We start from the raw sequence: 70,569 nt of genomic DNA on the forward strand, positions 1-70,569 counted from the left end.
TAGTTATTGTGACGCTAACCCTAGTTGTCCTGACGCTAACCCTAGTTGTCGTGACGCTAACCCTAGTTGTCGTGACGCTAACCCTTGTTGTCCTGACGCTAACCCTAGTTGTCCTGACGCTAACCCTAGTTGTCCTGACGCTATCCCTAGTTGTCCTGACGCTAACAATAGTTGTCCTGACGCTAACCCTAGTTGTCCTGACGCTAACCCTAGTTGTCGTGACGCTAACCCTAGTTGTCGTGACGCTAACCCTAGTTGTCCTGACGCTAACCCTAGTTGTCGTGACGCTAACCCTAGGTGTCCTGACGCTAACCCTAGTTGTCGTGACGCTAACCCTAGTTGCCTGACGCTAACCCTAGTTGTCCTGACGCTAACCCTAGTTGTCCTGACGCTAACCCTAGTTGTCGTGACGCTAACCCTAGTTGTCGTGACGCTAACTCTAGTTGTCCTGACGCTAACCCTAGTTGTCCTGACGCTAAACCTAGTTGTCCTGACGCTAACCCTAGTTGTCGTGACGCTAACCCTAGTTGTCCTGACGCTAACCCTAGTTGTCGTGACGCTAACCCTAGTTGTCCTGACGCTAACCCTAGTTGTTGTGTCGCTAACCCTAGTTGTCCTGACCCTAACCCTAGTTGTCCTGACGCTAACCCTAGTTGTCCTGACGCTAACCCTAGTTGTCGTGACGCTAACCCTAGTTGTCCTGACGCTAACCCTAGTTGTGACGCTAACCCTAGTTGTCGTGACGCTAACCCTAGTTGTCCTGACGCTAACCCTACTTGTCCTGACGCTAACCCTACTTGTCCTGTCGCTAACCCTACCTGTCCTGACGCTAACCCTAGTTGTCCTGACGCTAACCCTAGTTGTCCTGAGGCTAACCCTAGTTGTCCTAACGCTAACCCTAGTTGTCCTGACGCTATCCCTAGTTGTCCTGACGCTAACCCTAGTTGTCCTGACGCTATCCCTAGTTGTCCTGACGCTAACCCTAGTTGTCCTGACGCTAACCCTAGGTGTCCTGACGCTAACCCTAGTTGTCGTGACGCTAACCCTAGTTGTCCTGACGCTAACCCTAGTTGTCCTGACGCTAACCCTAGTTGTCGTGACGCTAACCCTAGTTGTCCTGACGCTAACCCTAGTTGTCCTGACGCTATCCCTAGTTGTCCTGACGCTAACCCTAGTTGTCCTGACGCTAACCCTAGTTGTCGTGACGCTAACCCTAGTTGTCCTGACGCTAACCCTAGTTGTCGTGACGCTAACCCTAGTTGTCCTGACGCTAACCCTAGTTGTTGTGTCGCTAACCCTAGTTGTCCTGACCCTAACCCTAGTTGTCCTGACGCTAACCCTAGTTGTCCTGACGCTAACCCTAGTTGTCGTGACGCTAACCCTAGTTGTCCTGACGCTAACCCTAGTTGTGACGCTAACCCTAGTTGTCCTGACGCTAACCCTAGTTGTCCTGACGCTAACCCTAGTTGTCCTGACGCTAACCCTACTTGTCCTGACGCTAACCCTACCTGTCCTGACGCTAACCCTAGTTGTCCTGACGCTAACCCTAGTTGTCCTGACGCTAACCCTAGTTGTCCTAACGCTAACCCTAGTTGTCCTGACGCTAACCCTAGTTGTCCTGACGCTAACCCTAGTTGTCGTGACGCTAACCCTAGTTGTCGTGACGCTAACCCTAGTTGTCCTGACGCTAACCCTAGTTGTCGTGACGCTAACCCTAGTTGTCCTGACGCTAACCCTAGTTGTTGTGTCGCTAACCCTAGTTGTCCTGACCCTAACCCTAGTTGTCCTGACGCTTACCCTAGTTGTCCTGACGCTAACCCTAGTTGTCGTGACGCTAACCCTAGTTGTCCTGACGCTAACCCTAGTTGTGACGCTAACCATAGTTGTCGTGACGCTAACCCTAGTTGTCCTGACGCTAACCCTACTTGTCCTGACGCTAACCCTACTTGTCCTGACGCTAACCCTACTTGTCCTGACGCTAACCCTACCTGTCCTGACGCTAACCCTAGTTGTCCTGACGCTAACCCTAGTTGTCCTGACGCTAACCCTAGTTGTCCTGACGCTAACCCTAGTTGTCCTAACGCTAACCCTAGTTGTCCTGATGCTAACCCTAGTTGTCGTGACGCTAACCCTAGTTGTCGTGACGCTAACCCTAGTTGTCCTGACGCTAACCCTAGTTGTCGTGACGCTAACCCTAGTTGTCCTGACGCTAACCCTAGTTGTCCTGACGCTAACCCTAGTTGTCCTGACGCTAACCCTAGTTGTCCTGAAGCTAACCCTAGTTGTCCTGACGCTAACCCTAGTTGTCCTGACGCTAACCCTAGTTGTCCTGACGCTAACCCTAGTTGTCCTGATGCTAACCCTAGTTGTCCTGACGCTAACCCTAGTTGTCCTGACGGTAACCCTAGTTGTCCTGACGGTAACCCTAGTTGTCCTGACGCTAACCCTAGTTGTCCTGACGCTAACCCTACTTGTCGTGACGCTAACCCTAGTTGTCCTGACGCTAACCCTAGTTGTCCTGACGCTAACCCTAGTTGTCCTGACGCTATCCCTAGTTGTCCTGACGCTAACCCTAGTTGTCCTGACGCTAACCCTAGTTGTCGTGACGCTAACCCTAGTTGTCGTGACGCTAACCCTAGTTGTCCTGACGCTAACCCTAGTTGTCCTGACGCTAACCCTAGTTGTCGTGACGCTAACCCTAGGTGTCCTGACGCTAACCCTAGTTGTCGTGACGCTAACCCTAGTTGTCCTGACGCTAACCCTAGTTGTCCTGACGCTAACCCTAGTTGTCGTGACGCTAACCCTAGTTGTCCTGACGCTAACCCTAGTTGTCGTGACGCTAACCCTAGTTGTCCTGACGCTAACCCTAGTTGTCCTGACGCTAACCCTAGTTGTCGTGACGCTAACCCTAGTTGTCCTGACGCTAACCCTAGTTGTCCTGACGCTAACCCTAGTTGTCGTGACGCTAACCCTAGTTGTCCTGACGCTAACCCTAGTTGTCGTGACGCTAACCCTAGTTGTCCTGACGCTAACCCTAGTTGTCCTGACGCTAACCCTAGTTGTCCTGACGCTAAACCTAGTTGTCCTGACGCTAACCCTAGTTGTCCTGACGCTAACACTAGTTGTCCTGACGCTAACCCTAGTTGTCCTGAAGCTAACCCTATTTGTCCTGACGCTAACCCTAGTTGTCCTGACGCTAACGCTAATTGTCCTGACGCTAACCCTAGTTGTCCTGACGCTAACCCTAGTTGTTGTGACGCTAACCCTAGTTGTCCGGACGCTAACCCTAGTTGTCCTGACGCTAACCCTAGTTGTCGTGACGCTAACCCTAGTTGTCGTGACGCTAACCCTAGTTGTCCTGACGCTAACCCTAGTTGTCCTGACGCTAACCCTAGTTGTCCTGACGCTATCCCTAGTTGTCCTGACGCTAACAATAGTTGTCCTGATGCTAACACTAGTTGTCCTGACGCTAACCCTAGTTGTCGTGACGCTAACCCTAGTTGTCGTGACGCTAACCCTAGTTGTCCTGACGCTAACCCTAGTTGTCGTGACGCTAACCCTAGGTGTCCTGACGCTAACCCTAGTTGTCGTGACGCTAACCCTAGTTGTCCTGACGCTAACCCTAGTTGTCCTGACGCTAACCCTAGTTGTCCTGACGCTAACCCTAGTTGTCGTGACGCTAACCCTAGTTGTCGTGACGCTAACCCTAGTTGTCCTGACGCTAACCCTAGTTGTCCTGACGCTAACCCTAGTTGTCCTGACGCTAAACCTAGTTGTCCTGACGCTAACCCTAGTTGTCGTGACGCTAACCCTAGTTGTCCTGACGCTAACCCTAGTTGTCGTGACGCTAACCCTAGTTGTCCTGACGCTAACCCTAGTTGTTGTGTCGCTAACCCTAGTTGTCCTGACCCTAACCCTAGTTGTCCTGACGCTAACCCTAGTTGTCCTGACGCTAACCCTAGTTGTCGTGACGCTAACCCTAGTTGTCCTGACGCTAACCCTAGTTGTGACGCTAACCCTAGTTGTCGTGACGCTAACCCTAGTTGTCCTGACGCTAACCCTAGTTGTCCTGACGCTAACCCTACTTGTCCTGACGCTAACCCTACTTGTCCTGACGCTAACCCTACCTGTCCTGACGCTAACCCTAGTTGTCCTGACGCTAACCCTAGTTGTCCTGAGGCTAACCCTAGTTGTCCTAACGCTAACCCTAGTTGTCCTGACGCTATCCCTAGTTGTCCTGACGCTAACCCTAGTTGTCCTGACGCTATCCCTAGTTGTCCTGACGCTAACCCTAGTTGTCCTGACGCTAACCCTAGTTGTCCTGACGCTAACCCTAGTTGTCGTGACGCTAACCCTAGTTGTCGTGACGCTAACCCTAGTTGTCCTGACGCTAACCCTAGTTGTCCTGACGCTAACCCTAGTTGTCGTGACTCTAACCCTAGGTGTCCTGACGCTAACCCTAGTTGTCGTGACGCTAACCCTAGTTGTCCTGACGCTAACCCTAGTTGTCGTGACGCTAACCCTAGTTGTCGTGACGCTAACCCTAGTTGTCCTGACGCTAACCCTAGTTGTCCTGACGCTAACCCTAGTTGTCGTGACGCTAACCCTAGTTGTCGTGACGCTAACCCTAGTTGTCCTGACGCTAACCCTAGTTGTCCTGACGCTATCCCTAGTTGTCCTGACGCTAACCCTAGTTGTCCTGACGCTAACCCTAGTTGTCGTGACGCTAACCCTAGTTGTCCTGACGCTAACCCTAGTTGTCGTGACGCTAACCCTAGTTGTCCTGACGCTAACCCTAGTTGTTGTGTCGCTAACCCTAGTTGTCCTGACCCTAACCCTAGTTGTCCTGACGCTAACCCTAGTTGTCCTGACGCTAACCCTAGTTGTCGTGACGCTAACCCTAGTTGTCCTGACGCTAACCCTAGTTGTGACGCTAACCCTAGTTGTCGTGACGCTAACCCTAGTTGTCCTGACGCTAACCCTAGTTGTCCTGATGCTAACCCTACTTGTCCTGACGCTAACCCTACCTGTCCTGACGCTAACAATAGTTGTCCTGACGCTAACCCTAGTTGTCCTGACGCTAACCCTAGTTGTCCTAACGCTAACCCTAGTTGTCCTGACGCTAACCCTAGTTGTCCTGACGCTAACCCTAGTTGTCGTGACGCTAACCCTAGTTGTCGTGACGCTAACCCTAGTTGTCCTGACGCTAACCCTAGTTGTCGTGACGCTAACTCTAGTTGTCCTGACGCTAACCCTAGTTGTCCTGACGCTAACCCTAGTTGTCCTGACGCTAACCCTAGTTGTCCTGAAGCTAACCCTAGTTGTCCTGACGCTAACCCTAGTTGTCCTGACGCTAACCCTAGTTGTCCTGACGCTAACCCTAGTTGTCCTGATGCTAACCCTAGTTGTCCTGACGCTAACCCTAGTTGTCCTGACGGTAACCCTAGTTGTCCTGACGGTAACCCTAGTTGTCCTGACGCTAACCCTAGTTGTCCTGACGCTAACCCTAGTTGTCGTGACGCTAACCCTAGTTGTCCCGACGCTAACCCTAGTTGTCCCGACGCTAACCCTAGTTGTCCCGACGCTAACCCTAGTTGTCCCGACGCTATCCCTAGTTGTCCTGACTCTAACCCTAGTTGTCCTGACGCTAACCCTAGTTGTCCTGACGCTAACCCTAGTTGTCCTGACGCTAACCCTAGTTGTCCTGATGCTATCCCTAGTTGTCCTGACGCTAACCCTAGTTGTCCTGACGCTAACCCTAGTTGTCCTGACGCTAACCCTATTTGTCGTGACGCTAACCCTAGTTGTCGTGACGCTAACCCTAGTTGTCCTGACGCTAACCCTAGTTGTCCTGACGCTAACCCTAGTTGTCGTGACGCTAACCCTAGGTGTCCTGACGCTAACCCTAGTTGTCGTGACGCTAACCCTACTTGTCCTGACGCTAACCCTAGTTGTCCTGACGCTAACCCTAGTTGTCGTGACGCTAACCCTAGTTGTCGTGACGCTAACCCTAGTTGTCCTGACGCTAACCCTAGTTGTCGTGACGCTAACCCTAGTTGTCCTGACGCTAACCCTAGTTGTCGTGACGCTAACCCTAGTTGTCCTGACGCTAACCCTAGTTGTCCTGACGCTAACCCTAGTTGTCGTGACGCTAACCCTAGTTGTAGTGACGCTAACCCTAGTTGTCGTGACGCTAACCCTAGTTGTCCTGACGCTAACCCTAGTTGTCCTGACGCTAACCCTAGTTGTCCTGACGCTAAACCTAGTTGTCCTGACGCTAACCCTAGTTGTCCTGACGCTAACACTAGTTGTCCTGACGCTAACCCTAGTTGTCCTGAAGCTAACCCTAGTTGTCCTGACGCTAACCCTAGTTGTCCTGACGCTAACGCTAGTTGTCCTGACGCTAACCCTAGTTGTCCTGACGCTAACCCTAGTTGTCCTGACGCTAACCCTAGTTGTTGTGACGCTAACCCTAGTTGTCCGGACGCTAACCCTAGTTGTCCTGACGCTAACCCTAGTTGTCGTGACGCTAACCCTAGTTGTCGTGACGCTAACCCTAGTTGTCCTGACGCTATCCCTAGTTGTCCTGACGCTAACCCTAGTTGTCCTGACGCTAACCCTAGTTGTCGTGACGCTAACCCTAGTTGTCCTGACGCTAACCCTAGTTGTCGTGACGCTAACCCTAGTTGTCCTGACGCTAACCCTAGTTGTTGTGTCGCTAACCCTAGTTGTCCTGACCCTAACCCTAGTTGTCCTGACGCTAACCTAGTTGTCCTGACGCTAACCCTAGTTGTCGTGACGCTAACCCTAGTTGTCCTGACGCTAACCCTAGTTGTGACGCTAACCCTAGTTGTCGTGACGCTAACCCTAGTTGTCCTGACGCTAACCCTAGTTGTCCTGACGCTAACCCTACTTGTCCTGACGCTAACCCTACCTGTCCTGACGCTAACCCTAGTTGTCCTGACTCTAACCCTAGTTGTCCTGACGCTAACCCTAGTTGTCCTGACGCTAACCCTAGTTGTCCTAACGCTAACCCTAGTTGTCCTGACGCTACCCCTAGTTGTCGTGACGCTAACCCTAGTTGTCGTGACGCTAACCCTAGTTGTCCTGACGCTAACCCTAGTTGTCGTGACGCTAACCCTAGTTGTCCTGACGCTAACCCTAGTTGTCCTGACGCTAACCCTAGTTGTCCTGAAGCTAACCCTAGTTGTCCTGACGCTAACCCTAGTTGTCCTGACGCTAACCCTAGTTGTCCTGACGCTAACCCTAGTTGTCCTGATGCTAACCCTAGTTGTCCTGACGCTAACCCTAGTTGTCCTGACGGTAACCCTAGTTGTCCTGACGCTAACCCTAGTTGTCCTGACGCTAACCCTAGTTGTCCTGACGCTAACCCTAGTTGTCGTGACGCTAACCCTAGTTGTCCTGACGCTAACCCTAGTTGTCCCGACGCTAACCCTAGTTGTCCCGACGCTAACCCTAGTTGTCCCGACGCTAACCCTAGTTGTCCTGACTCTAACCCTAGTTGTCCTGACGCTAACCCTAGTTGTCCTGACGCTAACCCTAGTTGTCCTGACGCTAACCATAGTTGTCCTGACGCTATCCCTAGTTGTCCTGACGCTAACCCTAGTTGTGACGCTAACCCTAGTTGTCGTGACGCTAACCCTAGTTGTCCTGACGCTAACCCTAGTTGTCCTGACGCTAACCCTACTTGTCCTGACGCTAACCCTACCTGTCCTGACGCTAACCCTAGTTGTCCTGACTCTAACCCTAGTTGTCCTGACGCTAACCCTAGTTGTCCTGACGCTAACCCTAGTTGTCCTAACGCTAACCCTAGTTGTCCTGACGCTACCCCTAGTTGTCGTGACGCTAACCCTAGTTGTCGTGACGCTAACCCTAGTTGTCCTGACGCTAACCCTAGTTGTCGTGACGCTAACCCTAGTTGTCGTGACGCTAACCCTAGTTGTCCTGACGCTAACCCTAGTTGTCCTGAAGCTAACCCTAGTTGTCCTGACGCTAACCCTAGTTGTCCTGACGCTAACCCTAGTTGTCCTGACGCTAACCCTAGTTGTCCTGACGCTAACCCTAGTTGTCCTGACGCTAACCCTAGTTGTCCTGACGCTAACCCTAGTTGTCCTGACGGTAACCCTAGTTGTCCTGACGCTAACCCTAGTTGTCCTGACGCTAACCCTAGTTGTCCTGACGCTAACCCTAGTTGTCGTGACGCTAACCCTAGTTGTCCTGATGCTAACCCTAGTTGTCCCGACGCTAACCCTAGTTGTCCCGACGCTAACCCTAGTTGTCCCGACGCTAACCCTAGTTGTCCTGACTCTAACCCTAGTTGTCCTGACGCTAACCCTAGTTGTCCTGACGCTAACCCTAGTTGTCCTGACGCTAACCATAGTTGTCCTGACGCTATCCCTAGTTGTCCTGACGCTAACCCTAGTTGTCCTGACGCTAACCCTAGTTGTCCTGACGCTAACCCTAGTTGTCCTGACGCTAACCCTAGTTGTTGTGACGCTAACCCTAGTTGTCCGGACGCTAACCCTAGTTGTCCTGACGCTAACCCTAGTTGTCGTGACGCTAACCCTAGTTGTCGTGACGCTAACCCTAGTTGTCCTGACGCTATCCCTAGTTGTCCTGACGCTAACCCTAGTTGTCCTGACGCTAACCCTAGTTGTCGTGACGCTAACCCTAGTTGTCCTGACGCTAACCCTAGTTGTCGTGACGCTAACCCTAGTTGTCCTGATGCTAACCCTAGTTGTTGTGTCGCTAACCCTAGTTGTCCTGACCCTAACCCTAGTTGTCCTGACGCTAACCTAGTTGTCCTGACGCTAACCCTAGTTGTCGTGACGCTAACCCTAGTTGTCCTGACGCTAACCCTAGTTGTGACGCTAACCCTAGTTGTCGTGACGCTAACCCTAGTTGTCCTGACGCTAACCCTAGTTGTCCTGACGCTAACCCTACTTGTCCTGACGCTAACCCTACCTGTCCTGACGCTAACCCTAGTTGTCCTGACTCTAACCCTAGTTGTCCTGACGCTAACCCTAGTTGTCCTGACGCTAACCCTAGTTGTCCTAACGCTAACCCTAGTTGTCCTGACGCTACCCCTAGTTGTCGTGACGCTAACCCTAGTTGTCGTGACGCTAACCCTAGTTGTCCTGACGCTAACCCTAGTTGTCGTGACGCTAACCCTAGTTGTCCTGACGCTAACCCTAGTTGTCCTGACGCTAACCCTAGTTGTCCTGACGCTAACCCTAGTTGTCCTGAAGCTAACCCTAGTTGTCCTGACGCTAACCCTAGTTGTCCTGACGCTAACCCTAGTTGTCCTGATGCTAACCCTAGTTGTCCTGACGCTAACCCTAGTTGTCCTGACGGTAACCCTAGTTGTCCTGACGCTAACCCTAGTTGTCCTGACGCTAACCCTAGTTGTCCTGACGCTAACCCTAGTTGTCGTGACGCTAACCCTAGTTGTCCTGACGCTAACCCTAGTTGTCCCGACGCTAACCCTAGTTGTCCCGACGCTAACCCTAGTTGTCCCGACGCTAACCCTAGTTGTCCTGACTCTAACCCTAGTTGTCCTGACGCTAACCCTAGTTGTCCTGACGCTAACCCTAGTTGTCCTGACGCTAACCATAGTTGTCCTGACGCTATCCCTAGTTGTCCTGACGCTAACCCTAGTTGTCCTGACGCTAACCCTAGTTGTCCTGACGCTAACCCTATTTGTCGTGACGCTAACCCTAGTTGTCGTGACGCTAACCCTAGTTGTCCTGACGCTAACCCTAGTTGTCCTGACGCTAACCCTAGTTGTCGTGACGCTAACCCTAGGTGTCCTGACGCTAACCCTAGTTGTCGTGACGCTAACCCTAGTTGTCCTGACGCTAACCCTAGTTGTCGTGACGCTAACCCTAGTTGTCGTGACGCTAACCCTAGTTGTCGTGACGCTAACCCTAGTTGACCTGACGCTAACCCTAGTTGTCGTGACGCTAACCCTAGTTGTCCTGACGCTAACCCTAGTTGTCGTGACGCTAACCCTAGTTGTCCTGACGCTAACCCTAGTTGTCCTGACGCTAACCCTAGTTGTCGTGACGCTAACCCTAGTTGTCCTGACGCTAACCCTAGTTGTCCTGACGCTAAACCTAGTTGTCCTGACGCTAACCCTAGTTGTCCTGACGCTAACACTAGTTGTCCTGACGCTAACCCTAGTTGTCCTGACGCTAACCCTAGTTGTCCTGAAGCTAACCCTAGTTGTCCTGACGCTAACGCTAGTTGTCCTGACGCTAACCCTAGTTGTCCTGACGCTAACCCTAGTTGTCCTGACGCTAACCCTAGTTGTCCTGACGCTATCCCTAGTTGTCCTGACGCTAACCCTAGTTGTCCTGACGCTAACCCTAGTTGTCCTGACGCTAACCCTAGTTGTCGTGACGCTAACCCTAGTTGTCGTGACGCTAACCCTAGTTTTCCTGACGCTAACCCTAGTTGTCCTGACGCTAACCCTAGTTGTCGTGACGCTAACCCTAGTTGTCGTGACGCTAACCCTAGTTGTCGTGACGCTAACCCTAGTTGTCCTGACGCTAACCCTAGTTGTTCTGACGCTAACCCTAGTTGTCCTGACGCTAACCCTAGTTGTCCTGACGCTAACCCTAGTTGTCCTGGCGCTAACCCTAGTTGTCCTGACGCTAACCCTAGTTGTCCTGACGCTAACCCTAGTTGTCGTGACGCTAACCCTAGTTGTCCTGACGCTAACCCTAGTTGTCCTGACGCTAACCCTAGTTGTCCTGACGCTAACCCTAGTTGTCGTGACGCTAACCCTAGTGGTGACGCTAACCCTAGTTGTCTTGACGCTAACCCTAGTTGTCCTGACGCTAACCCTAGTTGTCCTGACGCTAACCCTAGTTGTCGTGACGCTAACCGTAGTTGTCCTGACGCTAACCCTAGTTGTCCTGACGCTAACCCTAGTTGTCCTGAAGCTAACCCTAGTTGTCCTGACGCTAACCCTAGTTGTCCTGGCGCTAACCCTAGTTGTCCTGGCGCTAACCCTAGTTGTCCTGGCGCTAACCCTAGTTGTCCAGGCGCTAACCCTAGTTGACCTGGCGCTAACCCTAGTTGTCCTGGCGCTAACCCTAGTTGTCCTGACGCTAACCCTAGTTGTCCTGACGCTAACCCTAGTTGTCGTGACGCTAACCATAGTTGTCGTGACGCTAACCCTAGTGGTGACGCTATCCCTAGTTGTCCTGACGCTAACCCTAGTTGTCCTGACGCTAACCCTAGTTGTCGTGACGCTAACCGTAGTTGTCCTGATGCTAACCCTAGTTGTCCTGACGCTAACACTAGTTGTCCTGACGCTAACCCTAGTTGTCCTGAAGCTAACCCTAGTTGTCCTGACGCTAACCCTAGTTGTCCTGACGTTAACCCTAGTTGTCCTGGCGCTAACCCTAGTTGTCCTGGCTCTAACCCTAGTTGTCCTGGCGCTAACCCTAGTTGTCCTGGCGCTAACCCTAGTTGTCCTGGCGCTAACCCTAGTTGTCCTGGCGGTAACCCTAGTTTTCCTGGCGCTAACCCTAGTTGTCCTGTCGCTAACCCTAGTTGTCCTGGCGCTAACCCTAGTTGTCCTGGCGCTAACCCTAGTTGTCCTGACGCTAACCCTAGTTGTCCTGACGCTAACCCTAGTTGCCCTGACGCTAACCCTAGTTGTCCTGACGCTAACCCTAGTTGTCGTGACGCTAACCCTAGTTGTCCTGACGCTAACCCTAGTTGTCGTGACTCTAACCCTAGTTGTCCTGATGCTAACCCTAGTTGTCCTGACGCTAACCCTAGTTGTCCTGAAGATAACCCTAGTTGTCCTGACGCTAACCCTAGTTGTCCTGACGCTAACCCTAGTTGTCCTGATGCTAACCCTAGTTGTCCTGACGCTAACCCTAGTTGTCCTGACGCTAACCCTAGTTGTCCTGGCGCTAACCCTAGTTGTCCTGACGCTAACCCTAGTTGTCCTGACGCTAACCCTAGTTGTCGTGACGCTAACCCTAGTTGTCCTGACGCTAACCCTAGTTGTCCTGACGCTAACCCTAGTTGTCGTGACGCTAACCCTAGTTGTCGTGACGCTAACCCTAGTGGTGACGCTAACCCTAGTTGTCCTGACGCTAACCCTAGTTGTCCTGATGCTAACCCTAGTTGTCCTGACGCTAACCCTAGTTGTCGTGACGCTAACCGTAGTTGTCCTGACGCTAACCCTAGTTGTCCTGACGCTAACCCTAGTTGTCCTGACGCTAACCCTAGTTGTCCTGAAGCTAACCCTAGTTGTCCTGATGCTAACCCTAGTTGTCCTGACGCTAACCCTAGTTGTCCTGGCGCTAACCCTAGTTGTCCTGGCGCTAACCCTAGTTGTCCTGACATTAACCCTAGTTGTCCTGGCGCTAACCCTAGTTGTCCTGGCGCTAACCCTAGTTGTCCTGGCGCTAACCCTAGTTGTCCTGGCGGTAACCCTAGTTTTCCTGGCGCTAACCCTAGTTGTCCTGGCGCTAACCCTAGTTGTCCTGGCGCTAACCCTAGTTGTCCTGACGCTAACCCTAGTTGTCCTGACGCTAACCCTAGTTGTCGTGACGCTAACCCTAGTTGTCGTGACGCTAACCCTAGTTGTCCTGACGCTAACCCTAGTTGTCCTGACGCTAACCCTAGTTGTCCTGACGCTAACCCTAGTTGTCCTGACGCTAACCCTAGTTGTCCTGGCGCTAACCCTAGTTGTCCTGACGCTAACCCTAGTTGTCCTGACGCTAACCCTAGTTGTCCTGACGCTAACCCTAGTTGTCCTGACGCTAACCCTAGTTGTCCTGAAGCTAACCCTAGTTGTCCTGACGCTAACCCTAGTTGTCCTGACGCTAACCCTAGTTGTCGTGACGCTAATCCTAGTTGTCCTGACGCTAACCCTAGTTGTCGTGACGCTAACCCTAGTTGTCCTGACGCTAACCCTAGTTGTCCTGACGCTAACCCTAGTTGTCCTGACGCTAACCCTAGTTGTCGTGACGCTAACCCTAGTTGTCGTGACGCTAACCCTAGTTTTCCTGACGCTAACCCTAGTTGTCCTGATGCTAACCCTAGTTGTCGTGACGCTAACCCTAGTTGTCGTGACGCTAACCCTAGTTGTCGTGACGCTAACCCTAGTTGTCCTGACGCTAACCCTAGTTGTTCTGACGCTAACCCTAGTTGTCCTGACGCTAACCCTAGTTGTCCTGACGCTAACCCTAGTTGTCCTGGCGCTAACCCTAGTTGTCCTGACGCTAACCCTAGTTGTCCTGACGCTAACCCTAGTTGTCGTGACGCTAACCCTAGTTGTCCTGACGCTAACCCTAGTTGTCCTGACGCTAACCCTAGTTGTCCTGACGCTAACCCTAGTTGTCCTGACGCTAACCCTAGTTGTCGTGACGCTAACCCTAGTGGTGACGCTAACCCTAGTTGTCTTGACGCTAACCCTAGTTGTCCTGACGCTAACCCTAGTTGTCCTGACGCTAACCCTAGTTGTCGTGACGCTAACCGTAGTTGTCCTGACGCTAACCCTAGTTGTCCTGACGCTAACCCTAGTTGTCCTGAAGCTAACCCTAGTTGTCCTGACGCTAACCCTAGTTGTCCTGGCGCTAACCCTAGTTGTCCTGGCGCTAACCCTAGTTGTCCTGGCGCTAACCCTAGTTGTCCAGGCGCTAACCCTAGTTGACCTGGCGCTAACCCTAGTTGTCCTGGCGCTAACCCTAGTTGTCCTGACGCTAACCCTAGTTGTCCTGACGCTAACCCTAGTTGTCGTGACGCTAACCATAGTTGTCGTGACGCTAACCCTAGTGGTGACGCTATCCCTAGTTGTCCTGACGCTAACCCTAGTTGTCCTGACGCTAACCCTAGTTGTCGTGACGCTAACCGTAGTTGTCCTGATGCTAACCCTAGTTGTCCTGACGCTAACACTAGTTGTCCTGACGCTAACCCTAGTTGTCCTGAAGCTAACCCTAGTTGTCCTGACGCTAACCCTAGTTGTCCTGACGTTAACCCTAGTTGTCCTGGCGCTAACCCTAGTTGTCCTGGCTCTAACCCTAGTTGTCCTGGCGCTAACCCTAGTTGTCCTGGCGCTAACCCTAGTTGTCCTGGCGCTAACCCTAGTTGTCCTGGCGGTAACCCTAGTTTTCCTGGCGCTAACCCTAGTTGTCCTGGCGCTAACCCTAGTTGTCCTGGCGCTAACCCTAGTTGTCCTGGCGCTAACCCTAGTTGTCCTGACGCTAACCCTAGTTGTCCTGACGCTAACCCTAGTTGCCCTGACGCTAACCCTAGTTGTCCTGACGCTAACCCTAGTTGTCGTGACGCTAACCCTAGTTGTCCTGACGCTAACCCTAGTTGTCGTGACTCTAACCCTAGTTGTCCTGATGCTAACCCTAGTTGTCCTGACGCTAACCCTAGTTGTCCTGAAGATAACCCTAGTTGTCCTGACGCTAACCCTAGTTGTCCTGACGCTAACCCTAGTTGTCCTGATGCTAACCCTAGTTGTCCTGACGCTAACCCTAGTTGTCCTGACGCTAACCCTAGTTGTCCTGGCGCTAACCCTAGTTGTCCTGACGCTAACCCTAGTTGTCCTGACGCTAACCCTAGTTGTCGTGACGCTAACCCTAGTTGTCCTGACGCTAACCCTAGTTGTCCTGACGCTAACCCTAGTTGTCGTGACGCTAACCCTAGTTGTCGTGACGCTAACCCTAGTGGTGACGCTAACCCTAGTTGTCCTGACGCTAACCCTAGTTGTCCTGATGCTAACCCTAGTTGTCCTGACGCTAACCCTAGTTGTCGTGACGCTAACCGTAGTTGTCCTGACGCTAACCCTAGTTGTCCTGACGCTAACCCTAGTTGTCCTGACGCTAACCCTAGTTGTCCTGAAGCTAACCCTAGTTGTCCTGATGCTAACCCTAGTTGTCCTGACGCTAACCCTAGTTGTCCTGGCGCTAACCCTAGTTGTCCTGGCGCTAACCCTAGTTGTCCTGACATTAACCCTAGTTGTCCTGGCGCTAACCCTAGTTGTCCTGGCGCTAACCCTAGTTGTCCTGGCGCTAACCCTAGTTGTCCTGGCGGTAACCCTAGTTTTCCTGGCGCTAACCCTAGTTGTCCTGGCGCTAACCCTAGTTGTCCTGGCGCTAACCCTAGTTGTCCTGACGCTAACCCTAGTTGTCCTGACGCTAACCCTAGTTGTCGTGACGCTAACCCTAGTTGTCGTGACGCTAACCCTAGTTGTCCTGACGCTAACCCTAGTTGTCCTGACGCTAACCCTAGTTGTCCTGACGCTAACCCTAGTTGTCCTGGCGCTAACCCTAGTTGTCCTGACGCTAACCCTAGTTGTCCTGACGCTAACCCTAGTTGTCCTGACGCTAACCCTAGTTGTCCTGACGCTAACCCTAGTTGTCCTGAAGCTAACCCTAGTTGTCCTGACGCTAACCCTAGTTGTCCTGACGCTAACCCTAGTTGTCGTGACGCTAATCCTAGTTGTCCTGACGCTAACCCTAGTTGTCGTGACGCTAACCCTAGTTGTCCTGACGCTAACCCTAGTTGTCCTGACGCTAACCCTAGTTGTCATGACGCTAACCCTAGTTGTCCTGACGCTAACCCTAGTTGTCCTGAAGCTAACCCTAGTTGTCCTGACGCTAACCCTAGTTGTCCTGACGCTAACCCTAGTTGTCGTGATGCTAACCCTAGTTGTCCTGACGCTAACCCTAGTTGTCGTGACGCTAACCCTAGTTGTCCTGACGCTAACCCTAGTTGTCGTGACGCTAACCCTAGTTGTCCTGACGCTAACCCTAGTTGTCCTGACGCTAACCCTAGTTGTCCTGACGCTAACCCTAGTTGTCGTGACGCTAACCCTAGTTGTCCTGACGCTAACCCTAGTTGTCGTGACGCTAACCCTAGTTGTCCTGACGCTAACCCTAGTTGTCCTGACGCTAACCCTAGTTGTCGTGACGCTAACCCTAGTTGTCCTGACGCTAACCCTAGTTGTCCTGACGCTAACCCTAGTTGTCGTGACGCTAACCCTAGTTGTCGTGACGCTAACCTTAGTGGTGACGCTAACCCTAGTTGTCTTGACGCTAACCCTATTTGTCCTGACGCTAACCCTAGTTGTCCTGACGCTAACCCTAGTTGTCGTGACGCTAACCGTAGTTGTCCTGACGCTAACCCTAGTTGTCCTGACGCTAACCCTAGTTGTCCTGAAGCTAACCCTAGTTGTCCTGACGCTAACCCTAGTTGTCCTGACGCTAACCCTAGTTGTCCTGCCGCTAACCCTAGTTGTCCTGACGTTAACCCTAGTTGTCCTGGCGCTAACCCTAGTTGTCCTGGCGCTAACCCTAGTTGTCCAGGCGCTAACCCTAGTTGTCCTGGGACTAACCCTAGTTGTCCTGGCGCTAACCCTAGTTGTCCTGGCGCTAACCCTAGTTGTCCTGGCGCTAACCCTAGTTGTCCTGGCGCTAACCCTAGTTGTCCTGACGCTAACCCTAGTTGTCCTGACGCTAACCCTAGTTGTCGTGACGCTAACCATAGTTGTCGTGACGCTAACCCTAGTGGTGACGCTATCCCTAGTTGTCCTGACGCTAACCCTAGTTGTCCTGACGCTAACCCTAGTTGTCCTGACGCTAACCCTAGTTGTCGTGACGCTAACCCTAGTTGTCCTGACGCTAACCCTAGTTGTCGTGACTCTAACCCTAGTTGTGCTGACGCTAACCCTAGTTGTCCTGAAGCTAACCCTAGTTGTCCTGACGCTAACCCTAGTTGTCCTGACGCTAACCCTAGTTTTCCTGATGCTAACCCTAGTTGTCCTGACGCTAACCCTAGTTGTCCTGGCGCTAACCCTAGTTGTCCTGACGCTAACCCTAGTTGTCGTGACGCTAACCCTAGTTGTCCTGACGCTAACCCTAGTTGTCCTGACGCTAACCCTAGTTGTCGTGACGCTAACCCTAGTTGTCCTGACGCTAACCCTAGTGGTGACGCTAACCCTAGTTGTCCTGACGCTAACCCTAGTTGTCCTGACGCTAACCCTAGTTGTCCTGACGCTAACCCTAGTTGTCGTGACGCTAACCGTAGTTGTCCTGACGCTAACCCTAGTTGTCCTGACGCTAACCCTAGTTGTCCTGAAGCTAACCCTAGTTGTCCTGATGCTAACCCTAGTTGTCCTGACGCTAACCCTAGTTGTCCTGGCGCTAACCCTAGTTGTCCTGGCGCTAACCCTAGTTGTCCTGACGTTAACCCTAGTTGTCCTGGCGCTAACCCTAGTTGTCCTGGCGCTAACCCTAGTTGTCCTGGCGCTAACCCTAGTTGTCCTGGCGGTAACCCTAGTTTTCCTGGCGCTAACCCTAGTTGTCCTGGCGGTAACCCTAGTTGTCCTGGCGCTAACCCTAGTTGTCCTGACGCTAACCCTAGTTGTCCTGACGCTAACCCTAGTTGTCCTGACGCTAACCCTAGTTGTCCTGACGCTAACCCTAGTTGTCCTGACGCTAACCCTAGTTGTCCTGGCGCTAACCCTAGTTGTCCTGACGCTAACCCTAGTTGTCCTGACGCTAACCCTAGTTGTCCTGACGCTAGCCCTAGTTGTCCTGACGCTAACCCTAGTTGTCCTGAAGCTAACCCTAGTTGTCCTGACGCTAACCCTAGTTGTCCTGACGCTAACCCTAGTTGTCCTGACGCTAACCCTAGTTGTCGTGACGCTAATCCTAGTTGTCCTGACGCTAACCCTAGTTGTCGTGACGCTAACCCTAGTTGTCCTGACGCTAACCCTAGTTGTCCTGACGCTAACCCTAGTTGTCATGACGCTAACCCTAGTTGTCCTGACGCTAACCCTAGTTGTCCTGAAGCTAACCCTAGTTGTCCTGACGCTAACCCTAGTTGTCCTGACGCTAACCCTAGTTGTCGTGACGCTAACCCTAGTTGTCCTGACGCTAACCCTAGTTGTCGTGACGCTAACCCTAGTTGTCGTGACGCTAACCCTAGTTGTCCTGACGCTAACCCTAGTTGTCGTGACGCTAACCCTAGTTGTCCTGACGCTAACCCTAGTTGTCCTGACGCTAACCCTAGTTGTCCTGACGCTAACCCTAGTTGTCGTGACGCTAACCCTAGTTGTCCAGACGCTAACCCTAGTTGTCGTGACGCTAACCCTAGTTGTCCTGACGCTAACCCTAGTTGTCCTGACGCTAACCCTAGTTGTCCTGACGCTAACCCTAGTTGTCGTGACGCTAACCCTAGTTGTCCTGACGCTAACCCTAGTTGTCGTGACGCTAACCCTAGTTGTCGTGACGCTAACCTTAGTGGTGACGCTAACCCTAGTTGTCTTGACGCTAACCCTAGTTGTCCTGACGCTAACCCTAGTTGTCCTGACGCTAACCCTAGTTGTCGTGACGCTAACCGTAGTTGTCCTGACGCTAACCCTAGTTGTCCTGACGCTAACCCTAGTTGTCCTGGCGCTAACCCTAGTTGTCCTGACGCTAACCCTAGTTGTCCTGACGCTAACCCTAGTTGTCCTGGCGCTAACCCTAGTTGTCCTGACGTTAACCCTAGTTGTCCTGGCGCTAACCCTAGTTGTCCTGGCGCTAACCCTAGTTGTCCAGGCGCTAACCCTAGTTGTCCTGGCGGTAACCCTAGTTGTCCTGGGACTAACCCTAGTTGTCCTGGCGCTAACCCTAGTTGTCCTGGCGCTAACCCTAGTTGTCCTGGCGCTAACCCTAGTTGTCCTGGCGCTAACCCTAGTGGTGACGCTATCCCTAGTTGTCCTGACGCTAACCCTAGTTGTCCTGACGCTAACCCTAGTTGTCCTGACGCTAACCCTAGTTGTCCTGACGCTAACCCTAGTTGCCCTGACGCTAACCCTAGTTGTCCTGACGCTAACCCTAGTTGTCGTGACGCTAACCCTAGTTGTCCTGACGCTAACCCTAGTTGTCGTGACTCTAACCCTAGTTGTCCTGACGCTAACCCTAGTTGTCCTGACGCTAACCCTAGTTGTCGTGACGCTAACCCTAGTTGTCCTGACGCTAACCCTAGTTGCCCTGACGCTAACCCTAGTTGTCCTGACGCTAACCCTAGTTGTCGTGACGCTAACCCTAGTTGTCCTGACGCTAACCCTAGTTGTCGTGACTCTAACCCTAGTTGTCCTGACGCTAACCCTAGTTGTCCTGACGCTAACCCTAGTTGTCGTGACGCTAACCCTAGTTGTCCTGACGCTAACCCTAGTTGTCCTGGCTCTAACCCTAGTTGTCCTGGCGCTAACCCTAGTTGTCCTGGCGCTAACCCTAGTTGTCCTGGCGCTAACCCTAGTTGTCCTGGCGGTAACCCTAGTTTTCCTGGCGCTAACCCTAGTTGTCCTGGCGCTAACCCTAGTTGTCCTGGCGCTAACCCTAGTTGTCCTGACGCTAACCCTAGTTGTCCTGACGCTAACCCTAGTTGCCCTGACGCTAACCCTAGTTGTCCTGACGCTAACCCTAGTTGTCGTGACGCTAACCCTAGTTGTCCTGACGCTAACCCTAGTTGTCGTGACTCTAACCCTAGTTGTCCTGATGCTAACCCTAGTTGTCCTGACGCTAACCCTAGTTGTCCTGAAGATAACCCTAGTTGTCCTGACGCTAACCCTAGTTGTCCTGACGCTAACCCTAGTTGTCCTGATGCTAACCCTAGCTGTCCTGACGCTAACCCTAGTTGTCCTGACGCTAACCCTAGTTGTCCTGGCGCTAACCCTAGTTGTCCTGACGCTAACCCTAGTTGTCCTGACGCTAACCCTAGTTGTCGTGACGCTAACCCTAGTTGTCCTGACGCTAACCCTAGTTGTCCTGACGCTAACCCTAGTTGTCGTGACGCTAACCCTAGTTGTCGTGACGCTAACCCTAGTGGTGACGCTAACCCTAGTTGTCCTGACGCTAACCCTAGTTGTCCTGATGCTAACCCTAGTTGTCCTGACGCTAACCCTAGTTGTCGTGACGCTAACCGTAGTTGTCCTGACGCTAACCCTAGTTGTCCTGACGCTAACCCTAGTTGTCCTGACGCTAACCCTAGATGTCCTGAAGCTAACCCTAGTTGTCCTGATGCTAACCCTAGTTGTCCTGACGCTAACCCTAGTTGTCCTGGCGCTAACCCTAGTTGTCCTGGCGCTAACCCTAGTTGTCCTGACATTAACCCTAGTTGTCCTGGCGCTAACCCTAGTTGTCCTGGCGCTAACCCTAGTTGTCCTGGCGCTAACCCTAGTTGTCCTGGCGGTAACCCTAGTTTTCCTGGCGCTAACCCTAGTTGTCCTGGCGCTAACCCTAGTTGTCCTGGCGCTAACCCTAGTTGTCCTGGCGCTAACCCTAGTTGTCTTGACGCTAACCCTAGTTGTCCTGACGCTAACCCTAGTTGTCCTGACGCTAACCCTAGTTGTCGTGACGCTAACCCTAGTTGTCCTGACGCTAACCCTAGTTGTCGTGACGCTAACCCTAGTTGTCCTGACGCTAACCCTAGTTGTCCTGACGCTAACCCTAGTTGTCCTGACGCTAACCCTAGTTGTCCTGGCGCTAACCCTAGTTGTCCTGACGCTAACCCTAGTTGTCCTGACGCTAACCCTAGTTGTCCTGACGCTAACCCTAGTTGTCCTGACGCTAACCCTAGTTGTCCTGAAGCTAACCCTAGTTGTCCTGACGCTAACCCTAGTTGTCCTGACGCTAACCCTAGTTGTCGTGACGCTAATCCTAGTTGTCCTGACGCTAACCCTAGTTGTCGTGACGCTAACCCTAGTTGTCCTGACGCTAACCCTAGTTGTCCTGACGCTAACCCTAGTTGTCATGACGCTAACCCTAGTTGTCCTGACGCTAACCCTAGTTGTCCTGAAGCTAACCCTAGTTGTCCTGACGCTAACCCTAGTTGTCCTGACGCTAACCCTAGTTGTCGTGATGCTAACCCTAGTTGTCCTGACGCTAACCCTAGTTGTCGTGACGCTAACCCTAGTTGTCCTGACGCTAACCCTAGTTGTCGTGACGCTAACCCTAGTTGTCCTGACGCTAACCCTAGTTGTCCTGACGCTAACCCTAGTTGTCCTGACGCTAACCCTAGTTGTCGTGACGCTAACCCTAGTTGTCCTGACGCTAACCCTAGTTGTCGTGACGCTAACCCTAGTTGTCCTGACGCTAACCCTAGTTGTCCTGACGCTAACCCTAGTTGTCGTGACGCTAACCCTAGTTGTCCTGACGCTAACCCTAGTTGTCCTGACGCTAACCCTAGTTGTCGTGACGCTAACCCTAGTTGTCGTGACGCTAACCTTAGTGGTGACGCTAACCCTAGTTGTCTTGACGCTAACCCTATTTGTCCTGACGCTAACCCTAGTTGTCCTGACGCTAACCCTAGTTGTCGTGACGCTAACCGTAGTTGTCCTGACGCTAACCCTAGTTGTCCTGACGCTAACCCTAGTTGTCCTGAAGCTAACCCTAGTTGTCCTGACGCTAACCCTAGTTGTCCTGACGCTAACCCTAGTTGTCCTGGCGCTAACCCTAGTTGTCCTGACGTTAACCCTAGTTGTCCTGGCGCTAACCCTAGTTGTCCTGGCGCTAACCCTAGTTGTCCTGGCGCTAACCCTAGTTGTCCAGGCGCTAACCCTAGTTGTCCTGGCGGTAACCCTAGTTGTCCTGGGACTAACCCTAGTTGTCCTGGCGCTAACCCTAGTTGTCCTGGCGCTAACCCTAGTTGTCCTGGCGCTAACCCTAGTTGTCCTGGCGCTAACCCTAGTTGTCCTGACGCTAACCCTAGTTGTCCTGACGCTAACCCTAGTTGTCGTGACGCTAACCATAGTTGTCGTGACGCTAACCCTAGTGGTGACGCTATCCCTAGTTGTCCTGACGCTAACCCTAGTTGTCCTGACGCTAACCCTAGTTGTCCTGACGCTAACCCTAGTTGTCGTGACGCTAACCCTAGTTGTCCTGACGCTAACCCTAGTTGTCGTGACTCTAACCCTAGTTGTGCTGACGCTAACCCTAGTTGTCCTGAAGCTAACCCTAGTTGTCCTGACGCTAACCCTAGTTGTCCTGACGCTAACCCTAGTTGTCCTGATGCTAACCCTAGTTGTCCTGACGCTAACCCTAGTTGTCCTGGCGCTAACCCTAGTTGTCCTGACGCTAACCCTAGTTGTCGTGACGCTAACCCTAGTTGTCCTGACGCTAACCCTAGTTGTCCTGACGCTAACCCTAGTTGTCGTGACGCTAACCCTAGTTGTCCTGACGCTAACCCTAGTGGTGACGCTAACCCTAGTTGTCCTGACGCTAACCCTAGTTGTCCTGACGCTAACCCTAGTTGTCCTGACGCTAACCCTAGTTGTCGTGACGCTAACCGTAGTTGTCCTGACGCTAACCCTAGTTGTCCTGACGCTAACCCTAGTTGTCCTGACGCTAACCCTAGTTGTCCTGAAGCTAACCCTAGTTGTCCTGATGCTAACCCTAGTTGTCCTGACGCTAACCCTAGTTGTCCTGGCGCTAACCCTAGTTGTCCTGGCGCTAACCCTAGTTGTCCTGACGTTAACCCTAGTTGTCCTGGCGCTAACCCTAGTTGTCCTGGCGCTAACCCTAGTTGTCCTGGCGCTAACCCTAGTTGTCCTGGCGGTAACCCTAGTTTTCCTGGCGCTAACCCTAGTTGTCCTGGCGGTAACCCTAGTTGTCCTGGCGCTAACCCTAGTTGTCCTGACGCTAACCCTAGTTGTCCTGATGCTAACCCTAGTTGTCCTGACGCTAACCCTAGTTGTCCTGACGCTAACCCTAGTTGTCCTGACGCTAACCCTAGTTGTCCTGGCGCTAACCCTAGTTGTCCTGACGCTAACCCTAGTTGTCCTGACGCTAACCCTAGTTGTCCTGACGCTAGCCCTAGTTGTCCTGACGCTAACCCTAGTTGTCCTGAAGCTAACCCTAGTTGTCCTGACGCTAACCCTAGTTGTCCTGACGCTAACCCTAGTTGTCCTGACGCTAACCCTAGTTGTCGTGACGCTAATCCTAGTTGTCCTGACGCTAACCCTAGTTGTCGTGACGCTAACCCTAGTTGTCCTGACGCTAACCCTAGTTGTCCTGACGCTAACCCTAGTTGTCATGACGCTAACCCTAGTTGTCCTGACGCTAACCCTAGTTGTCCTGAAGCTAACCCTAGTTGTCCTGAAGCTAACCCTAGTTGTCCTGACGCTAACCCTAGTTGTCCTGACGCTAACCCTAGTTGTCGTGACGCTAACCCTAGTTGTCCTGACGCTAACCCTAGTTGTCGTGACGCTAACCCTAGTTGTCCTGACGCTAACCCTAGTTGTCGTGACGCTAACCCTAGTTGTCCTGACGCTAACCCTAGTTGTCCTGACGCTAACCCTAGTTGTCCTGACGCTAACCCTAGTTGTCGTGACGCTAACCCTAGTTGTCCAGACGCTAACCCTAGTTGTCGTGACGCTAACCCTAGTTGTCCTGACGCTAACCCTAGTTGTCCTGACGCTAACCCTAGTTGTCCTGACGCTAACCCTAGTTGTCCTGACGCTAACCCTAGTTGTCGTGACGCTAACCCTAGTTGTCCTGACGCTAACCCTAGTTGTCGTGACGCTAACCCTAGTTGTCGTGACGCTAACCTTAGTGGTGACGCTAACCCTAGTTGTCTTGACGCTAACCCTAGTTGTCCTGACGCTAACCCTAGTTGTCCTGACGCTAACCCTAGTTGTCGTGACGCTAACCGTAGTTGTCCTGACGCTAACCCTAGTTGTCCTGACGCAAACCCTAGTTGTCCTGAAGCTAACCCTAGTTGTCCTGACGCTAACCCTAGTTGTCCTGACGCTAACCCTAGTTGTCCTGGCGCTAACCCTAGTTGTCCTGACGTTAACCCTAGTTGTCCTGGTGCTAACCCTAGTTGTCCTGGCGCTAACCCTAGTTGTCCAGGCGCTAACCCTAGTTGTCCTGGCGGTAACCCTAGTTGTCCTGGGACTAACCCTAGTTGTCCTGGCGCTAACCCTAGTTGTCCTGGCGCTAACCCTAGTTGTCCTGGCGCTAACCCTAGTTGTCCTGGCGCTAACCCTAGTGGTGACGCTATCCCTAGTTGTCCTGAGGCTAACCCTAGTTGTCCTGACGCTAACCCTAGTTGTCCTGACGCTAACCCTAGTTGTCCTGACGCTAACCCTAGTTGCCCTGACGCTAACCCTAGTTGTCCTGACGCTAACCCTAGTTGTCGTGACGCTAACCCTAGTTGTCCTGACGCTAACCCTAGTTGTCGTGACTCTAACCCTAGTTGTCCTGACGCTAACCCTAGTTGTCCTGACGCTAACCCTAGTTGTCGTGACGCTAACCCTAGTTGTCCTGACGCTAACCCTAGTTGTCGTGACTCTAACCCTAGTTGTCCTGACGCTAACCCTAGTTGTCCTGACGCTAACCCTAGTTGTCCTGACGCTAACCCTAGTTGTCCTGAAGCTAACCCTAGTTGTCCTGACGCTAACCCTAGTTGTCCTGACGCTAACCCTAGTTGTCCTGACGCTAACCCTAGTTGTCCTGACGCTAACCCTAGTTGTCCTGGCGCTAACCCTAGTTGTCCTGACGCTAACCCTAGTTGTCCTGACGCTAACCCTAGTTGTCGTGACGCTAACCCTAGTTGTCCTGACGCTAACCCTAGTTGTCCTGACGCTAACCCTAGTTGTCGTGACGCTAACCCTAGTTGTCGTGACGCTAACCCTAGTGGTGACGCTAACCCTAGTTGTCCTGACGCTAACCCTAGTTGTCCTGACGCTAACCCTAGTTGTCGTGACGCTAACCGTAGTTGTCCTGACGCTAACCCTAGTTGTCCTGACGCTAACCCTAGTTGTCCTGACGCTAACCCTAGTTGTCGTGACGCTAACCGTAGTTGTCCTGACGCTAACCCTAGTTGTCCTGATGCTAACCCTAGTTGTCCTGACGCTAACCCTAGTTGTCCTGACGCTAACCCTAGTTGTCGTGACGGTAACCCTAGTTGTCCTGACGCTAACCCTAGTTGTCGTGACGCTAACCCTAGTTGTCCTGACGCTAACCCTAGTTGTCCTGACGCTAACCCTAGTTGTCCTGGCGCTAACCCTAGTTGTCCTGGCGCTAACCCTAGTTGTCCCGACGCTAACCCTAGTTGTCCTGACGCTAACCCTAGTTGTCCTGACGCTAACCCTAGTTGTCCTGACGCTAGCCCTAGTTGTCCTGACGCTAACCCTAGTTGTCCTGAAGCTAACCCTAGTTGTCCTGAAGCTAACCCTAGTTGTCCTGACGCTAACCCTAGTTGTCCTGGCGCTAACCCTAGTTGTCCTGGCGCTAACCCTAGTTGTCCAGGCGCTAACCCTAGTTGTCCTGGCGGTAACCCTAGTTGTCCTGGGACTAACCCTAGTTGTCCTGGCGCTAACCCTAGTTGTCCTGGCGCTAACCCTAGTTGTCCTGGCGCTAACCCTAGTTGTCCTGGCGCTAACCCTAGTTGTCCTGACGCTAACCCTAGTTGTCCTGACGCTAACCCTAGTTGTCGTGACGCTAACCATAGTTGTCGTGACGCTAACCCTAGTGGTGACGCTATCCCTAGTTGTCCTGACGCTAACCCTAGTTGTCCTGACGCTAACCCTAGTTGTCCTGACGCTAACCCTAGTTGTCGTGACGCTAACCCTAGTTGTCCTGACGCTAACCCTAGTTGTCGTGACTCTAACCCTAGTTGTGCTGACGCTAACCCTAGTTGTCCTGAAGCTAACCCTAGTTGTCCTGACGCTAACCCTAGTTGTCCTGACGCTAACCCTAGTTGTCCTGATGCTAACCCTAGTTGTCCTGACGCTAACCCTAGTTGTCCTGGCGCTAACCCTAGTTGTCCTGACGCTAACCCTAGTTGTCGTGACGCTAACCCTAGTTGTCCTGACGCTAACCCTAGTTGTCCTGACGCTAACCCTAGTTGTCGTGACGCTAACCCTAGTTGTCCTGACGCTAACCCTAGTGGTGACGCTAACCCTAGTTGTCCTGACGCTAACCCTAGTTGTCCTGACGCTAACCCTAGTTGTCCTGACGCTAACCCTAGTTGTCGTGACGCTAACCGTAGTTGTCCTGACGCTAACCCTAGTTGTCCTGACGCTAACCCTAGTTGTCCTGACGCTAACCCTAGTTGTCCTGAAGCTAACCCTAGTTGTCCTGATGCTAACCCTAGTTGTCCTGACGCTAACCCTAGTTGTCCTGGCGCTAACCCTAGTTGTCCTGGCGCTAACCCTAGTTGTCCTGACGTTAACCCTAGTTGTCCTGGCGCTAACCCTAGTTGTCCTGGCGCTAACCCTAGTTGTCCTGGCGCTAACCCTAGTTGTCCTGGCGGTAACCCTAGTTTTCCTGGCGCTAACCCTAGTTGTCCTGGCGGTAACCCTAGTTGTCCTGGCGCTAACCCTAGTTGTCCTGACGCTAACCCTAGTTGTCCTGATGCTAACCCTAGTTGTCCTGACGCTAACCCTAGTTGTCCTGACGCTAACCCTAGTTGTCCTGACGCTAACCCTAGTTGTCCTGGCGCTAACCCTAGTTGTCCTGACGCTAACCCTAGTTGTCCTGACGCTAACCCTAGTTGTCCTGACGCTAGCCCTAGTTGTCCTGACGCTAACCCTAGTTGTCCTGAAGCTAACCCTAGTTGTCCTGACGCTAACCCTAGTTGTCCTGACGCTAACCCTAGTTGTCCTGACGCTAACCCTAGTTGTCGTGACGCTAATCCTAGTTGTCCTGACGCTAACCCTAGTTGTCGTGACGCTAACCCTAGTTGTCCTGACGCTAACCCTAGTTGTCCTGACGCTAACCCTAGTTGTCATGACGCTAACCCTAGTTGTCCTGACGCTAACCCTAGTTGTCCTGAAGCTAACCCTAGTTGTCCTGAAGCTAACCCTAGTTGTCCTGACGCTAACCCTAGTTGTCCTGACGCTAACCCTAGTTGTCGTGACGCTAACCCTAGTTGTCCTGACGCTAACCCTAGTTGTCGTGACGCTAACCCTAGTTGTCCTGACGCTAACCCTAGTTGTCGTGACGCTAACCCTAGTTGTCCTGACGCTAACCCTAGTTGTCCTGACGCTAACCCTAGTTGTCCTGACGCTAACCCTAGTTGTCGTGACGCTAACCCTAGTTGTCCAGACGCTAACCCTAGTTGTCGTGACGCTAACCCTAGTTGTCCTGACGCTAACCCTAGTTGTCCTGACGCTAACCCTAGTTGTCCTGACGCTAACCCTAGTTGTCCTGACGCTAACCCTAGTTGTCGTGACGCTAACCCTAGTTGTCCTGACGCTAACCCTAGTTGTCGTGACGCTAACCCTAGTTGTCGTGACGCTAACCTTAGTGGTGACGCTAACCCTAGTTGTCTTGACGCTAACCCTAGTTGTCCTGACGCTAACCCTAGTTGTCCTGACGCTAACCCTAGTTGTCGTGACGCTAACCGTAGTTGTCCTGACGCTAACCCTAGTTGTCCTGACGCAAACCCTAGTTGTCCTGAAGCTAACCCTAGTTGTCCTGACGCTAACCCTAGTTGTCCTGACGCTAACCCTAGTTGTCCTGGCGCTAACCCTAGTTGTCCTGACGTTAACCCTAGTTGTCCTGGTGCTAACCCTAGTTGTCCTGGCGCTAACCCTAGTTGTCCAGGCGCTAACCCTAGTTGTCCTGGCGGTAACCCTAGTTGTCCTGGGACTAACCCTAGTTGTCCTGGCGCTAACCCTAGTTGTCCTGGCGCTAACCCTAGTTGTCCTGGCGCTAACCCTAGTTGTCCTGGCGCTAACCCTAGTGGTGACGCTATCCCTAGTTGTCCTGAGGCTAACCCTAGTTGTCCTGACGCTAACCCTAGTTGTCCTGACGCTAACCCTAGTTGTCCTGACGCTAACCCTAGTTGCCCTGACGCTAACCCTAGTTGTCCTGACGCTAACCCTAGTTGTCGTGACGCTAACCCTAGTTGTCCTGACGCTAACCCTAGTTGTCGTGACTCTAACCCTAGTTGTCCTGACGCTAACCCTAGTTGTCCTGACGCTAACCCTAGTTGTCGTGACGCTAACCCTAGTTGTCCTGACGCTAACCCTAGTTGTCGTGACTCTAACCCTAGTTGTCCTGACGCTAACCCTAGTTGTCCTGACGCTAACCCTAGTTGTCCTGACGCTAACCCTAGTTGTCCTGAAGCTAACCCTAGTTGTCCTGACGCTAACCCTAGTTGTCCTGACGCTAACCCTAGTTGTCCTGACGCTAACCCTAGTTGTCCTGACGCTAACCCTAGTTGTCCTGGCGCTAACCCTAGTTGTCCTGACGCTAACCCTAGTTGTCCTGACGCTAACCCTAGTTGTCGTGACGCTAACCCTAGTTGTCCTGACGCTAACCCTAGTTGTCCTGACGCTAACCCTAGTTGTCGTGACGCTAACCCTAGTTGTCGTGACGCTAACCCTAGTGGTGACGCTAACCCTAGTTGTCCTGACGCTAACCCTAGTTGTCCTGACGCTAACCCTAGTTGTCGTGACGCTAACCGTAGTTGTCCTGACGCTAACCCTAGTTGTCCTGACGCTAACCCTAGTTGTCCTGACGCTAACCCTAGTTGTCGTGACGCTAACCGTAGTTGTCCTGACGCTAACCCTAGTTGTCCTGATGCTAACCCTAGTTGTCCTGACGCTAACCCTAGTTGTCCTGACGCTAACCCTAGTTGTCGTGACGGTAACCCTAGTTGTCCTGACGCTAACCCTAGTTGTCGTGACGCTAACCCTAGTTGTCCTGACGCTAACCCTAGTTGTCCTGACGCTAACCCTAGTTGTCCTGGCGCTAACCCTAGTTGTCCTGGCGCTAACCCTAGTTGTCCCGACGCTAACCCTAGTTGTCCTGACGCTAACCCTAGTTGTCCTGACGCTAACCCTAGTTGTCCTGACGCTAGCCCTAGTTGTCCTGACGCTAACCCTAGTTGTCCTGAAGCTAACCCTAGTTGTCCTGAAGCTAACCCTAGTTGTCCTGACGCTAACCCTAGTTGTCCTGACGCTAACCCTAGTTGTCGTGACGCTAATCCTAGTTGTCCTGACGCTAACCCTAGTTGTCGTGACGCTAACCCTAGTTGTCCTGACGCTAACCCTAGTTGTCCTGACGCTAACCCTAGTTGTCCTGACGCTAACCCTAGTTGTCGTGACGCTAACCGTAGTTGTCCTGACGCTAACCCTAGTTGTCCTGACGCTAACCCTAGTTGTCCTGACGCTAACCCTAGTTGTCCTGAAGCTAACCCTAGTTGTCCTGATGCTAACCCTAGTTGTCCTGACGCTAACCCTAGTTGTCCTGGCGCTAACCCTAGTTGTCCTGGCGCTAACCCTAGTTGTCCTGACGTTAACCCTAGTTGTCCTGGTGCTAACCTAAGTTGTCCTGGCGCTAACCCTAGTTGTCCTGGCGCTAACCCTAGTTGTCCTGGCGCTAACCCTAGTTGTCCTGGCGCTAACCCTAGTTGTCCTGACGCTAACCCTAGTTGTCCTGACGCTAACCCTAGTTGTCCTGACGCTAACCCTAGTTGTCGTGACGCTAACCCTAGTTGTCCTGACGCTAACCCTAGTTGTCGTGACGCTAACCCTAGTTGTCCTGACGCTAACCCTAGTTGTCCTGACGCTAAACCTAGTTGTCCTGACGCTAACCCTAGTTGTCCTGACGCTAACCCTAGTTGTCCTGACGCTAACCCTAGTTGTCCTGACGCTAACCCTAGTTGTCCTGACGCTAACCCTAGTTGTCCTGACGCTAACGCTAGTTGTCCTGACGCTAACCCTAGTTGTCCTGACGCTAACCCTAGTTGTTGTGACGCTAACCCTAGTTGTCCGGACGCTAACCCTAGTTGTCCTGACGCTAACCCTAGTTGTCCTGACGCTAACCCTAGTTGTCCCGACGCTAACCCTAGTTGTCCTGACGCTAACGCTAGTTGTCCTGACTCTAACCCTAGTTGTCCTGACGCTAACCCTAGTTGTCCTGACGCTAACCCTAGTTGTCCTGACGCTAACCCTAGTTGTCCTGACGCTAACCCAAGTTGTCCTGATGCTAACCCTAGTTGTCCTGACGGTAAACCTAGTTGTCCTGACGCTAACCCTAGTTGTCCTGACGCTAACCCTAGTTGTCCTGACGCTAACCCTAGTTGTCCTGACGCTAACCCTAGTTGTCCTGACGCTAACCCTAGTTGTCCTGGCGCTAACCCTAGTTGTCCTGACGCTAACCCTAGTTGTCCTGACGCTAACCCTAGTTGTCGTGACGCTAACCCTAGTTGTCCTGACGCTAACCCTAGTTGTCCTGACGCTAACCCTAGTTGTCGTGACGCTAACCCTAGTTGTCGTGACGCTAACCCTAGTGGTGACGCTAACCCTAGTTGTCCTGACGCTAACCCTAGTTGTCCTGACGCTAACCCTAGTTGTCCTGACGCTAACCCTAGTTGTCGTGACGCTAACCGTAGTTGTCCTGACGCTAACCCTAGTTGTCCTGACGCTAACCCTAGTTGTCCTGACGCTAACCCTAGTTGTTCTGACGCTAACCCTAGTTGTCCTGACGCTAACCCTAGTTGTCCTGACGCTAACCCTTTTTGTCCTGACGCTAACCCTAGTTGTCCTGACGCTAACCCTAGTTGTCCTGACGCTAACCCTAGTTGTCGTGACGCTAACCCTAGTTGTCGTGACGCTAACCCTAGTGGTGACGCTAACCCTAGTTGTCCTGACGCTAACCCTAGTTGTCCTGACGCTAACCCTAGTTGTCCTGACGCTAACCCTAGTTGTCGTGACGCTAACCGTAGTTGTCCTGACGCTAACCCTAGTTGTCCTGACGCTAACCCTAGTTGTCCTGACGCTAACCCTAGTTGTCCTGACGCTAACCCTAGTTGTCCTGACGCTAACCCTTTTTGTCCTGACGCTAACCCTAGTTGTCCTGATGCTAACCCTAGTTGTCGTGACGCTAACCCTAGTTGTCCTGACGCTAACCCTAGTTGTCCTGACGCTAACCCTAGTTGTCCTGACGTTAAACCTAGTTGTCCTGACGCTAACCCTAGTTGTCCTGACGCTAACCCTAGTTGTTCTGACGCTAACCCTAGTTGTCCTGACGCTAACCCTAGTTGTCCTGACGCTAACCCTAGTTGTCCTGACGCTAACCCTAGTTGTCCTGACGCTAACCCTAGTTGTCGTGACGCTAACCCTAGTTGTCCTGACGCTAACCCTAGTTGTCCTGACGCTAACCCTAGTTGTCGTGACGCTAACCCTAGTTGTCGTGACGCTAACCCTACTGGTGACGCTAACCCTAGTTGTCCTGACGCTAACCCTAGTTGTCCTGACGCTAACCCTAGTTGTCCTGACGCTAACCCTAGTTGTCGTGACGCTAACCGTAGTTGTCCTGACGCTAACCCTAGTTGTCCTGACGCTAACCCTAGTTGTCCTGAAGCTAACCCTAGTTGTCCTGACGCTAACCTTAGTTGTCCTGACGCTAACCCTAGTTGTCCTGGCGCTAACCCTAGTTGTCCTGACGTTAACCCTAGTTGTCCTGGCGCTAACCCTAGTTGTCCTGGCGCTAACCCTAGTTGTCCTGGCGCTAACCCTAGTTGTCCAGGCGCTAAACCTAGTTGTCCTGGCGGTAACCCTAGTTGTCCTGGCGCTAACCCTAGTTGTCCTGGCGCTAACCCTAGTTGTCCTGGCGCTAACCCTAGTTGTCCTGGCGCTAACCCTAGTTGTCCTGGCGCCAACCCTAGTTGTCCTGACGCTAACCCTAGTTGTCCTGACGCTAGCCCTAGTTGTCCTGATGCTAACCCTAGTTGTCCTGAAGCTAACCCTAGTTGTCCTGACGCTAACCCTAGTTGTCCTGAAGCTAACCCTAGTTGTCCTGACGCTAACCCTAGTTGTCCTGGCGCTAAGCCTAGTTGTCCTGGCACTAACCCTAGTTGTCCTGGCGCTAACCCTAGTTGTCCAGGCGCTAACCCTAGTTGTCCTTGCGGTAACCCTAGTTGTCCTGGCGCTAACCCTAGTTGTCCTGGCGCTAACCCTAGTTGTCCTGGCACTAACCCTAGTTGTCCTGGCGCTAACCCTAGTTGTCCTGGCGCTAACCCTAGTTGTCGTGACGCTAACCGTAGTTGTCCTGACGCTAACCCTAGTTGTCCTGACGCTAACCCTAGTTGTCCTGACGCTAACCCTAGTTGTTCTGACGCTAACCCTAGTTGTCCTGACGCTAACCCTAGTTGTCCTGACGCTAACCCTTTTTGTCCTGACGCTAACCCTAGTTGTCCTGATGCTAACCCTAGTTGTCCTGACGCTAACCCTAGTTGTCGTGACGCTAACCCTAGTTGTCGTGACGCTAACCCTAGTGGTGACGCTAACCCTAGTTGTCCTGACGCTAACCCTAGTTGTCCTGACGCTAACCCTAGTTGTCCTGACGCTAACCCTAGTTGTCGTGACGCTAACCGTAGTTGTCCTGACGCTAACCCTAGTTGTCCTGACGCTAACCCTAGTTGTCCTGACGCTAACCCTAGTTGTCCTGACGCTAACCCTAGTTGTCCTGACGCTAACCCTTTTTGTCCTGACGCTAACCCTAGTTGTCCTGATGCTAACCCTAGTTGTCGTGACGCTAACCCTAGTTGTCCTGACGCTAACCCTAGTTGTCCTGACGCTAACCCTAGTTGTCCTGACGTTAAACCTAGTTGTCCTGACGCTAACCCTAGTTGTCCTGACGCTAACCCTAGTTGTTCTGACGCTAACCCTAGTTGTCCTGACGCTAACCCTAGTTGTCCTGACGCTAACCCTAGTTGTCCTGACGCTAACCCTAGTTGTCCTGACGCTAACCCTAGTTGTCGTGACGCTAACCCTAGTTGTCCTGACGCTAACCCTAGTTGTCCTGACGCTAACCCTAGTTGTCGTGACGCTAACCCTAGTTGTCGTGACGCTAACCCTACTGGTGACGCTAACCCTAGTTGTCCTGACGCTAACCCTAGTTGTCCTGACGCTAACCCTAGTTGTCCTGACGCTAACCCTAGTTGTCGTGACGCTAACCGTAGTTGTCCTGACGCTAACCCTAGTTGTCCTGACGCTAACCCTAGTTGTCCTGAAGCTAACCCTAGTTGTCCTGACGCTAACCTTAGTTGTCCTGACGCTAACCCTAGTTGTCCTGGCGCTAACCCTAGTTGTCCTGACGTTAACCCTAGTTGTCCTGGCGCTAACCCTAGTTGTCCTGGCGCTAACCCTAGTTGTCCTGGCGCTAACCCTAGTTGTCCAGGCGCTAAACCTAGTTGTCCTGGCGGTAACCCTAGTTGTCCTGGCGCTAACCCTAGTTGTCCTGGCGCTAACCCTAGTTGTCCTGGCGCTAACCCTAGTTGTCCTGGCGCTAACCCTAGTTGTCCTGGCGCCAACCCTAGTTGTCCTGACGCTAACCCTAGTTGTCCTGACGCTAGCCCTAGTTGTCCTGATGCTAACCCTAGTTGTCCTGAAGCTAACCCTAGTTGTCCTGACGCTAACCCTAGTTGTCCTGAAGCTAACCCTAGTTGTCCTGACGCTAACCCTAGTTGTCCTGGCGCTAAGCCTAGTTGTCCTGGCACTAACCCTAGTTGTCCTGGCGCTAACCCTAGTTGTCCAGGCGCTAACCCTAGTTGTCCAGGCGCTAACCCTAGTTGTCCTGGCGCTAACCCTAGTTGTCCTGGCGCTAACCCTAGTTGTCCTGGCACTAACCCTAGTTGTCCTGGCGCTAACCCTAGTTGTCCTGGCGCTAACCCTAGTTGTCCTGGCGCTAACCCTAGTTGTCCTGACGCTAACCCTAGTTGTCCTGACGCTAACCCTAGTTGTCGTGACGCTAACCATAGTTGTCGTGACGCTAACCCTAGTGGTGACGCTATCCCTAGTTGTCCTGACGCTAACCCTAGTTGTCCTGACGCTAACCCTAGTTGTCCTGACGCTAACCCTAGTTCTCGTGACGCTAACCGTAGTTGTCCTGATGCTAACCCTAGTTGTCCTGACGCTAACACTAGTTGTCCTGACGCTAACCCTAGTTGTCCTGAAGCTAACCCTAGTTGTCCTGACGCTAACCCTAGTTGTCCTGACGTTAACCCTAGTTGTCCTGGCTCTAACCCTAGTTGTCCTGGCGCTAACCCTAGTTGTCCTGGCGCTAACCCTAGTTATCCTGGCGCTAACCCTAGTTGTCCTGGCGGTAACCCTAGTTTTCCTGGCGCTAACCCTAGTTGTCCTGGCGCTAACCCTAGTTGTCCTGGCGCTAACCCTAGTTGTCCTGACGCTAACCCTAGTTGTCCTGACGCTAACCCTAGTTGCCCTGACGCTAACCCTAGTTGTCCTGACGCTAACCCTAGTTGTCCTGACGCTAACCCTAGTTGTCCTGACGCTAACCCTAGTTGTCGTGACGCTAACCCTAGTGGTGACGCTAACCCTAGTTGTCCTGACGCTAACCCTAGTTGTCCTGACGCTAACCCTAGTTGTCCTGACGCTAACCCTAGTTGTTGTGACGCTAACCCTAGTTGTCCTGACGCTAACCCTAGTTGTCCTGGCGCTAACCCTAGTTGTCCTGACGCTAACCCTAGTTGTCCTGACGCTAACCCTAGTTGCCCTGACGCTAACCCTAGTTGTCCTGACGCTAACCCTAGTTGTCGTGACGCTAACCCTAGTTGTCCTGACGCTAACCCTAGTTGTCGTGACTCTAACCCTAGTTGTCCTGACGCTAACCCTAGTTGTCCTGACGCTAACCCTAGTTGTCCTGAAGCTAACCCTAGTTGTCCTGACGCTAACCCTAGTTGTCCTGACGCTAACCCTAGTTGTCCTGACGCTAACCCTAGTTGTCCTGACGCTAACCCTAGTTGTCCTGGCGCTAACCCTAGTTGTCCTGACGCTAACCCTAGTTGTCGTGACGCTAACCCTAGTTGTCCTGACGCTAACCCTAGTTGTCCTGACGCTAACCCTAGTTGTCGTGACGCTAACCCTAGTTGTCGTGACGCTAACCCTAGTGGTGACGCTAACCCTAGTTGTCCTGACGCTAACCCTAGTTGTCCTGACGCTAACCCTAGTTGTCCTGACGCTAACCCTAGTTGTCGTGACGCTAACCGTAGTTGTCCTGACGCTAACCCTAGTTGTCCTGACGCTAACCCTAGTTGTCCTGATGCTAATCCTAGTTGTCCTGAAGCTAACCCTAGTTGTCCTGATGCTAACCCTAGTTGTCCTGACGCTAACCCTAGTTGTCCTGGCGCTAACCCTAGTTGTCCTGGCGCTAACCCTAGTTGTCCTGACGTTAACCCTAGTTGTCCTGGCGCTAACCCTAGTTGTCCTGGCGCTAACCCTAGTTGTCCTGGCGCTAACCCTAGTTGTCCTGGCGCTAACCCTAGTTGTCCTGGCGGTAACCCTAGTTTTCCTGGCGCTAACCCTAGTTGTCCTGGCGCTAACCCTAGTTGTCCTGGCGCTCACCCTAGTTTTCCTGACGCTAACCCTAGTTGTCCTGACGCTAACCCTAGTTGTCCTGACGCTAACCCTAGTTGTCCTGACGCTAGCCCTAGTTGTCCTGACGCTAACCCTAGTTGTCCTGAAGCTAACCCTAGTTGTACTGACGCTAACCCTAGTTGTCCTGACGCTAACCCTAGTTGTCCTGACGCTAACCCTAGTTGTCCTGACGCTAACCCTAGTTGTCGTGACGCTAACCCTAGTTGTCGTGACGCTAACCCTAGTTGTCCTGACGCTAACCCTAGTTGTCCTGACGCTAACCCTAGTTGTCCTGACGCTAACCCTAGTTGTCCTGGCGCTAACCCTAGTTGTCCTGACGCTAACCCTAGTTGTCCTGACGCTAACCCTAGTTGTCCTGACGCTAGCCCTAGTTGTCCTGAAGCTAACCCTAGTTGTCCTGATGCTAACCCTAGTTGTCCTGACGCTAACCCTAGTTGTCCTGACGCTAACCCTAGTTGTCCTGACGCTAACCCTAGTTGTCGTGACGCTAATCCTAGTTGTCCTGACGCTAACCCTAGTTGTCCTGACGCTAACCCTAGTTGTCGTGACGCTAACCCTAGTGGTGATGCTAACCCTAGTTGTCCTGACGCTAACCCTAGTTGTCCTGACGCTAACCCTAGTTGTCCTGACGCTAACCCTAGTTGTCGTGACGCTAACCGTAGTTGTCCTGACGCTAACCCTAGTTGTCCTGACGCTAACCCTAGTTGTCCTGACGCTAACCCTAGTTGTCCTGAAGCTAACCCTAGTTGTCCTGATGCTAACCCTAGTTGTCCTGATGCTAACCCTAGTTGTCCTGAAGCTAACCCTAGTTGTCCTGATGCTAAGCCTAGTTGTCCTGACGCTAACCCTAGTTGTCCTGGCGCTAACCCTAGTTGTCCTGGCGCTAACCCTAGTTGTCCTGACGTTAACCCTAGTTGTCCTGGCGCTAACCCTAGTTGTCCTGGCGCTAACCCTAGTTGTCCTGGCGCTAACCCTAGTTGTCCTGGCGCTAACCCTAGTTGTCCTGGCGGTAACCCTAGTTTTCCTGGCGCTAACCCTAGTTGTCCTGGCGCTAACCCTAGTTGTCCTGGCGCTAACCCTAGTTGTCCTGACGCTAACCCTAGTTGTCCTGACGCTAACCCTAGTTGTCCTGACGCTAACCCTAGTTGTCCTGACGCTAGCCCTTGATGTCCTGACGCTAACCCTAGTTGTCCTGAAGCTAACCCTAGTTGTACTGACGCTAACCCTAGTTGTCCTGACGCTAACCCTAGTTGTCCTGACGCTAACCCTAGTTGTCCTGACGCTAACCCTAGTTGTCCTGACGCTAACCCTAGTTGTCGTGACGCTAACCCTAGTTGTCCTGACGCTAACCCTAGTTGTCGTGACGCTAACCCTAGTTGTCCTGACGCTAACCCTAGTTGTCCTGACGCTAACCCTAGTTGTCCTGATGCTAACCCTAGTTGTCCTGGCGCTAACCCTAGTTGTCCTGGCGCTAACCCTAGTTGTCCTGACGCTAACCCTAGTTGTCCTGACGCTAACCCTAGTTGTCCTGACTCTAACCCTAGTTGTCCTGACGCTAACCCTAGTTGTCCTGACGCTAGCCCTAGTTGTCCTGACGCTAACCCTAGTTGTCCTGAAGCTAACCCTAGTTGTCCTGACGCTAACCCTAGTTGTCCTGACGCTAACCCTAGTTGTCCTGACGCTAACCCTAGTTGTCCTGACGCTAACCCTAGTTGTCGTGACGCTAATCCTAGTTGTCCTGACGCTAACCCTAGTTGTCGTGACGCTAACCCTAGTTGTCCTGACGCTAACCCTAGTTGTCCTGACGCTAACCCTAGTTGTCATGACGCTAACCCTAGTTGTCCTGACGCTAACCCTAGTTGTCCTGAAGCTAACCCTAGTTGTCCTGACGCTAACCCTACTTGTCCTGACGCTAACCCTAGTTGTCCTGACTCTAACCCTAGTTGTCCTGACGCTAACCCTAGTTGTCCTGACGCTAGCCCTAGTTGTCCTGACGCTAACCCTAGTTGTCCTGAAGCTAACCCTAGTTGTCCTGACGCTAACCCTAGTTGTCCTGACGCTAACCCTAGTTGTCCTGACGCTAACCCTAGTTGTCCTGACGCTAACCCTAGTTGTCGTGACGCTAATCCTAGTTGTCCTGACGCTAACCCTAGTTGTCGTGACGCTAACCCTAGTTGTCCTGACGCTAACCCTAGTTGTCCTGACGCTAACCCTAGTTGTCATGACGCTAACCCTAGTTGTCCTGACGCTAACCCTAGTTGTCCTGAAGCTAACCCTAGTTGTCCTGACGCTAACCCTACTTGTCCTGACGCTAACCCTAGTTGTCCTGACGCTAACCCTACTTGTCCTGACGCTAACCCTAGTTGTCCTGACGCTAACCCTAGTTGTCCTGACGCTAACCCTAGTTGTCGTGACGCTAACCCTAGTGGTGACGCTAACCCTAGTTGTCCTGACGCTAACCCTAGTTGTCCTGACGCTAACCCTAGTTGTTGTGACGCTAACCCTAGTTGTCCTGACGCTAACCCTAGTTGTCCTGACGCTAACCCTAGTTGTCCTGGCGCTAACCCTAGTTGTCCTGACGCTAACCCTAGTTGACCTGACGCTAACCCTAGTTGTTGTGACGCTAACCCTAGTTGTCCTGACGCTAACCCTAGTTGTCCTGACGCTAACCCTAGTTGTCCTGACGCTAACCCTAGTTGTCCTGAAGCTAACCCTAGTTGTCCTGACGCTAACCCTAATTGTCCTGACGCTAACCCTAGTTGTCCTGGCGCTAACCCTAGTTGTCCTGGCGCTAACCCTAGTTATCCTGGCGCTAACCCTAGTTGTCCTGGCGGTAACCCTAGTTTTCCTGGCGCTAACCCTAGTTGTCCTGGCGCTAACCCTAGTTGTCCTGGCGCTAACCCTAGTTGTCCTGACGCTAACCCTAGTTGTCCTGACGCTAACCCTAGTTGCCCTGACGCTAACCCTAGTTGTCCTGATGCTAACCCTAGTTGTCGTGACGCTAACCCTAGTTGTCCTGACGCTAACCCTAGTTGTCGTGACTCTAACCCTAGTTGTCCTGACGCTAACCCTAGTTGTCCTGACGCTAACCCTAGTTGTCCTGACGCTAACCCTAGTTGTCCTGAAGCTAACCCTAGTTGTCCTGACGCTAACCCTAGTTGTCCTGACGCTAACCCTAGTTGTCGTGACGCTAACCGTAGTTGTCCTGACGCTAACCCTAGTTGTCCTGAAGCTAACCCTAGTTGTCCTGACGCTAACCCTAGTTGTCCTGACGCTAACCCTAGTTGTCCTGACGCTAACCCTAGTTGTCGTGACGCTAACCCTAGTTGTCCTGACGCTAACCCTAGTTGTCGTGACGCTAACCCTAGTTGTCCTGACGCTAACCCTAGTTGTCCTGACGCTAACCCTAGTTGTCCTGACGCTAACCCTAGTTGTCCTGGCGCTAACCCTAGTTGTCCTGGCGCTAACCCTAGTTGTCCTGACGCTAACCCTAGTTGTCCTGACGCTAACCCTAGTTGTCCTGACGCTAACCCTAGTTGTCCTGACGCTAGCCCTAGTTGTCCTGACGCTAACCCTAGTTGTCCTGAAGCTATCCCTAGTTGTCCTGACGCTAACCCTAGTTGTCCTGACGCTAACCCTAGTTGTCCTGACGCTAACCCTAGTTGTCGTGACGCTAATCCTAGTTGTCCTGACGCTAACCCTAGTTGTCGTGACGCTAACCCTAGTTGTCCTGACGCTAACCCTAGTTGTCCTGACGCTAACCCTAGTTGTCATGACGCTAACCCTAGTTGTCCTGACGCTAACCCTAGTTGACCTGAAGCTAACCCTAGTTGTCCTGACGCTAACCCTACTTGTCCTGACGCTAACCCTAGCTGTCCTGACGCTAACCCTACTTGTCCTGACGCTAACCCTAGTTGTCCTGACGCTAACCCTAGTTGTCCTGACGCTAACCCTAGTTGTCGTGACGCTAACCCTAGTGGTGACGCTAACCCTAGTTGTCCTGACGCTAACCCTAGTTGTCGTGACGCTAACCCTAGTTGTCGTGACGCTAACCCTAGTTGTCCTGACGCTAACCCTAGTTGTCCTGACGCTAACCCTAGTTGTCCTGGCGCTAACCCTAGTTGTCCTGACGCTAACCCTAGTTGTCCTGACGCTAACCCTAGTTGTCCTGACGCTAACCCTAGTTGTCCTGACGCTAACCCTAGTTGTCCTGGCGCTAACCCTAGTTGTCCTGACGCTAACCCTAGTTGTCCTGACGCTAACCCTAGTTGTCGTGACGCTAACCCTAGTTGTCCTGACGCTAACCCTAGTTGTCCTGACGCTAACCCTAGTTGTCGTGACGCTAACCCTAGTTGTCGTGACGCTAACCCTAGTGGTGACGCTAACCCTAGTTGTCCTGACGCTAACCCTAGTTGTCCTGACGCTAACCCTAGTTGTCCTGACGCTAACCCTAGTTGTCGTGACGCTAACCTTAGTTGTCCTGACGCTAACCCTAGTTGTCCTGACGCTAACCCTAGTTGTCCTGACGCTAACCCTAGTTGTCCTGAAGCTAACCCTAGTTGTCCTGATGCTAACCCTAGTTGTCCTGATGCTAACCCTAGTTGTCCTGGCGCTAACCCTAGTTGTCCTGGTGCTAACCCTAGTTGTCCTGACGTTAACCCTAGTTGTCCTGGCGCTAACCCTAGTTGTCCTGGCGCTAACCCTAGTTGTCCTGGCGCTAACCCTAGTTGTCCTGACGCTAACCCTAGTTGTCCTGGCGCTAACCCTAGTTGTCCTGACGCTAACCCTAGTTGTCCTGACGCTAGCCCTAGTTGTCCTGACGCTAACCCTAGTTGTCCTGAAGCTATCCCTAGTTGTCCTGACGCTAACCCTAGTTGTCCTGACGCTAACCCTAGTTGTCGTGACGCTAACCCTAGTTGTCCTGACGCTAACCCTAGTTGTCCTGACGCTAACCCTAGTTGTCATGACGCTAACCCTAGTTGTCCTGACGCTAACCCTAGTTGACCTGAAGCTAACCCTAGTTGTCCTGACGCTAACCCTACTTGTCCTGACGCTAACCCTAGCTGTCCTGACGCTAACCCTACTTGTCCTGACGCTAACCCTAGTTGTCCTGACGCTAACCCTAGTTGTCCTGACGCTAACCCTAGTTGTCGTGACGCTAACCCTAGTGGTGACGCTAACCCTAGTTGTCCTGACGCTAACCCTAGTTGTCCTGACGCTAACCCTAGTTGTCGTGACGCTAACCCTAGTTGTCCTGACGCTAACCCTAGTTGTCCTGACGCTAACCCTAGTTGTCCTGGCGCTAACCCTAGTTGTCCTGACGCTAACCCTAGTTGTCCTGACGCTAACCCTAGTTGTCCTGACGCTAACCCTAGTTGTCCTGACGCTAACCCTAGTTGTCCTGGCGCTAACCCTAGTTGTCCTGACGCTAACCCTAGTTGTCCTGACGCTAACCCTAGTTGTCGTGACGCTAACCCTAGTTGTCCTGACGCTAACCCTAGTTGTCCTGACGCTAACCCTAGTTGTCGTGACGCTAACCCTAGTTGTCGTGACGCTAACCCTAGTGGTGACGCTAACCCTAGTTGTCCTGACGCTAACCCTAGTTGTCCTGACGCTAACCCTAGTTGTCCTGACGCTAACCCTAGTTGTCGTGACGCTAACCTTAGTTGTCCTGACGCTAACCCTAGTTGTCCTGACGCTAACCCTAGTTGTCCTGACGCTAACCCTAGTTGTCCTGAAGCTAACCCTAGTTGTCCTGATGCTAACCCTAGTTGTCCTGACGCTAACCCTAGTTGTCCTGGCGCTAACCCTAGTTGTCCTGGCGCTAACCCTAGTTGTCCTGACGTTAACCCTAGTTGTCCTGGCGCTAACCCTAGTTGTCCTGGCGCTAACCCTAGTTGTCCTGGCGCTAACCCTAGTTGTCCTGACGCTAACCCTAGTTGTCCTGACGCTAACCCTAGTTGTCCTGACGCTAACCCTAGTTGTCCTGACGCTAGCCCTAGTTGTCCTGACGCTAACCCTAGTTGTCCTGAAGCTATCCCTAGTTGTCCTGACGCTAACCCTAGTTGTCCTGACGCTAACCCTAGTTGTCCTGACGCTAACCCTAGTTGTCGTGACGCTAATCCTAGTTGTCCTGACGCTAACCCTAGTTGTCGTGACGCTAACCCTAGTTGTCCTGACGCTAACCCTAGTTGTCCTGACGCTAACCCTAGTTGTCATGACGCTAACCCTAGTTGTCCTGACGCTAACCCTAGTTGTCCTGAAGCTAACCCTAGTTGTCCTGACGCTAACCCTACTTGTCCTGACGCTAACCCTAGCTGTCCTGACGCTAACCCTACTTGTCCTGACGCTAACCCTAGTTGTCCTGACGCTAACCCTAGTTGTCCTGACGCTAACCCTAGTTGTCGTGACGCTAACCCTAGTGGTGACGCTAACCCTAGTTGTCCTGACGCTAACCCTAGTTGTCCTGACGCTAACCCTAGTTGTCGTGACGCTAACCCTAGTTGTCCTGACGCTAACCCTAGTTGTCCTGACGCTAACCCTAGTTGTCCTGGCGCTAACCCTAGTTGTCCTGACGCTAACCCTAGTTGTCCTGACGCTAACCCTAGTTGTCCTGACGCTAACCCTAGTTGTCCTGACGCTAACCCTAGTTGTCCTGGCGCTAACCCTAGTTGTCCTGACGCTAACCCTAGTTGTCCTGACGCTAACCCTAGTTGTCGTGACGCTAACCCTAGTTGTCGTGACGCTAACCCTAGTTGTCCTGACGCTAACCCTAGTTGTCGTGACGCTAACCCTAGTTGTCGTGACGCTAACCCTAGTGGTGACGCTAACCCTAGTTGTCCTGACGCTAACCCTAGTTGTCCTGACGCTAACCCTAGTTGTCCTGACGCTAACCCTAGTTGTCGTGACGCTAACCGTAGTTGTCCTGACGCTAACCCTAGTTGTCCTGACGCTAACCCTAGTTGTCCTGACGCTAACCCTAGTTGTCCTGAAGCTAACCCTAGTTGTCCTGATGCTAACCCTAGTTGTCCTGACGCTAACCCTAGTTGTCCTGGCGCTAACCCTAGTTGTCCTGGCGCTAACCCTAGTTGTCCTGACGTTAACCCTAGTTGTCCTGGCGCTAACCCTAGTTGTCCTGGCGCTAACCCTAGTTGTCCTGGCGCTAACCCTAGTTGTCCTGGCGCTAACCCTAGTTGTCCTGGCGGTAACCCTAGTTTTCCTGGCGCTAACCCTAGTTGTCCTGGCGCTAACCCTAGTTGTCCTGGCGCTAACCCTAGTTGTCCTGACGCTAACCCTAGTTGTCCTGACGCTAACCCTAGTTGTCCTGACGCTAACCCTAGTTGTCCTGACGCTAGCCCTAGTTGTCCTGACGCTAACCCTAGTTGTCCTGAAGCTAACCCTAGTTGTACTGACGCTAACCCTTGTTGTCCTGACGCTAACCCTAGTTGTCCTGACGCTAACCCTAGTTGTCCTGACGCTAACCCTAGTTGTCGTGACGCTAACCCTAGTTGTCGTGACGCTAACCCTAGTTGTCCTGACGCTAACCCTAGTTGTCCTGGCGCTAACCCTAGTTGTCCTGACGCTAACCCTAGTTGTCCTGACGCTAACCCTAGTTGTCCTGACGCTAGCCCTAGTTGTCCTGACGCTAGCCCTAGTTGTCCTGACGCTAACCCTAGTTGTCCTGAAGCTAACCCTAGTTGTCCTGACGCTAACCCTAGTTGTCCTGACGCTAACCCTAGTTGTCCTGACGCTAACCCTAGTTGTCCTGACGCTAACCCTAGTTGTCGTGACGCTAATCCTAGTTGTCCTGACGCTAACCCTAGTTGTCGTGACGCTAACCCTAGTTGTCCTGACGCTAACCCTAGTTGTCCTGACGCTAACCCTAGTTGTCATGACGCTAACCCTAGTTGTCCTGACGCTAACCCTAGTTGTCCTGAAGCTAACCCTAGTTGTCCTGACGCTAACCCTACTTGTCCTGACGCTAACCCTAGTTGTCCTGACGCTAACCCTAGTTGTCCTGACGCTAACCCTAGTTGTCCTGACGCTAACTCTAGTTGTCGTGACGCTAACCCTAGTGGTGACGCTAACCCTAGTTGTCCTGACGCTAACCCTAGTTGTCCTGATGCTAACCCTAGTTGTCGTGACGCTAACCCTAGTTGTCCTGACGCTAACCCTAGTTGTCCTGACGCTAACCCTAGTTGTCCTGGCGCTAACCCTAGTTGTCCTGGCGCTAACCCTAGTTGTCCTGACGTTAACCCTAGTTGTCCTGACGTTAACCCTAGTTGTCCTGGCGCTAACCCTAGTTGTCCTGGCGCTAACCCTAGTTGTCCTGGCGCTAAAACTAGTTGTCGTGACGCTAACCCTAGTTGTCCTGACGCTAACCCTAGTTGTCCTGACGCTAACTCTAGTTGTCCTGACGCTAACCCTAGTTGTCCTGACGCTAACCCTAGTTGTCGTGACGCTAACCCTAGTTGTCCTGACGCTAACCCTAGTTGTCCTGACGCTAACTCTAGTTGTCCTGACGCTAACCCTAGTTGTCCTGACGCTAACCCTAGTTGTCGTGACGCTAACCCTAGTTGTCCTGACGCTAACCCTAGTTGTCGTGACGCTAACCCTAGTTGTCCTGACGCTAACCCTAGTTGTCCTGACGCTAACCCTAGTTGTCCTGACGCTAACCCTAGTTGTCCTGAAGCTAACCCTAGTTGTCCTGACGCTAACCCTAATTGTCCTGACGCTAACCCTAGTTGTCCTGACGCTAACCCTAGTTGTCCTGACGCTAACCCTAGTTGTCCTGACGCTAACCCTAGTTGTCCTGACGCTAACCCTAGTTGTCGTGACGCTAACCCTAGTTGTCGTGACGCTAACCCTAGTTGTCCTGGCGCTAACCCTAGTTGTCCTGACGCTAACCCTAGTTGTCCTGACGCTAACCCTAGTTGTCGTGACGCTAACCCTAGTTGTCCTGACGCTAACCCTAGTTGTCCTGACGCTAACCCTAGTTGTCGTGACGCTAACCCTAGTTGTCGTGACGCTAACCCTAGTGGTGACGCTAACCCTAGTTGTCCTGACGCTAACCCTAGTTGTCCTGACGCTAACCCTAGTTGTCGTGACGCTAACCGTAGTTGTCCTGACGCTAACCCTAGTTGTCCTGACGCTAACCCTAGTTGTCCTGACGGTAACCCTAGTTGTCCTGAAGCTAACCCTAGTTGTCCTGACGCTAACCCTAGTTGTCCTGACGCTAACCCTAGTTGTCCTGGCGCTAACCCTAGTTGTCCTGGCGCTAACCCTAGTTGTCCTGACGTTAACCCTAGTTGTCCTGGCGCTAACCCTAGTTGTCCTGGCGCTAACCCTAGTTGTCCTGGCGCTAACCCTAGTTGTCCTGAAGCTAACCCTAGTTGTCCTGACGCTAACCCTAGTTGTCCTGACGCTAACCCTAGTTGTCCTGACGCTAACCCTAGTTGTCCTGACGCTAACCCTAGTTGTCCTGACGCTAACCCTAGTTGTCGTGACGCTAACCCTAGTTGTCCTGGCGCTAACCCTAGTTGTCCTGACGCTAACCCTAGTTGTCCTGACGCTAACCCTAGTTGTCGTGACGCTAACCCTAGTTGTCGTGACGCTAACCCTAGTTGTCGTGACGCTAACCCTAGTTGTCCTGACGCTAACCCTAGTTGTCCTGACGCTAACCCTAGTTGTCCTGACGCTAACCCTAGTTGTCGTGACGCTAACCCTAGTGGTGACGCTAACCCTAGTTGTCCTGACGCTAACCCTAGTTGTCCTGACGCTAACCCTAGTTGTCGTGACGCTAACCGTAGTTGTCCTGACGCTAACCCTAGTTGTCCTGAAGCTAACCCTAGTTGTCCTGACGCTAACCCTAATTGTCCTGACGCTAACCCTAGTTGTCCTGACGCTAACCCTAGTTGTCCTGATGCTAACCCTAGTTGTCCTGACGCTAACCCTAGTTGTCGTGACGCTAACCCTAGTTGTCGTGACGCTAACCCTAGTTGTCCTGGCGCTAACCCTAGTTGTCCTGACGCTAACCCTAGTTGTCCTGACGCTAACCCTAGTTGTCGTGACGCTAACCCTAGTTGTCGTGACGCTAACCCTAGTTGTCCTGACGCTAATCCTAGTTGTCCTGACTCTAACCCTAGTTGTCCTGACGCTAACCCTAGTTGTCGTGACGCTAACCCTAGTTGTCGTGACGCTAACCCTAGTGGTGACGCTAACCCTAGTTGTCCTGACGCTAACCCTAGTTGTCCTGACGCTAACCCTAGTTGTCGTGACGCTAACCGTAGTTGTCCTGACGCTAACCCTAGTTGTCCTGACGCTAACCCTAGTTGTCCTGACGGTAACCCTAGTTGTCCTGAAGCTAACCCTAGTTGTCCTGACGCTAACCCTAGTTGTCCTGACGCTAACCCTAGTTGTCCTGACGTTAACCCTAGTTGTCCTGGCGCTAACCCTAGTTGTCCTGGTGCTAACCCTAGTTGTCCTGAAGCTAACCCTAGTTGTCCTGACGCTAACCCTAGTTGTCCTGGTGCTAACCCTAGTTGTCCTGGCGCTAACCCTAGTTGTCCTGACGTTAACCCTAGTTGTCCTGGCGCTAACCCTAGTTGTCCTGGCGCTAACCCTAGTTGTCCTGACGCTAACCCTAGTTGTCCTGACGCTAACCCTAGTTGTCCTGACGCTAACCCTTGTTGTCGTGACGCTAACCCTAGTTGTCCTGACGCTAACCCTAGTTGTCGTGACGCTAACCCTAGTTGTCCTGACGCTAACCCTAGTTGTCCTGACGCTAACCCTAGTTGTCCTGACGCTAACCCTAGTTGTCGTGACGCTAACCCTAGTTGTCCTGGCGCTAACCCTAGTTGTCCTGACGCTAACCCTAGTTGTCCTGACGCTAACCCTAGTTGTCGTGACGCTAACCCTAGTTGTCGTGACGCTAACCCTAGTTGTCCTGACGCTAACCCTAGTTGTCCTGACGCTAACCCTAGTTGTCCTGACGCAAACCCTAGTTGTCGTGACGCTAACCCTAGTGGTGACGCTAACCCTAGTTGTCCTGACGCTAACCCTAGTTGTCCTGACGCTAACCCTAGTTGTCGTGACGCTAACCGTAGTTGTCCTGACGCTAACCCTAGTTGTCCTGACGCTAACCCTAGTTGTCCTGACGCTAACCCTAGTTGTCCTGAAGCTAACCCTAGTTGTCCTGACGCTAACCCTAGTTGTCCTGACGCTAACCCTAGTTGTCCTGGCGCTAACCCTAGTTGTCCTGGCGCTAACCCTACTTGTCCTGACGTTAACCCTAGTTGTCCTGGCGCTAACCCTAGTTGTCCTGGTGCTAACCCTAGTTGTCCTGGCGCTAACCCTAGTTGTCCTGGGTCTAACCCTAGTTGTCCTGACGCTACCCCTAGTTGTCCTGGCGGTAACCCTAGTTGTCCTGGCGCTAACCCTAGTTGTCCTGGCGCTAAACCTAGTTGTCCTGGCGCTAACCCTAGTTGTCCTGGCGCTAACCCTAGTTGTCCTGACGCTAACCCTAGTTGTCCTGACGCTAACCCTAGTTGTCCTGAAGCTAACCCTAGTTGTCCTGACGCTAACCCTAGTTGTCCTGACGCTTACCCTAGTTGTCCTGACGCTAACCCTAGTTGTCCTGACGCTAACCGTAGTTGTCCTGACGCTAACCCTAGTTGTCCTGACGCTAACCCTAGTTGTCCTGACTCTAACGCTAGTTGTCCTGACGCTAACCCTAGTTGTCCTGACGCTAACCCTAGTTGTCCTGGCGCTAACCCTAGTTGTCCTGACGCTAACCCTAGTTGTCCTGACGCTAACCCTAGTTGTCGTGACGCTAACCCTAGTTGTCCTGACGGTAACCCTAGTTGTCCTGAAGCTAACCCTAGTTGTCCTGACGCTAACCCTAGTTGTCCTGACGCTAACCCTAGTTGTCCTGGCGCTAACCCTAGTTGTCCTGACGTTAACCCTAGTTGTCCTGGCGCTAACCCTAGTTGTCCTGGCGCTAACCCTAGTTGTCCTGAAGCTAACCCTAGTTGTCCTGACGCTAACCCTAGTTGTCCTGGTGCTAACCCTAGTTGTCCTGGCGCTAACCCTAGTTGTCCTGACGTTAACCCTAGTTGTCCTGGCGCTAACCCTAGTTGTCCTGGCGCTAACCCTAGTTGTCCTGGCGCTAACCCTAGTTGTCCTGACGCTAACCCTAGTTGTCCTGACGCTAACCCTAGTTGTCCTGACGCTAACCCTTGTTGTCGTGACGCTAACCCTAGTTGTCCTGACGCTAACCCTAGTTGTCGTGACGCTAACCCTAGTTGTCGTGACGCTAACCCTAGTTGTCCTGACGCTAACCCTAGTTGTCCTGACGCTAACCCTAGTTGTCCTGACGCTAACCCTAGTTGTCGTGACGCTAACCCTAGTTGTCGTGACGCTAACCCTAGTTGTCCTGGCGCTAACCCTAGTTGTCCTGGCGCTAACCCTAGTTGTCCTGACGCTAACCCTAGTTGTCCTGACGCTAACCCTAGTTGTCGTGACGCTAACCCTAGTTGTCGTGACGCTAACCCTAGTTGTCCTGACGCTAACCCTAGTTGTCCTGACGCTAACCCTAGTTGTCCTGACGCAAACCCTAGTTGTCGTGACGCTAACCCTAGTGGTGACGCTAACCCTAGTTGTCCTGACGCTAACCCTAGTTGTCCTGACGCTAACCCTAGTTGTCGTGACGCTAACCGTAGTTGTCCTGACGCTAACCCTAGTTGTCCTGACGCTAACCCTAGTTGTCCTGACGCTAACCCTAGTTGTCCTGAAGCTAACCCTAGTTGTCCTGACGCTAACCCTAGTTGTCCTGACGCTAACCCTAGTTGTCCTGGCGCTAACCCTAGTTTTCCTGGCGCTAACCCTAGTTGTCCTGACGTTAACCCTAGTTGTCCTGGCGCTAACCCTAGTTGTCCTGGTGCTAACCCTAGTTGTCCTGGCGCTAACCCTAGTTGTCCTGGGTCTAACCCTAGTTGTCCTGACGCTACCCCTAGTTGTCCTGGCGGTAACCCTAGTTGTCCTGGCGCTAACCCTAGTTGTCCTGGCGCTAAACCTAGTTGTCCTGGCGCTAACCCTAGTTGTCCTGGCGCTAACCCTAGTTGTCCTGACGCTAACCCTAGTTGTCCTGAAGCTAACCCTAGTTGTCCTGACGCTAACCCTAGTTGTCCTGACGCTTACCCTAGTTGTCCTGACGCTAACCCTAGTTGTCCTGACGCTAACCGTAGTTGTCCTGATGCTAACCCTAGTTGTCCTGACGCTAACCCTAGTTGTCCTGACTCTAACGCTAGTTGTCCTGACGCTAACCCTAGTTGTCCTGACGCTAACCCTAGTTGTCCTGACGCTAACCCTAGTTGTCCTGGCGCTAACCCTAGTTGTCCTGACGCTAACCCTAGTTGTCCTGACGCTAACCCTAGTTGTCCTGACGCTAACCCTAGTTGTCCTGACGCTAACCCTAGTTGTCCTGACGCTAACCCTAGTTGTCCTGACGCTAACCCTAGTTGTCGTGACGCTAACCCTAGTTGTCGTGACGCTAACCCTAGTGGTGACGCTAACCCTAGTTGTCCTGACGCTAACCCTAGTTGTCCTGACGCTAATCCTAGTTGTCCTGACGCTAACCCTAGTTGTCGTGACGCTAACCGTAGTTGTCCTGATGCTAACCCTAGTTGTCCTGAGGCTAACCCTAGTTGTCCTGACGCTAACCCTAGTTGTCCTGACGCTAGCCCTAGTTGTCCTGACGCTAACCCTAGTTGTCCTGAAGCTAACCCTAGTTGTCCTGACGCTAACCCTAGTTGTCCTGAAGCTAACCCTAGTTGTCCTGACGCTAACCCTAGTTGTCCTGACGCTAACCCTAGTTGTCCTGACGCTAACCCTAGTTGTCCTGACGCTAACCCTAGTTGTCCTGGCGCTAACCCTAGTTTTCCTGACGCTAACCCTAGTTGTCCTGACGCTAACCCTAGTTGTCGTGACGCTAACCCTAGTTGTCCTAACGCTAACCCTAGTTGTCGTGACGCTAACCGTAGTTGTCCTGACGCTAACCCTAGTTGTCCTGACGCTAACACTAGTTGTCCTGATGCTAACCCTAGTTGTCCTGAAGCTAACCCTAGTTGTCCTGACGCTAACCCTAGTTGTCCTGACGCTAACCCTAGTTGTCCTGGCGCTAACCCTAGTTGCCCTGACGTTAACCCTAGTTGTCCTGGCGCTAACCCTAGTTGTCCTGGCGCTAACCCTAGTTGTCCTGGCGCTAAACCTAGTTGTCCTGGCGGTAACCCTAGTTTTCCTGGCGCTAACCCTAGTTGTCCTGGCGCTAACCCTAGTTGTCCTGGCGCTAACCCTAGTTGTCCTGACGCTAACCCTAGTTGTCCTGACGCTAACCCTAGTTGCCCTGACGCTAACCCTAGTTGTCCTGACGCTAACCCTAGTTGTCGTGACGCTAACCCTAGTTGTCCTGACGCTAACCCTAGTTGTCGTGACTCTAACCCTAGTTGTCCTGACGCTAACCCTAGTTGTCCTGACGCTAACCCTAGTTGTCCTGATGCTAACCCTAGTTGTCCTGAAGCTAACCCTAGTTGTCCTGACGCTAACCCTAGTTGTCCTGATGCTAACCCTAGTTGTCCTGACGCTAACCCTAGTTGTCCTGACGCTAACCCTAGTTGTCGTGACGCTAACCCTAGTTGTCCTGACGCTAACCCTAGTTGTCCTGACGCTAACCCTAGTTGTCGTGACGCTAACCCTAGTTGTCGTGACGCTAACCCTAGTGGTGACGCTAACCCTAGTTGTCCTGACGCTAACCCTAGTTGTCCTGACGCTAACCCTAGTTGTACTGACGCTAACCCTAGTTGTCGTGACGCTAACCGTAGTTGTCCTGACGCTAACCCTAGTTGTCCTGACGCTAACCCTAGTTGTCCTGACGCTAACCCTAGTTGTCCTGAAGCTAACCCTAGTTGTCCTGACGCTAACCCTAGTTGTCCTGACGCTAACCCTAGTTGTCCTGGCGCTAACCCTAGTTGTCCTGGCGCTAACCCTAGTTGTCCTGACGTTAACCCTAGTTGTCCTGGCGCTAACCCTAGTAGTCCTGGCGCTAACCCTAGTTGTCCTGGCGCTAACCCTAGTTGTCCTGGCGCTAACCCTAGTTGTCCTGGCGGTAACCCTAGTTTTCCTGGCGCTAACCCTAGTTGTCCTGACGCTAACCCTAGTTGTCGTGACGCTAACCCTAGTTGTCGTGACGCTAACCCTAGTCGTGACGCTAACCCTAGTTGTCCTGACGCTAACCCTAGTTGTCCTGACGCTAATCCTAGTTGTCCTGACGCTAACCCTAGTTGTCGTGACGCTAACCGTAGTTGTCCTGATGCTAACCCTAGTTGTCCTGACGCTAACCCTAGTTGTCCTGACGCTAACCCTAGTTGTCCTGACGCTAACCCTAGTTGTCCTGACGCTAGCCCTAGTTGTCCTGACGCTAACCCTAGTTGTCCTGAAGCTAACCCTAGTTGTCCTGACGCTAACCCTAGTTGTCCTGAAGCTAACCCTAGTTGTCCTGACGCTAACCCTAGTTGTCCTGACGCTAACCCTAGTTGTCCTGACGCTAACCCTAGTTTTCCTGACGCTAACCCTAGTTGTCCTGACGCTAACCCTAGTTGTCGTGACGCTAACCCTAGTTGTCCTGACGCTAACCCTAGTTGTCGTGACGCTAACCGTAGTTGTCCTGACGCTAACCCTAGTTGTCCTGACGCTAACACTAGTTGTCCTGATGCTAACCCTAGTTGTCCTGGCGCTAAACCTAGTTGTCCTGGCGCTAACCCTAGTTGTCCTGGCGCTAACCCTAGTTGTCCTGACGCTAACCCTAGTTGTCCTGACGCTAACCCTAGTTGTCCTGAAGCTAACCCTAGTTGTCCTGACGCTAACCCTAGTTGTCCTGACGCTTACCCTAGTTGTCCTGACGCTAACCCTAGTTGTCCTGACGCTAACTGTAGTTGTCCTGACGCTAACCCTAGTTGTCCTGACGCTAACCCTAGTTGTCCTGACTCTAACGCTAGTTGTCCTGACGCTAACCCTAGTTGTCCTGACGCTAACCCTAGTTGTCCTGACGCTAACCCTAGTTGTCCTGGCGCTAACCCTAGTTGTCCTGACGCTAACCCTAGTTGTCCTGACGCTAACCCTAGTTGTCGTGACGCTAACCCTAGTTGTCCTGACGCTAACCCTAGTTGTCCTGACGCTAACCCTAGTTGTCCTGACGCTAACCCTAGTTGTCGTGACGCTAACCCTAGTGGTGACGTTAACCCTAGTTGTCCTGACGCTAACCCTAGTTGTCCTGACGCTAATCCTAGTTGTCCTGACGCTAACCCTAGTTGTCGTGACGCTAACCGTAGTTGTCCTGATGCTAACCCTAGTTGTCCTGACGCTAACCCTAGTTGTCCTGACGCTAGCCCTAGTTGTCCTGACGCTAACCCTAGTTGTCCTGAAGCTAACCCTAGTTGTCCTGACGCTAACCCTAGTTGTCCTGAAGCTAACCCTAGTTGTCCTGACGCTAACCCTAGTTGTCCTGACGCTAACCCTAGTTGTCCTGACGCTAACCCTAGTTGTCCTGGCGCTAACCCTAGTTTTCCTGACGCTAACCCTAGTTGTCCTGACGCTAACCCTAATTGTCGTGACGCTAACCCTAGTTGTCCTAACGCTAACCCTAGTTGTCGTGACGCTAACCGTAGTTGACTTGACGCTAACCCTAGTTGTCCTGACGCTAACACTAGTTGTCCTGATGCTAACCCTAGTTGTCCTGAAGCTAACCCTAGTTGTCCTGACGCTAACCCTAGTTGTCCTGACGCTAACCCTAGTTGTCCTGGCGCTAACCCTAGTTGCCCTGACGTTAACCCTAGTTGTCCTGGCGCTAACCCTAGTTGTCCTGGCGCTAACCCTAGTTGTCCTGGCGCTAACCCTAGTTGTCCTGGCGCTAAACCTAGTTGTCCTGGCGGTAACCCTAGTTTTCCTGGCGCTAACCCTAGTTGTCCTGGCGCTAACCCTAGTTGTCCTGACGCTAACCCTAGTTGTCCTGACGCTAACCCTAGTTGCCCTGACGCTAACCCTAGTTGTCCTGACGCTAACCCTAGTTGTCCTGACGCTAACCCTAGTTGTCGTGACTCTAACCCTAGTTGTCCTGACGCTAACCCTAGTTGTCCTGACGCTAACCCTAGTTGTCCTGATGCTAACCCTAGTTGTCCTGAAGCTAACCCTAGTTGTCCTGACGCTAACCCTAGTTGTCCTGATGCTAATCCTAGTTGTCCTGACGCTAACCCTAGTTGTCCTGACGCTAACCCTAGTTGTCGTGACGCTAACGCTAGTTGTCGTGACGCTAACCCTAGTGGTGACGCTAACCCTAGTTGTCCTGACGCTAACCCTAGTTGTCCTGACGCTAACCCTAGTTGTACTGACGCTAACCCTAGTTGTCGTGATGCTAACCGTAGTTGTCCTGACGCTAACCCTAGTTGTCCTGACGCTAACCCTAGTTGTCCTGACGCTAACCCTAGTTGTCCTGAAGCTAACCCTAGTTGTCCTGACGCTAACCCTAGTTGTCCTGACGCTAACCCTAGTTGTCCTGGCGCTAACCCTAGTTGTCCTGGCGCTAACCCTAGTTGTCCTGACGTTAACCCTAGTTGTCCTGGCGCTAACCCTAGTAGTCCTGGCGCTAACCCTAGTTGTCCTGGCGCTAACCCTAGTTGTCCTGGCGCTAACCCTAGTTGTCCTGGCGGTAACCCTAGTTTTCCTGGCGCTAACCCTAGTTGTCCTGACGCTAACCCTAGTTGTCGTGACGCTAACCCTAGTTGTCGTGACGCTAACCCTAGTGGTGACGCTAACCCTAGTTGTCCTGACGCTAACCCTAGTTGTCCTGACGCTAACCCTAGTTGTCGTGACGCTAACCGTAGTTGTCCTGATGCTAACCCTAGTTGTCCTGACGCTAACCCTAGTTGTCCTGACGCTAACCCTAGTTGTCCTGACGCTAACCCTAGTTGTCCTGACGCTAACCCTAGTTGTCCTGGCGCTAACCCTAGTTGCCCTGACGTTAACCCTAGTTGTCGTGGCGCTAACCCTAGTTGTCCTGGCGCTAACCCTAGTTGTCCTGGCGCTAACCCTAGTTGTCCTGGCGCTAAACCTAGTTGTCCTGGCGGTAACCCTAGTTTTCCTGGCGCTAACCCTAGTTGTCCTGGCGCTAACCCTAGTTGTCCTGACGCTAACCCTAGTTGTCCTGACGCTAACCCTAGTTGCCCTGACGCTAACCCTAGTTGTCCTGACGCTAACCCTAGTTGTCGTGACGCTAACCCTAGTTGTCCTGACGCTAACCCTAGTTGTCGTGACTCTAACCCTAGTTGTCCTGACGCTAACCCTAGTTGTCCTGACGCTAACCCTAGTTGTCCTGACGCTAACCCTAGTTGTCGTGACGCTAACCCTAGTTTTCCTGACGCTAACCCTAGTTGTCGTGACGCTAACCCTAGTTGTCCTGACGCTAACCCTAGTTGTCCTGACGCTAACCCTAGTTGTCCTGAAGCTAACCCTAGTTGTCCTGACGCTAACCCTAGTTGTCCTGACGCTAACCCTAGTTGTCCTGACGCTAACCCTAGTTGTCGTGACGCCAACCCTAGTTGTCGTGACGCTAACCCTAGTTGTCCTGGCGCTAACCCTAGTTGTCCTGACGCTAACCCTAGTTGTCCTGACGCTAACCCTAGTTGTCGTGACGCTAACCCTAGTTGTCGTGACGCTAACCCTAGTTGTCCTGACGCTAACCCTAGTTGTCCTGACGCTAACCCTAGTTGTCGTGACGCTAACCCTAGTGGTGACGCTAACCCTAGTTGTCCTGACGCTAACCCTAGTTGTCCTGACGCTAACCCTAGTTGTCGTGACGCTAACCGTAGTTGTCCTGACGCTAACCCTAGTTGTCCTGACGCTAACCCTAGTTGTCCTGACGCTAACCCTAGTTGTCCTGAAGCTAACCCTAGTTGTCCTGACGCTAACCCTAGTTGTCCTGGCGCTAACCCTAGTTGACCTGGCGCTAACACTAGTTGTCCTGACGTTAACCCTAGTTGTCCTGGCGCTAACCCTAGTTGTCCTGGCGCTAACCCTAGTTGTCCTGGCGCTAACCCTAGTTGTCCTGACGCTAACCCTAGTTGTCCTGACGCTAACCCTAGTTGTCCTGAAGCTAACCCTAGTTGTCCTGACGCTAACCCTAGTTGTCCTGACGCTAACCCTAGTTGTCCTGGCGCTAACCCTAGTTTTCCTGACGCTAACCCTAGTTGTCCTGACGCTAACCCTAGTTGTCGTGACGCTAACCCTAGTTGTCCTGACGCTAACCCTAGTTGTGCTGACGCTAATCCTAGTTGTCCTGACGCTAACCCTAGTTGTCGTGACGCTAACCGTAGTTGTCCTGACGCTAACCCTAGTTGTCCTGACGCTAACCCTAGTTGTCCTGACGCTAATCCTAGTTGTCCTGACGCTAACCCTAGTTGTCCTGACGCTAGCCCTAGTTGTCCTGACGCTAACCCTAGTTGTCCTGAAGCTAACCCTAGTTGTCCTGACGCTAACCCTAGTTGTCCTGAAGCTAACCCTAGTTGTCCTGACGCTAACCCTAGTTGTCCTGACGCTAACCCTAGTTGTCCTGGCGCTAACCCTAGTTTTCCTGACGCTAACCCTAGTTGTCCTGACGCTAACCCTAGTTGTCGTGACGCTAACCCTAGTTGTCCTGACGCTAACCCTAGTTGTCGTGACGCTAACCGTAGTTGTCCTGACGCTAACCCTAGTTGTCCTGACGCTAACACTAGTTGTCCTGATGCTAACCCTAGTTGTCCTGAAGCTAACCCTAGTTGTCCTGACGCTAACCCTAGTTGTCCTGACGCTAACCCTAGTTGTCCTGGCGCTAACCCTAGTTGTCCTGACGTTAACCCTAGTTGTCCTGGCGCTAACCCTAGTTGTCCTGGCGCTAACCCTAGTTTTCCTGGCGCTAACCCTAGTTGTCCTGGCGCTAAACCTAGTTGTCCTGGCGGTAACCCTAGTTTTCCTGGCGCTAACCCTAGTTGTCCTGGCGCTAACCCTAGTTGTCCTGGCGCTAACCCTAGTTGTCCTGACGCTAACCCTAGTTGTCCTGACGCTAACCCTAGTTGTCCTGACGCTAACCCTAGTTGCCCTGACGCTAACCCTAGTTGTCCTGACGCTAACCTTAGTTGTCGTGACGCTAACCCTAGTTGTCCTGACGCTAACCCTAGTTGTCGTGACTCTAACCCTAGTTGTCCTGACGCTAACCCTAGTTGTCCTGACGCTAACCCTAGTTGTCCTGATGCTAAGCCTAGTTGTCCTGACGCTAACCCTAGTTGTCCTGACGCTAACCCTAGTTGTCCTGACGCTAACCCTAGTTGTCCTGACGCTAACCCTAGTTGTCGTGACGCTAACCCTAGTTGTCCTGACGCTAACCCTAGTTGTCCTGACGCTAACCCTAGTTGTCGTGACGCTAACCCTAGTTGTCGTGACGCTAACCCTAGTGGTGACGCTAACCCTAGTTGTCCTGACGCTAACCCTAGTTGTCCTGACGCTAACCCTAGTTGTACTGACGCTAACCCTAGTTGTCGTGACGCTAACCGTAGTTGTCCTGACGCTAACCCTAGTTGTCCTGAGGCTAACCCTAGTTGTCCTGACGCTAACCCTAGTTGTCCTGAAGCTAACCCTAGTTGTCCTGATGCTAACCCTAGTTGTCCTGACGCTAACCCTAGTTGTCCTGGCGCTAACCCTAGTTGTCCTGACGTTAACCCTAGTTGTCCTGGCGCTAACCCTAGTAGTCCTGGCGCTAACCCTAGTTGTCCTGGCGCTAACCCTAGTTGTCCTGGCGCTAACCCTAGTTGTCCTGGCGGTAACCCTAGTTTTCCTGGCGCTAACCCTAGTTGTCCTGGCGCTAACCCTAGTTGTCCTGGCGCTAACCCTAGTTGTCCTGACGCTAACCCTAGTTGTCCTGATGCTAACCCTAGTTGTCCTGACGCTAACCCTAGTTGTCCTGACGCTAGCCCTAGTTGTCCTGACGCTAACCCTAGTTGTCCTGACGCTAACCCTAGTTGTCCTGACGCTAACCCTAGTTGTCCTGACGCTAACCCTAGTTGTCCTGACGCTAACACTAGTTGTCGTGACGCTAACCCTAGTTGTCCTGACGCTAACCCTAGTTGTCGTGACGCTAACCCTAGTTGTCGTGACGCTAACCCTAGTTGTCCTGACGCTAACACTAGTTGTCCTGGCGCTAACCCTAGTTGTCCTGGCGCTAACCCTAGTTGTCCTGACGTTAACCCTAGTTGTCCTGGCGCTAACCCTAGTTGTCCTGGCGCTAACCCTAGTTGTCCTGGCGCTAACCCTAGTTGTCCTGGCGGTAACCCTAGTTTTCCTGGCGCTAACCCTAGTTGTCCTGGCGCTAACCCTAGTTGTCCTGGCGCTAACCCTAGTTGTCCTGACGCTAACCCTAGTTGTCCTGACGCTAGCCCTAGTTGTCCTGACGCTAACGCTAGTTGTCCTGAAGCTAACCCTAGTTGTCCTGACGCTAACCCTAGTTGTCCTGACGCTAACCCTAGTTGTCCTGACGCTAACCCTAGTTGTCCTGACGCTAACCCTAGTTGTCCTGACGCTAACCCTAGTTGTCGTGACGCTAACCCTAGTTGTCCTGACGCTAACCCTAGTTGTCCTGACGCTAACCCTAGTTGTCCTGACGCTAACCCTAGTTGTCCTGAAGCTAACCCTAGTTGTCCTGACGCTAACCCTAGTTGTCCTGACGCTAACCCTAGTTGTCCTGACGCTAACCCTAGTTGTCGTGACGCTAACCCTAGTTGTCCTGGCGCTAACCCTAGTTGTCCTGACGCTAACCCTAGTTGTCCTGACGCTAACCCTAGTTGTCGTGACGCTAACCCTAGTTGTCGTGACGCTAACCCTAGTTGTCCTGACGCTAACCCTAGTTGTCCTGAGGCTAACCCTAGTTGTCCTGACGCTAACCCTAGTTGTCGTGACGCTAACCCTAGTGGTGACGCTAACCCTAGTTGTCCTGACGCTAACCCTAGTTGTCCTGACGCTAACCCTAGTTGTCGTGACGCTAACCGTAGTTGTCCTGACGCTAACCCTAGTTGTCCTGACGCTAACCCTAGTTGTCCTGAAGCTAACCCTAGTTGTCCTGACGCTAACCCTAGTTGTCCTGGCGCTAACCCTAGTTGTCCTGGCGCTAACCCTAGTTGTCCTGACGTTAACCCTAGTTGTCCTGGCGCTAACCCTAGTTGTCCTGGCGCTAACCCTAGTTGTCCTGGCGCTAACCCTAGTTGTCCTGGCGCTAACCCTAGTTGTCCTGACGCTAACCCTAGTTGTCCTGATGCTAACCCTAGTTGTCCTGAAGCTAACCCTAGTTGTCCTGACGCTAACCCTAGTTGTCCTGACGCTAACCCTAGTTGTCCTGGCCCTAACCCTAGTTGTCCTGACGTTAACCCTAGTTGTCCTGGCGCTAACCCTAGTTGTCCTGGCGCTAACCCTAGTTGTCCTGGCGCTAAACCTAATTGTCCTGGCGGTAACCCTAGTTTTCCTGGCGCTAACCCTAGTTGTCCTGGCGCTAACCCTAGTTGTCCTGGCGCTAACCCTAGTTGTCCTGACGCTAACCCTAGTTGTCCTGACGCTAACCCTAGTTGCCCTGACGCTAACCCTAGTTGTCCTGACGCTAACCCTAGTTGTCGTGACGCTAACCCTAGTTGTCCTGACGCTAACCCTAGTTGTCGTGACTCTAACCCTAGTTGTCCTGACGCTAACCCTAGTTGTCCTGACGCTAACCCTAGTTGTCCTGACGCTAACCCTAGTTGTCCTGAAGCTAACCCTAGTTGTCCTGACGCTAACCCTAGTTGTCCTGACGCTAACCCTAGTTGTCCTGACGCTAACCCTAGTTGTCGTGACGCTAACCCTAGTTGTCCTGACGCTAACCCTAGTTGTCCTGACGCTAACCCTAGTTGTCGTGACGCTAACCCTAGTTGTCGTGACGCTAACCCTAGTGGTGACGCTAACCCTAGTTGTCCTGACGCTAACCCTAGTTGTCCTGACGCTAACCCTAGTTGTACTGACGCTAACCCTAGTTGTCGTTACGCTAACCGTAGTTGTCCTGACGCTAACCCTAGTTGTCCTGACGCTAACCCTAGTTGTCCTGAAGCTAACCCTAGTTGTCCTGACGCTAACCCTAGTTGTCCTGACGCTAACCCTAGTTGTCCTGGCGCTAACCCTAGTTGTCCTGGCGCTAACCCTAGTTGTCCTGACGTTAACCCTAGTTGTCCTGGCGCTAACCCTAGTTGTCCTGACGCTAACCCTAGTTGTCGTGACGCTAACCCTAGTGGTGACGCTAACCCTAGTTGTCCTGACGCTAACCCTAGTTGTCCTGACGCTAACCCTACTTGTCGTGACGCTAACCGTAGTTGTCCTGACGCTAACCCTAGTTGTCCTGACGCTAACCCTAGTTGTCCTGACGCTAACCCTAGTTGTCCTGAAGCTAACCCTAGTTGTCCTGACGCTAACCCTAGTTGTCCTGGCGCTAACCCTAGTTGTCCTGGCGCTAACCCTAGTTGTCCTGACGTTAACCCTAGTTGTCCTGGCGCTAACCCTAGTTGTCCTGGCGCTAACCCTAGTTGTCCTGGCGCTAACCCTAGTTGTCCTGGCGCTAACCCTAGTTGTCCTGACGCTAACCCTAGTTGTCCTGACGCTAACCCTAGTTGTCCTGAAGCTAACCCTAGTTGTCCTGACGCTAACCCTAGTTGTCCTGACGCTAACCCTAGTTGTCCTGGCGCTAACCCTAGTTGTCCTGACGTTAACCCTAGTTGTCCTGGCGCTAACCCTAGTTGTCCTGGCGCTAACCCTAGTTGTCCTGGCGCTAAACCTAGTTGTCCTGGCGGTAACCCTAGTTTTCCTGGCGCTAACCCTAGTTGTCCTGGCGCTAACCCTAGTTGTCCTGGCGCTAACCCTAGTTGTCCTGACGCTAACCCTAGTTGTCCTGACGCTAACCCTAGTTGCCCTGACGCTAACCCTAGTTGTCCTGACGCTAACCCTAGTTGTTGTGACGCTAACCCTAGTTGTCCTGACGCTAACCCTAGTTGTCCTGACTCTAACCCTAGTTGTCCTGACGCTAACCCTAGTTGTCCTGACACTAACCCTAGTTGTCCTGACGCTAACCCTAGTTGTCCTGAAGCTAACCCTAGTTGTCCTGACGCTAACCCTAGTTGTCCTGACGCTAACCCTAGTTGTCCTGACGCTAACCCTAGTTGTCGTGACGCTAACCCTAGTTGTCCTGACGCTAACCCTAGTTGTCCTGACGCTAACCCTAGTTGTCGTGACGCTAACCCTAGTTGTCGTGACGCTAACCCTAGTGGTGACGCTAACCCTAGTTGTCCTGACGCTAACCCTAGTTGTCCTGACGCTAACCCTAGTTGTACTGACGCTAACCCTAGTTGTCGTGACGCTAACCGTAGTTGTCCTGACGCTAACCCTAGTTGTCCTATCGCTAACCCTAGTTGTCCTGACGCTAACCCTAGTTGTCCTGAAGCTAACCCTAGTTGTCCTGACGCTATCCCTAGTTGTCCTGACGCTAACCCTAGTTGTCCTGGCGCTAACCCTAGTTGTCCTGGCGCTAACCCTAGTTGTCCTGACGTTAACCCTAGTTGTCCTGGCGCTAACCCTAGTTGTCCTGGCGCTAACCCTAGTTGTCCTGGTGCTAACCCTAGTTGTCCTGGCGCTAACCCTAGTTGTCCTGGCGGTAACCCTAGTTTTCCTGGCGCTAACCCTAGTTGTCCTGGCGCTAACCCTAGTTGTCCTGGCGCTAACCCTAGTTGTCCTGACGCTAACCTTAGTTGTCCTGATGCTAACCCTAGTTGTCCTGACGCTAACCCTAGTTGTCCTGACGCTAGCCCTAGTTGTCCTGACGCTAACCCTAGTTGTCCTGACGCTAACCCTAGTTGTCGTGACGCTAACCCTAGTTGTCGTGACGCTAACCCTAGTTGTCCTGACGCTGACCCTAGTTGTCGTGACGCTAACCCTAGTTGTCCTGACGCTAACCCTAGTTGTCGTGACGCTAACCCTAGTTGTCCTGACGCTAACCCTAGTTGTCCTGACGCTAACCCTAGTTGTCCTGAAGCTAACCCTAGTTGTCCTGACGCTAACCCTAGTTGTCCTGACGCTAACCCTAGTTGTCCTGACGCTAACCCTAGTTGTCGTGACGCTAACCCTAGTTGTCGTGACGCTAACCCTAGTTGTCGTGACGCTAACCCTAGTTGTCGTGACGCTAACCCTAGTTGTCCTGGCGCTAACCCTAGTTGTCCTGACGCTAACCCTAGTTGTCCTGACGCTAACCCTAGTTGTCGTGACGCTAACCCTAGTTGTCCTGACGCTAACCCTAGTTGTCCTGACGCTAACCCTAGTTGTCCTGACGCTAACCCTAGTTGTCGTGACGCTAACCCTAGTGGTGACGCTAACCCTAGTTGTCCTGACGCTAACCCTAGTTGTCCTGACGCTAACCCTAGTTGTCGTGACGCTAACCGTAGTTGTCCTGACGCTAACCCTAGTTGTCCTGACGCTAACCCTAGTTGTCCTGAAGCTAACCCTAGTTGTCCTGACGCTAACCCTAGTTGTCCTGGCGCTAACCCTAGTTGTCCTGGCGCTAACCCTAGTTGTCCTGACGTTAACCCTAGTTGTCCTGGCGCTAACCCTAGTTGTCCTGGCGCTAACCCTAGTTGTCCTGGCGCTAACCCTAGTTGTCCTGACGCTAACCCTAGTTGTCGTGACGCTAACCCTAGTTGTCCTGACGCTAACCCTAGTTGTCCTGACGCTAACCCTAGTTGTCCTGATGCTAACCCTAGTTGTCCTGACGCTAACCCTAGTTGTCCTGACGCTAACCCTAGTTGTCGTGACGCTAACCCTAGTTGTCCTGACGCTAACCCTAGTTGTCGTGACGCTAACTCTAGTTGTCGTAACGCTAACCCTAGTTGTCCTGACGCTAACCCTAGTTGTCCTGACGCTAACCCTAGTTGTCCTGAAGCTAACCCTAGTTGTCCTGACGCTAACCCTAGTTGTCCTGACGCTAACCCTAGTTGTCCTGACGCTAACCCTAGTTGTCCTGACGCTAACCCTAGTTGTCGTGACGCTAACCCTAGTTGTCCTGGTGCTAACCCTAGTTGTCCTGACGCTAACCCTAGTTGTCCTGACGCTAACCCTAGTTGTCGTGACGCTAACCCTAGTTGTCCTGACGCTAACCCTAGTTGTCCTGACGCTAACCCTAGTTGTCCTGACGCTAACCCTAGTTGTCGTGACGCTAACCCTAGTTGTCGTGACGCTAACCCTAGTGGTGACGCTAACCCTAGTTGTCCTGACGCTAACCCTAGTTGTCCTGACGCTAACCCTAGTTGTCGTGACGCTAACCGTAGTTGTCCTGACGCTAACCCTAGTTGTCCTGACGCTAACCCTAGTTGTCCTGACGGTAACCCTAGTTGTCCTGAAGCTAACCCTAGTTGTCCTGACGCTAACCCTAGTTGTCCTGGCGCTAACCCTAGTTGTCCTGGCGCTAACCCTAGTTGTCCTGACGTTAACCCTAGTTGTCCTGGCGCTAACCCTAGTTGTCCTGGCGCTAACCCTAGTTGTCCTGGCGCTAACCCTAGTTGTCCTGAAGCTAACCCTAGTTGTCCTGACACTAACCCTAGATGTCCTGGTGCTAACCCTAGTTGTCCTGGCGCTAACCCTAGTTGTCCTGACGTTAACCCTAGTTGTCCTGGCGCTAACCCTAGTTGTCCTGGCGCTAACCCTAGTTGTCCTGACGCTAACCCTAGTTGTCCTGACGCTAACCCTAGTTGTCCTGACGCTAACCCTAGTTGTCCTGACGCTAACCCTTGTTGTCGTGACGCTAACCCTAGTTGTCCTGATGCTGACCCTAGTTGTCGTGACGCTAACCCTAGTTGTCCGGACGCTAACCCTAGTTGTCCTGACGCTAACCCTAGTTGTCCTGAAGCTAACCCTAGTTGTCCTGACTCTAACCCTAGTTGTCCTGACGCTAAACCTAGTTGTCCTGACGCTAACCCTAGTTGTCCTGACGCTAACCCTAGTTGTCCTGACGCTAACCCTAGTTGTCGTGACGCTAACCCTAGTTGTCGTGACGCTAACCCTAGTTGTCCTGGCGCTAACCCTAGTTGTCCTGACGCTAACCCTAGTTGTCGTGACGCTAACCCTAGTTGTCGTGACGCTAACCCTAGTTGTCCTGACGCTAACCCTAGTTGTCCTGACGCTAACCCTAGTTGTCCTGACGCTAACCCTAGTTGTCGTGACGCTAACCCTAGTGGTGACGCTAACCCTAGTTGTCCTGACGCTAACCCTAGTTGTCCTGACGCTAACCCTAGTTGTCGTGACGCTAAACGTAGTTGTCCTGACGTAAACCCTAGTTGTCCTGACGCTAACCCTAGTTGTCCTGAAGCTAACCCTAGTTGTCCTGACGCTAACCCTAGTTGTCCTGGCGCTAACCCTAGTTGTCCTGGCGCTAACCCTAGTTGTCCTGACGTTAACCCTAGTTGTCCTGGCGCTAACCCTAGTTGTCCTGGCGCTAACCCTAGTTGTCCTGGCGCTACCCCTAGTTGTCCTGGCGGTAACCCTAGTTGTCCTGGCGCTAACCCTAGTTGTCCTGGCGCTAACCCTAGTTGTCCTGGCGCTAACCCTAGTTGTCAGACGCTAATCCTAGTTGTCCTGATGCTAACCCTAGTTGTCCTGACGCTAACCCTAGTTGTCCTGAAGCTAACCCTAGTTGTCCTGACGCTAACCCTAGTTGTCCTGACGCTTACCCTAGTTGTCCTGACGCTAACCCTACTTGTCCTGACGCTAACCCTAGTTGTCCTGATGCTAACCCTAGTTGTCCTGACGCTAACCCTAGTTGTCCTGACGCTAACCCTAGTTGTCCTGACGCTAACCCTAGTTGTCCTGAAGCTAACCCTAGTTGTCCTGACGCTAACCCTAGTTGTCCTGACGCTAACCCTAGTTGTCCTGACGCTAACGCTAGTTGTCCTGACGCTAACCCTAGTTGTCCTGACGTTAACCCTAGTTGTCCTGACGCTAACCCTAGTTGTCCTGGCGCTAACCCTAGTTGTCCTGACGCTAACCCTAGTTGTCCTGACGCTAACCCTAGTTGTCGTGACGCTAACCCTAGTTGTCCTGACGCTAACCCTAGTTGTCCTGACGCTAACCCTAGTTGTCCTGACGCTAACCCTAGTTGTCTTGACGCTAACCCTAGTTGTCGTGACGCTAACCCTAATGGTGATGCTAACCCTAGTTGTCCTGACGCTAACCCTAGTTGTCCTGATGCTAACCCTAGTTGTCCTGACGCTAACCCTAGTTGTCCTGACGCTAACCGTAGTTGTCCTGACGCTAACCCTAGTTGTCCTGACGCTAACCCTAGTTGTCCTGACGCTAGCCCTAGTTGTCCTGACGCTAACCCTAGTTGTCCTGAAGCTAACCCTAGTTGTCCTGACGCTAACCCTAGTTGTCCTGACGCTAACCCTAGTTGTCCTGACGCTAACCCTAGTTGTCCCGACGCTAACCCTAGTTGTCCCGACGCTAACCCTAGTTGTCCTGACGCTAACCCTAGTTGTCGTGACGCTAACCCTAGTTGTCGTGACGCTAACCCTAGTGGTGACGCTAACCCTAGTTGTCCTGACGCTAACCCTAGTTGTCCTGACGCTAACCCTAGTTGTACTGACGCTAACCCTAGTTGTCGTGATGCTAACCGTAGTTGTCCTGACGCTAACCCTAGTTGTCCTATCGCTAACCCTAGTTGTCCTGACGCTAACCCTAGTTGTCCTGACGCTAACCCTAGTTGTCCTGACGCTAACCCTTGTTGTCGTGACGCTAACCCTAGTTGTCCTGATGCTGACCCTAGTTGTCGTGACGCTAACCCTCGTTGTCCTGACGCTAACCCTAGTTGTCCTGACGCTAACCCTAGTTGTCCTGAAGCTAACCCTAGTTGTCCTGACTCTAACCCTAGTTGTCCTGACGCTAAACCTAGTTGTCCTGACGCTAACCCTAGTTGTCCTGACGCTAACCCTAGTTGTCGTGACGCTAACCCTAGTTGTCGTGACGCTAACCCTAGTTGTCCTGGCGCTAACCCTAGTTGTCCTGACGCTAACCCTAGTTGTCGTGACGCTAACCCTAGTTGTCGTGACGCTAACCCTAGTTGTCCTGACGCTAACCCTAGTTGTCCTGACGCTAACCCTAGTTGTCGTGACGCTAACCCTAGTGGTGACGCTAACCCTAGTTGTCCTGACGCTAACCCTAGTTGTCCTGACGCTAACCCTAGTTGTCGTGACGCTAAACGTAGTTGTCCTGACGTAAACCCTAGTTGTCCTGACGCTAACCCTAGTTGTCCTGAAGCTAACCCTAGTTGTCCTGACGCTAACCCTAGTTGTCCTGGCGCTAACCCTAGTTGTCCTGGCGCTAACCCTAGTTGTCCTGGCGCTAACCCTAGTTGTCCTGACGTTAACCCTAGTTGTCCTGGCGCTAACCCTAGTTGTCCTGGCGCTAACCCTAGTTGTCCTGGCGCTAACCCTAGTTGTCCTGGCGCTACCCCTAGTTGTCCTGCCGGTAACCCTAGTTGTCCTGGCGCTAACCCTAGTTGTCCTGGCGCTAACCCTAGTTGTCCTGGCGCTAACCCTAGTTGTCAGACGCTAATCCTAGTTGTCCTGACGCTAACCCTAGTTGTCCTGACGCTAACCCTAGTTGTCCTGAAGCTAACCCTAGTTGTCCTGACGCTAACCCTAGTTGTCCTGACGCTTACCCTAGTTGTCCTGACGCTAACCCTAGTTGTCCTGACGCTAACCCTAGTTGTCCTGATGCTAACCCTAGTTGTCCTGACGCTAACCCTAGTTGTCCTGACGCTAACCCTAGTTGTCCTGACGCTAACCCTAGTTGTCCTGAAGCTAACCCTAGTTGTGCTGACGCTAACCCTAGTTGTCCTGACGCTAACCCTAGTTGTCCTGACGCTAACGCTAGTTGTCCTGACGCTAACCCTAGTTGTCCTGACGCTAACCCTAGTTGTCCTGACGCTAACCCTAGTTGTCCTGGCGCTAACCCTAGTTGTCCTGACGCTAACCCTAGTTGTCCTGACGCTAACCCTAGTTGTCGTGACGCTAACCCTAGTTGTCCTGACGCTAACCCTAGTTGTCCTGACGCTAACCCTAGTTGTCCTGACGCTAACCCTAGTTGTCTTGACGCTAACCCTAGTTGTCCTGACGCTAACCCTAGTGGTGACGCTAACCCTAGTTGTCCTGACGCTAACCCTAGTTGTCCTGACGCTAACCCTAGTTGTCCTGACGCTAACCGTAGTTGTCCTGACGCTAACCCTAGTTGTCCTGACGCTAACCCTAGTTGTCCTGACGCTAGCCCTAGTTGTCCTGACGCTAACCCTAGTTGTCCTGAAGCTAACCCTAGTTGTCCTGACGCTAACCCTAGTTGTCCTGACGCTAACCCTAGTTGTCCTGACGCTAACCCTAGTTGTCCCGACGCTAACCCTAGTTGTCCCGACGCTAACCCTAGTTGTCCTGACGCTAACTCTAGTTGTCCTGACGCTAACCCTAGTTGTCCTGACGTTAACCCTAGTTGTCCTGACGCTAACCCTAGTTGTCCTGACGCTAACCCTCGTTGTCCTGACGCTAACCCTAGTTGTCCTGACGCTAACCCTAGTTGTCGTGACGCTAACCCTAGTTGTCGTGACGCTAACCCTAGTTGTCCTGACGCTAACCCTAGTTGTCCTGACGCTATCCCTAGTTGTCCTGACGCTAACCCTAGTTGTCCTGACGCTAACCCTAGTTGTCCTGACGCTAACCCTAGTTGTCGTGACGCTAACCCTAGTTGTCCTGACGCTAACCCTAGTTGTCCTGACGCTAACCCTAGTTGTCGTGACGATAACCCTAGGTGTCCTGACGCTAACCCTAGTTGTCGTGACGCTAACCCTAGTTGTCGTGACGCTAACCCTAGTTGTCCTGACGCTAACCCTAGTTGTCCTGACGCTAACCCTAGTTGTCCTGACGCTAACCCTAGTTGTCGTGACGCTAACCCTAGTTGTCCTGACGCTAACCCTAGTTGTCGTGACGCTAACCCTAGTTGTCCTGACGCTAACCCTAGTTGTCGTGACGCTAACCCTAGTTGTCCTGACGCTAACCCTAGTTGTCCTGACGCTAACCCTAGTTGTCGTGACGCTAACCCTAGTTGTCCTGACGCTAACCCTAGTTGTCGTAACGCTAACCCTAGTTGTCCTGACGCTAACCCTAGTTGTCCTCACGCTAACCCTAGTTGTAAAGACGCTAAACCTAGTTGTCCTGACGCTAACCCTAGTTGTCCTGACGCTAACCCTAGTTGTCCTGACGCTAACCCTAGTTGTCCTGAAGCTAACCCTAGTTGTCGTGACGCTAACCCTAGTGGTGACGCTAACCCTAGTTGTCCTGACGCTAACCCTAGTTGTCCTGACGCTAACCCTAGTTGTCGTGACGCTAAACGTAGTTGTCCTGACGTAAACCCTAGTTGTCCTGACGCTAACCCTAGTTGTCCTGAAGCTAACCCTAGTTGTCCTGACGCTAACCCTAGTTGTCCTGGCGCTAACCCTAGTTGTCCTGGCGCTAACCCTAGTTGTCCTGACGTTAACCCTAGTTGTCCTGGCGCTAACCCTAGTTGTCCTGGCGCTAACCCTAGTTGTCCTGGCGCTAACCCTAGTTGTCCTGGCGCTACCCCTAGTTGTCCTGCCGGTAACCCTAGTTGTCCTGGCGCTAACCCTAGTTGTCCTGGCGCTAACCCTAGTTGTCCTGGCGCTAACCCTAGTTGTCAGACGCTAATCCTAGTTGTCCTGACGCTAACCCTAGTTGTCCTGACGCTAACCCTAGTTGTCCTGAAGCTAACCCTAGTTGTCCTGACGCTAACCCTAGTTGTCCTGACGCTTACCCTAGTTGTCCTGACGCTAACCCTAGTTGTCCTGACGCTAACCCTAGTTGTCCTGATGCTAACCCTAGTTGTCCTGACGCTAACCCTAGTTGTCCTGACGCTAACCCTAGTTGTCCTGACGCTAACCCTAGTTGTCCTGAAGCTAACCCTAGTTGTGCTGACGCTAACCCTAGTTGTCCTGACGCTAACCCTAGTTGTCCTGACGCTAACGCTAGTTGTCCTGACGCTAACCCTAGTTGTCCTGACGCTAACCCTAGTTGTCCTGACGCTAACCCTAGTTGTCCTGGCGCTAACCCTAGTTGTCCTGACGCTAACCCTAGTTGTCCTGACGCTAACCCTAGTTGTCGTGACGCTAACCCTAGTTGTCCTGACGCTAACCCTAGTTGTCCTGACGCTAACCCTAGTTGTCCTGACGCTAACCCTAGTTGTCTTGACGCTAACCCTAGTTGTCCTGACGCTAACCCTAGTGGTGACGCTAACCCTAGTTGTCCTGACGCTAACCCTAGTTGTCCTGACGCTAACCCTAGTTGTCCTGACGCTAACCCTAGTTGTCCTGACGCTAACCGTAGTTGTCCTGACGCTAACCCTAGTTGTCCTGACGCTAACCCTAGTTGTCCTGATGCTAGCCCTAGTTGTCCTGACGCTAACCCTAGTTGTCCTGAAGCTAACCCTAGTTGTCCTGACGCTAACCCTAGTTGTCCTGACGCTAACCCTAGTTGTCCTGACGCTAACCCTAGTTGTCCCGACGCTAACCCTAGTTGTCCCGACGCTAACCCTAGTTGTCCCGACGCTAACCCTAGTTGTCCTGACGCTAACCCTAGTTGTCCTGACGCTAACCCTAGTTGTCCTGACGTTAACCCTAGTTGTCCTGACGCTAACCCTAGTTGTCCTGACGCTAACCCTCGTTGTCCTGACGCTAACCCTAGTTGTCCTGACGCTAACCCTAGTTGTCGTGACGCTAACCCTAGTTGTCGTGACGCTAACCCTAGTTGTCCTGACGCTAACCCTAGTTGTCCTGACGCTATCCCTAGTTGTCCTGACGCTAACCCTAGTTGTCCTGACGCTAACCCTAGTTGTCCTGACGCTAACCCTAGTTGTCCTGACGCTAACCCTAGTTGTCGTGACGCTAACCCTAGTTGTCCTGACGCTAACCCTAGTTGTCCTAACGCTAACCCTAGTTGTCGTGACGATAACCCTAGGTGTCCTGACGCTAACCCTAGTTGTCGTGACGCTAACCCTAGTTGTCCTGACGCTAACCCTAGTTGTCCTGACGCTAACCCTAGTTGTCCTGACGCTAACCCTAGTTGTCGTGACGCTAACCCTAGTTGTCCTGACGCTAACCCTAGTTGTCGTGACGCTAACCCTAGTTGTCCTGACGCTAACCCTAGTTGTCGTGACGCTAACCCTAGTTGTCCTGACGCTAACCCTAGTTGTCGTGACGCTAACCCTAGTTGTCGTGACGCTAACCCTAGTTGTCCTGACGCTAACCCTAGTTGTCGTAATGCTAACCCTAGTTGTCCTGACGCTAACCCTAGTTGTCCTCACGCTAACCCTAGTTGTCCTGACGCTAAACCTAGTTGTCCTGACGCTAACCCTAGTTGTCCTGACGCTAACCCTAGTTGTCCTGACGCTAACCCTAGTTGTCCTGAAGCTAACCCTAGTTGTCCTGACGCTAACCCTAGTTGTCCTGACGCTAACCCTAGTTGTCCTGACGCTAACCCTAGTTGTCCTGACGCTAACCCTAGTTATCCTGACGCTAACCCTAGTTGTCAGACGCTAATCCTAGTTGTCCTGACGCTAACCCTAGTTGTCGTGACGCTAACCCTAGTGGTGACGCTAACCCTAGTTGTCCTGACGCTAACCCTAGTTGTCCTGACGCTAACCCTAGTTGTCCTGACGCTTACCCTAGTTATCCTGACGCTAACCCTAGTTGTCCTGATGCTAACCCTAGTTGTCCTGACGCTAACCCTAGTTGTCCTGACGCTAACCCTAGTTGTCGTGACGCTAACCCTAGTGGTGACGCTAACCCTAGTTGTCCTGACGCTAACCCTAGTTGTCCTGACGCTAACCCTTGTTGTCGTGACGCTAACCGTAGTTGTCCTGACGCTAACCCTAGTTGTCCTGACGCTAACCCTAGTTGTCCTGACGGTAACCCTAGTTGTCCTGAAGCTAACCCTAGTTGTCCTGACGCTAACCCTAGTTGTCCTGACGCTAACCCTAGTTGTCCTGGCGCTAACCCTAGTTGTCCTGACGTTAACCCTAGTTTTCCTGGCGCTAACCCTAGTTGTCCTGGCGCTAACCCTAGTTGTCCTGGCGCTAACCCTAGTTGTCCTGGCGCTAACCCTAGTTGTCCTGACGTTAACCCTAGTTGTCCTGGTGCTAACCCTAGTTGTCCTGGCGCTAACCCTAGTTGTCCTGGCGCTAACCCTAGTTGTCCTGGTGCTAACCCTAGTTGTCCTGACGCTACCCCTAGTTGTCCTGGCGGTAACCCTAGTTGTCCTGGCGCTAACCCTAGTTGTCCTGGCACTAACCCTAGTTGTCCTGGCGCTAACCCTAGTTGTCCTGGCGCTAACCCTAGTTGTCCTGGCGCTAACCCTAGTTGTCCTGACGCTAACCCTAGTTGTCCTGACGCTAACCCTAGTTGTCCTGACGCTAACCCTAGTTGTCCTGAAGCTAACCCTAGTTGTCCTGACGCTAACCCTAGTTGTCCTGACGCTTACCCTAGTTGTCCTGACGCTAACCCTAGTTGTCCTGATGCTAACCCTAGTTGTCCTGACGCTAACCCTAGTTGTCCTGACGCTAACCCTACTTGTCCTGACGCTAACCCTAGTTGTCCTGAAGCTAACCCTAGTTGTCCTGACGCTAACCCTAGTTGTCCTGACGCTAACCCTAGTTGTCCTGACGCTAACCCTAGTTGTCCTGAAGCTAACCCTAGTTGTCCTGACGCTAACCCTAGTTGTCCTGACGCTAACCCTAGTTGTCGTGACGCTAACCCTAGTTGTCGTGACGCTAACCCTAGTTGTCGTGACGCTAACCCTAGTTGTCCTGGCGCTAACCCTAGTTGTCCTGACGCTAACCCTAGTTGTCGTGACGCTAACCCTAGTTGTCGTGACGCTAACCCTAGTTGTCGTGACGCTAACCCTAGTTGTCCTGACGCTAAACCTAGTTGTCCTGAC

The sequence above is a fragment of the Phyllobates terribilis genome, unplaced genomic scaffold, assembly GCF_046119375.1.
Source record: "Phyllobates terribilis strain yellow unplaced genomic scaffold, ASM4611937v1 Scaffold_67__1_contigs__length_7525285, whole genome shotgun sequence".
NCBI lineage: Eukaryota > Metazoa > Chordata > Amphibia > Anura > Dendrobatidae > Phyllobates > Phyllobates terribilis.